At 35.6% G+C, this 61295-nt stretch overlaps 4 protein-coding genes across 6 annotated transcripts; 2 read left to right on the forward strand and 2 right to left on the reverse strand.

Annotated features, from left to right (window-relative positions):
• Positions 1 to 2278: 2278 nt before the first annotated feature.
• Positions 2279 to 3259, reverse strand: LOC116111333 (the record flags this gene model as incomplete). The annotated part of the gene is made up of 2 exons (XM_031397566.1): positions 2578 to 3259; positions 2279 to 2455 (listed from the first exon to the last, which is right to left on the reverse strand). Coding segments are annotated over exons 1-2 (804 nt in total), but the record flags the coding sequence as incomplete, so codon positions are not given.
• A 2343-nt stretch (positions 3260 to 5602) lies between these two features.
• Positions 5603 to 8769, forward strand: LOC116110635. 3 transcript variants are annotated; one of them, XM_031396946.1, is made up of 5 exons: positions 5603 to 6168; positions 6272 to 6293; positions 7156 to 7237; positions 7735 to 7859; positions 7952 to 8769. In XM_031396946.1, the coding sequence occupies exons 1-5, from the start codon at positions 6087 to 6089 to the stop codon at positions 7968 to 7970; spliced, it is 330 nt and encodes a 109-aa protein (XP_031252806.1). In that variant the 5' UTR covers positions 5603 to 6086; the 3' UTR covers positions 7971 to 8769. The 3 variants fall into 3 exon arrangements, 2 of the variants coding, with proteins under 2 accessions (XP_031252806.1, XP_031252745.1); XR_004124964.1 differs by having other exon boundaries at positions 6272 to 7237; positions 7607 to 7859; XM_031396885.1 differs by lacking the exons at positions 7735 to 7859; positions 7952 to 8769 and having other exon boundaries at positions 7156 to 7666.
• A 46800-nt stretch (positions 8770 to 55569) lies between these two features.
• On the forward strand, positions 55570 to 58068 carry LOC116110809. The gene is made up of 8 exons (XM_031397050.1): positions 55570 to 55684; positions 55779 to 55800; positions 56578 to 56634; positions 56722 to 56803; positions 57122 to 57217; positions 57302 to 57426; positions 57519 to 57537; positions 57623 to 58068. The coding sequence occupies exons 1-8, from the start codon at positions 55585 to 55587 to the stop codon at positions 57881 to 57883; spliced, it is 762 nt and encodes a 253-aa protein (XP_031252910.1). The 5' UTR covers positions 55570 to 55584; the 3' UTR covers positions 57884 to 58068.
• A 2031-nt stretch (positions 58069 to 60099) lies between these two features.
• LOC116111814 (E3 ubiquitin-protein ligase RHA1B-like) lies at positions 60100 to 60897 on the reverse strand. Its single transcript, XM_031397997.1, has one exon. The coding sequence runs from the start codon at positions 60810 to 60812 to the stop codon at positions 60300 to 60302; it is 513 nt and encodes a 170-aa protein (XP_031253857.1). The 5' UTR covers positions 60813 to 60897; the 3' UTR covers positions 60100 to 60299.
• Positions 60898 to 61295: the final 398 nt, after the last annotated feature.

Genomic DNA, 61295 nt, shown 5'->3' on the forward strand with positions numbered 1-61295 from the left:
CAAAAATGCTACATGCATGCATGAATTTAAACATGCTCTAATACCATTGTTGGGATTCATGCATTTTGGACATGGAAATTGAGAGAAAATGATGATCAAGATGATAGACATAAGGTAGAAAACAAACCATTATAACATTAACATATTAATGTAAGAAAAGAATAGAAAATCACATTAACATATTAATGTTAATGTGATTTAGGGTTTAGGGTTTAGGGTTTAGGGGTTTAGGGTTTAGGGTTTAGGGTTTTAGGGTTCAGGGTTTAGGGTTTTAGGGTTAGGGTTTTGGGTTTAGTGTTTAGGGGCTAGGGTTGAGGGTTTAGGGTTTCAGATTTACGGTTTGGGGTTTAGGGTTGAGGTTTAGGGTTGAGGGTTCGTGGTTTAGGGTTAAGGGTTCGGGGTTAGGCTTTAGGGTTTTAGGTTTTGAGTTTTGGGGTTAGGGTTTCAGGTTTTCGGGTTTCGGGTTTCGGGTTTCGGGTTTCGGGGGAAATTTTTCTAAGTTTTTGCTCTCAACTCATTCTGGCTGCCAGAAGTTCGTTGGATTGTTTCGGGTGCGTCTGATGTCGGAATCAGATGATCCACCCACCGTTGGAAAGAGTTTTGAATGAACTTTCTGGTTGTTTCATCACTGCTGGCGTTTGCTGTGTATTTTGGCGGGATTTGGCTTTGAAATTTCATAGAATCTATAGATCTGCTCGTTCTCACTGCTGGAACTTCGGCGGCTTGTTATAGGTGCGTCCGGTGTCAGAATCAGACGATCCACCCACCGTTTGAAAGGGTTTTGAATTAGGTTTCTAGTCATTTTATCACTGCCAGCTTTTTCAATGTATTTCACCAGGATTTGGCCATGAAATTTTACGGAATCTACAGATCTGCTTATTCTCACTGACAGAACTTTGGCGGCTTGTTCGGAGCGCGTCCGGTGTCGGAATTGAACGATCTACGAACTGTTGGAAAGATTATTGAATAGGCTATCTGATCATTTCATCACTGCCTCTGTTCATTGCTTCTATCCCTAGGAATTTTCCTTGAAAGTTCACGGAATCTGCAGATCTGGAATTTTTATGGACCTATTTTAGTGTGTTTTTGGATTGATTTTCTGCAATTTTTTTTTTTTGTGGTTTCTTGCTGTTTTTTTATTATTGCAGTGGAAAATGTGGTTGCATTTTGTGGGGTTTTAGATGCTTTTATGATGTACAAAAACTGTTCGATAAAAGTCCACTGCAGGCCTTGTGCGCCTAGCGCGCACGCGTGCCCAGCGCCCAGCCTTCCCCTCTTTGGCCCTCCCGACCACGTTGCCCTTTCCAACACCAAAACCTCTTCACCCCAACCATTTTTTCACAAATCCCTGCTGTTTCAAACTTTCAAACACACCAAAATCACACCTTTTTTTCCTGCCACCAAGTGTTCAACAAAATGTCCGAACCAAACCCCTCACTCCCAAATAACACCGTGTCACCCCCAACCCAAGCCAAAACATTAAACGTTGCCTCCACCAGCTCCCAGCAGCCACAAACTTTCGGGAATTTGGGGAAATCTTTATGGATTGGTGATTTGGAGCCATGGATGGATGACAAGTATTTGTTATCCGTTTTCTCAACGGTGGCTATTCAAGGAGTCAGGGTTTTTCATCACAAAAACTCTTTTTTTGGTTTTCTTGAGTTTGAATCTAATGATATTGCAGGTTCGACATTGCAATCTTTTCATGGCTTAAAAATGTCGAAGTCCACAAAGCTTTTCAAGCTTAATTGGGCGTCTAGTGATAAGACAACATCAGAGCGGACCCGTTTGGATTATGCTCGGGTATGTGTTGAGCTAGATGTAGCAAAGCCTCTGAGACGTCATTTTGAATTTCAGTGCAGGTTATCTACTGAGCCCATTCAGATTACAGTGGAATATGAGTAGACCCCTAAGAGGTGCCCTAAGTGCTGTGTTTTCGGTCATGTTTTTGGTCATGTTTGTCACCAGCTAGAGGTACCTATAGCGACTATAGCTCAGGGTAAGAATAAGATAGTTACTAGTGAAAGAACAGCATGCATGCATGAAGAGTGGTGGAAATGGAGAAGAAAGCATAAAAAATGGATTCAAGAGAACAGTTTTAAAAACAAAGCTTGGAAAAGAGATTATACCTACTCCTTTGCTTTGGATTGATGAAGATTAGCCTCAAAGTAATGAGACCTCCACACTTTAACACCACCTTGAGAGGTTTAGAGAGTGGTCNCTTTAATTATTGATTAGTAATATAAAAATTTGATTACACAAATAATAAATTAACTACCTTAATCGTCTTGTTGAAGTTCCTTTGATTTCGTTTAGCTCTGTACTTCAAAATCTTTTCTTTTCTTTCTTCAGCACTGTAACGCCCAACTTTGAAGTTTGCTTCCTCCGTGAATGGGCTCTCTGTTGCTACATGACTTGAAAAAGACCTCTGTGGTTTATGTGCTGTTCCTGTATTCTAAAATACCCACGAGAATACAAAAGAAACAAATGTTTAATTAGCATGAAAGTGACAAAAGAAAAAGTAATTTTTTTTCACTAAAAACAGAGACAAACAGGGGATTCAAGTAAACAAATTACTTGTAAATCTCCAGTACTGCAAACCCTCCTCATTTGCCCACTGAAAAAGTTACTTTCAGGTGAACTCAAGGCTTGGTTGTTAACATTTGGAGGCTCCATCAGAGTATCAAAGTGAGGTCGAAAGAGAAAACCAGATTTATTATCAAAAGAATTGCTACTATAACTCCTCTGCATATACTTTGCTACATTTTCAACACCACTATAACTGCGAGGGACAAAGGATTGTTGTTGTTGATTATAACAAGAATCAAAACCCACCAAAGACTCCTCACTTTTGACTTCCATGGCGTCTAAACTAGAGAAATCTTGGTACCCATTTGCAAGAGGCTGCAAATGAGTGGATTGGCAAAGGCTCAGATTTTCAAGAAGGTGACTTGGCGGTGAAGAAGAAAGAAGAGTATGTGTATATTGGTCAATTGAGGAAGACTCATGAACCGGGTGATTTGGGTTGATCATTGAGGTATTGTTTGAGTTTGAGATTGCTTGAAGGATATCAAGAGAAGAATCACAAAAAGGAGAGAAAGGTTCAGTGAAAAAGTTAAAGTCTCCAGCATCAGAAGAGGCCATTTCTGGGCTTGAATGTTGGCGGTAAAAGGAGCTATCAAAAACATAAAGATCAGAAGACATTTTTGAACTGAAATTCTTTGATTGGAATGATCTCTAAAAACCAAAAACACTGAAAAAAAAAAAAAAAACAATAAAGAAAAAGCTGTTGATGTTGTTTCTATAGAATTACTATTTTTTTCATGGCTATTTTGTCTGCGTACTTGGTTGTGAAACGGCTATGAAGCACAGCTGACACTTGGGCTCTGATTTATTTAACCAAGGTTTGGCATTACCACAGGCAAGAAGACAAAGAACCAGTTTCTCGTCTCTCTCTTTAGAAGAAAAACAAAAATTGATTTTCTATCCAACAAGAAGAATGGAGATTGCTCCACTTCGTAACTCACATAAATAGAGCACTAATTTCTATGTGCCACGAAACTTCTCTAAAATTCTAAATATTCCCCAAATACTTTTGGATTCTTTCGTTTTGCACCCTATGTAGTAAACCAATATCTCCCGTTAACTTTAGGAACCTCCTACTTGACTGACATGATATTGATAATCACCGTCCATTTTAATAAATATTAAATAAAAAAATTGATCTATATTTTATTAATTTTATTTATTTTTACTATAATGTGACCGATATATAAGTAAATAATTCTCATACTTGATTTAAATAGTCGTATATATGGTTTTTTTTTTTTTAATTGAGGTGTTCGAATTGACTTACATGCATCTTGACTAATCCTTAAGACAAATTATCTCATAATAACTCACTACGACACTCTAAATAAATAAGAGACAAAAGAATTATTTTTGTGCGTAACTAGTAATCAAATATAAAACTATAGGTTAAAGTCATGTACAACCTGATTGATCAGGACATGTTGTGGTCATTTAATCAATTTGGCTTAATTAAATCAATTTTTTTTTAAGAGAGAGACCATCAAACTTGGAACTTCAAACTTTATACCCAAAATAGATATAAGATTGGCTATATTACCTAATTCACAGTGGAATCTCTTATAACGTACCCCATTCAATTGATATTATCGACCTTTTGTTTTATTCTAACCCAAATATAATTATTTTTTTAAATGTCATTCTATAATATCAATTTAATACCATACATAAATAAATATTTAAAACTAGATTTAGTAGTTTTTTTAGTAAGTAATTTTATAATGAATAAAAAATAACAACTAAATGGGAAGACCTCTAAACAAATTGACCCTTAAAGAAAACAAGGGCTGCTTTTGTTTCACATTTGGGAATAGTACTTTTAGTATTCCCAAAAAAATTAAACAGTAAAATACACAAAAATTCAGGGCTTCGTTTGGTTGGATTTTGGGAATACTACTTTTAGTATTCCCAAAAAAGTTAAACAGTAAAATACCCAAAAACTCACAATATTATTCAACTTTATTCAACATTTTTTAAACCCCCTAAATTTGTTAATTCAATTAAATACCCCTAAATTTTTGTATGCTTAATTTGTTACGACGACTCCGGCCACCCCTCGGCGTGGTGGCCGCTGTCCGTATTGTGAGGGGATTGGGGGTATTTTTGTTAACTTTTAATGTTTTATTATAAGGGGTGTTTTGTAAAAAAACAAACATAGGGGGTATTTTACAATTTGTAAATCCTACATCGTAATACCCGCCCAATTCAACTTTTTTGTTAACTTTTTTCACAAAACTTTTCCCAAAAAACACAAAATTGTGAACCAAACGGAGCCCAGATTTTTGGAATACTACTCCCAAAATTATCAACTTTTTTAAAACCCCTAAATTTGATAATTTAATTAAATTACAAAAACACCCCAATAATCCACATTTACCAGATTCTGGCCACCACCACCGGAAAATGGCCGGAATCTGGTAGAATGGCGCACTACCGGCTGAATCTAGCCGGCACGGTGGATCTGGCCGGAAAAGGCCAGATCTAAGGCCAAAGATCTGGCCGTTGACGGCCAGCTTTGGCCGAACATTCGGTCACGACGGCCAACAAACGGTCGTCGTTGACCATCAACGACGACCGTTTTGTTGGCTGTCATTGAGAGTAAATACGCCGATCTGGCCCTTTTCCGGCCAGATCCACCGTGGATCTGGCCGGAAAAGGCCATAGCGACGCATGACCGGCAAGATCCAACCGGTCATGCGCCCATACGGCGACTCTGGCCACCTCCGGTGGTGGTCACCGGCTGGGGGTGTTTGAGGGTGGGTTAGGGGTATTTTTGTTAACTTTTAATGTTTTATTATAGGGGGTATTTTGTAAAAAAACAAACATAAAGGAGATTTTATTAATTTATAAATTTTACCTCGTAATACCCGCCCAATTCAATTTTTTTTTAACTTTTTTCAAAAAACTTTTCCCAAAACCCCCCAATTTTAAACCAAAGGCAGCCAAGGGGATCGGTAACAAAAAGAAAACAAAAACAACTAGGATAAACAATCCTTTACAGAGAACCCATTAACCAGATTTAGTATTAAATAGTAATAATCAAATACCTCTATAAAGGAATTTTGATGCTTTCATACGTAGTTTTTCATATGTTTTAGAAGAATATTTTTGAATTTATTTTTACAATTTAAATAATTTCCCAAAAAAAAAAAAAAAAAAAAGAGTTGCCACCAACAGGTGTGTTCTAGCCTATGAGTGAAACAACACTTGTAACACTATAGTGATCAAAGTCCGCCGATATATCTAATGGTGTTAGAGGTGGTCTAAATCACCTCATTTTACAGCAATTTTCAAAAAATCCAGAACCAACTGTTTTTAAATCAAGGGACTCACGTCTGGACAGACGAGGAGACCCACTTTCTGATTTTTTTTTTTTTAAATTTCAAAACTCAAATCGCACACCGGATCTTCAATCTAATCAAAATCAACCGAAGTGTTAGTGTGCCCGAGTTTGAAGCTCGCCAGATCAGACGGTGAAGAAGGCGTCCGACGCTGCTATGGAGAAGATGCAGCTCCGTCAAAGCTACCAGAACATGTGGCACAGTGACCTCTTGGGTTCCATTAAAAAAGACACTCCTTGTATGTTTTTTTATTTTTTTTAATGTCCGTGTTTCTGTTTTATAACGTTTAGGGTAATTTTTTTTCCCCTAATATATTATTTGGTGCTTGTGTTAACGTGCAGATTGCTGCTTTGCGGTTTTCTGGTGAGAATTTTAAATCTTCATTTTTTATTCTTATTAATTGCGGTTACGGATCTGTTAATTATCAGTCTAGGGTTTATTTTGTTTGATAAAATTTTAATTTGTGGTTATTAAATTCGCTAATTTAGGTTAAATTTCTTTAACCTATTCTTTACTTGAAACTTTATAGTTAATTATATATCATGTCCATTTTGTTTCTTATAAAAAATGTTGCAGTACTTGAAACAGGGTAATGCTTATAAAGTTAGGATCTCAATTTTTCTATCTCACTCGTGTGGCAGTTGATTTGACAAGTAATTCACTTTTCTCATCGCTCTAGAGATGTTGTGAAATCATTATTAGCATTTTTGTTTGAAATATTATACATTACTGTTAGGTTTAGCTAGATTGCTCTACTCTGTTTAGTACAACTTGTTAATATATTCCATACTGAACGTTGCAATTGTATTTGTCTTGACATACTGTTAAATTAACTGCTCTTAATTCTTTCTTGAGTTTCCGTTTTTCACTTTAATCTTTACCTCTCTTTCCTGGGGAATGAATTAGACCATTCTGCAATAATTTTTTATTTTCTGATTTTTGCTGATCTGGTTTTGATTACTTTTTTAATTTATGAGATATTTAATTATAAAATGTTTGCTCCTTTGCATCGCAATGCAATGCATCTGGTTCGCCTTTGTTTATTGTAGTCCCCCATGTGTATCTTACATACTTCGGAAACTCCCTAAACCCTAAACCCTAAACCCTAAACCCGAGCACTTTACAATGACATGTCCAGGTACTTCTGATTCTGTTTAACTCTGATCTGAGCTGTTTTAATATGTAATATTTTGGTGTAATTGTAGTTTCATCTTGTTTTTCATAGGTATGTCTGTTGTGCTGGTTATATGCCCTGCAGCGGCAAGTGTTATGAAAGTTCTTGTAGTGAACTTTGCCTTGGCACTGAGGTATGGGTTTTGTTTGTCAGTGCCGTTGCTTTGTTTTTCATGGTCTATGTTCTCAGCTTCTTGGTTAAAACACAACTATGGAATTTGTGGCTACAAGATATGCCTACATTTTTTTCTTATAGCTTCTATTTCAAAAAGGAGAACATGGGTTTTTTTTGTTCAGTATTCATAGAATGCCTTCTCCTAAGTCGTCACTATTCAATGAAATGATGAACTTAACATGCTTTGATGTGAAATTAATTCGTTATAAACTGACGTGGCAATTGTAAACGCTTTTATTTCAATCATTAATTACATTTAATTTCTGCTAATTTCCTGGGTTTCTGTTGCTTTGGAAATTCAGTGGCCGCTACTCGCTTTCTGTTGCAGGATGAATTCAACATCCAGACAACTCGCTGTGATAATTTTATTATTGTACTGCTGTAAATATCTCTCATCTGTAATTATGTATGCACTTATTTACCATTTGTTAATCATGTTTATTTGTTGATAAACAGGGGTTTATGTTATGCCTTCAACAAGTTGCATGCATATTTTCCATGGTTGCATGCATTGTTGGAAGTGATGAACTTCGGGAGGCTTCTCAGATTTTGAATTTGTTGGCTGATCTAGTTTATTGCACGTAAGGGTTGTTTTCCTCTCCCTCGTATAAGGCTTTAGTAAAAAAATGGCTACAGAATATCATACTGACTGACTGTATGTTTTCCTTTGCAGGGTTTGTGCATGCAGGTAGGTATGCAACTATGCAATTGACTCACTCTTATATATGAGTTTATGCCCAACGGATCTCTTGAGAAGCTCATTTTCTCAAAGATAAACAACTCAAATCATCGTCCATGGAGTTGGGAGAAGCTACTAAACATTGCAATTGGTGTTGCACGTGGAATAGAGTACTTGCATCAAGGATGTAACCAAAGGATCCTTCTTTTTGATATCAAGCCACACAATATATTACTAAAACATAATTTTCAACCAAAGATTTCAGATTTTAGGCTTGCCAAGCTATGCTCAAAAGAATAAAGCATCGTATCATTGACAGTTACTCGAGGAACTACTGGCTATATTGCTCTAGAGCTCTTCTCCAGATACTTTGGAGTGGTATCTTATAAGTCTGATGTGTATAGCTATGGAATGATGTTATTAGAGATGGTTGGATGCCAAGAGAATATGGATATTACAATTGAGAATGAAAGCCAAATTTACATTCCTGAGTGGATGTACAACAAAATGAGCCAAGGAAAGGAGCTTTATCTAGAAATTGAGGTAGATGGAGACGAGGAAATTGCCAAGAAGCTTGCAATTGTTGCACTTTGGTGCATTCAATGGAATCCAACAGAGAGGCCTTCAATGCCAGTGGTTATACAAATGCTTGAAGGTGACTCACAAAGGTTAGAGATGCCTCCGAAGCCTTTTGTTTCTTCAGATGTTGAAATGTGTTAAAAAATTATTTATTAATAATGCCATTTGAAACATAATGTATTAAATTTGAGATATTTGATTATGCTTACGAAGTACCAGTTCTCTTTCATTTACAAGTTTTACAGTGGCGGAGTCAGAAATTTGTTTAAGAAGGGGCAAATATTAAAAAAAATTAATTAATTTAAAATTTTCGCAAATGATCTTGACAGTATTTTATTTTATTTTATTTTATTTAAAGAAGAACTAAAACCCAATATTCTAAATATGGGTTTATAATTTTCTTAAATATAATGAAGAGTTGAGCTATCGACACCCGACTAATAGAGTAAAGAAGTCTCATTTCTTAGTACACCCTATTTCAAAGTTTTAAAATTAATTTTTTTTTCTTATTCACTTCATTTCATTTTTTGTACAGTTTAAAATAGTTAAAATTTCATTCCATTCATTTATGTTGTATCTTGCAAATAATCCCAATAATGTAATGTTAGTTAAACAACACAATATATATATATATATATATGAAGCAATTAAAAACTTATAACTTTTGTATTGTTTGTAACTTGATATATCTTGTTACAAATCTTCTTCCTACATTAAATTATCTTTTTATTTAAATAATGATTTGAATAGGATAAAAAAAAATTAGGGTTTATGAGATAATAATAGAGGGCCATTGATAGGAACCCATCCCAATAATTCAAATAATTGGGTTGGGCCATGGGTCTTTTATGGGTTTAGGTAGAACTCTCTAAGTAAATCGTGAACAAATGTCTTACTTTTGTACGCAACAGAAAATCAAACCTAAGACTATAGGTCAAAGCCATGTACAACGAGGCATTTTATTAAAAGGTCAAATCAAGTTCAAATTTAATTAAAAGGTCATGTAGTTTGAAAGTGTTAAGTAAATAGTCATGGCTATGTTTGACTTAGTATTTTTATCCATATTCTAGATTCTATTCTCCAAATAATGTATGGCACATTATTTCAGAAATATTACCTTATTTTTTTAATTACTTTTAGACCCCATAAGGTTATTAATTTTACTAAATACCCCCTGAAAAAATTTAAAAATTAACAAAAACACCCCCATCAACCCAACTTGTCAAATTCCGGCAACCACCATTGGTGATAGCCAGAATCTGTACAATGGCAACCACCGTCGGTGATAGCCGGAATCTGTACAACGGCCTAACTTCCGACCAGAAATGGCCGGAAATTCACCGATCTAGCCGTCAGCGATGGCCAAAGAAATGGCCGTCGTTGACGGTCAACGAAGGCCACATCTTTGGCCGTAGATGGCCATCGTTTGGCCTTTTTTTACCGTCGACGGCCATAACAGACCGTAGATCTGGTATTTTTCGGCTAGATCTGTGGTAGATCTGGCCGGAAAAGGCCATAACGACGTGTTACGGCATAGATCTGACCGATCTGTGCCGTAACGAAATTTTTCGGCTAGATTCCGGCTGTGGTTGCCGGAATCTGGCACGAAAAATTCCAAGGGTGTTTTTGTCATTTTACATATTAGGGTTTTTAATTAAATTAGTAAACCTAAGGGCTTTTTCATAAAGTCTTAAAATTTATCTCGTAATACTCCCTTATCCAACAACCCAATACTATCCCCAAAATCATATCCAAAATAATAAACCAAACGCACCCCTTATTATTGATTAAGGTTAATTAAACATGATTAGTGGTTAATTAATAATTAGGCTTAATGAAGTATTGTGTAATCTTTAAAAAATTATAATATGTCCCCAAAGAGCCGAAATTCTTGCAAACAAACCCAAACACCTTATTCTTCTTCCTCCCGCCATTAACGCATCTCTCCCCTGGTTGTTGTTTCTTCTAAGCTTCGTCTACATCTTCTTCTTCCTCAACCATTAACACTTTCTTTTTCCTCTGCCATTAACACATTCTTCTTCCTCTGCCATTAACATCTTCTCCACCAAAGATCCACCTCTTCCTCCTCCTAACATTTTGTCCAGGTATGTCCAGGTATGTGTATCTCCTCTTTGCATTTTGTATTTCTATTTACAAAGATTTAATGATGGATTGGGTTTAGGTTATGATTTTGATTTAGTGGTTTAGGTTCTTGGGTTGTGTTTGATGTAATGCAAGTTGAAAGAGTGAGACAGGTATGTGTATCTCCTCTTTGCATTTTATATTTCTATTTACAAAGCTTTAATGATGGATTGGGTTTAGGTTATGATTTGGATTTAGTGGTTTAGGTTCTTGGGTTGTGTTTGATGTAATGCAAGTTGAAAGAGTGAGATTTGTTGATGATTTTCTTGCATTGTGGGTAGCTGGGGGTGGTAACACCGATTATAGGTGAAGATGGCTGAAAATGTATTCTAGAGCTAATGGATCGCTTAAGCGATTTGGTATAAGTCTGGTATATAGCAGCAGATCGTTTAAGCGATCTGGTATAAGTCTGGTATATGGCAGTAGATCGCTTAAGCGATCAGGCTTATTTATACCAAATTGCTTAAGTGATATACTAGATCGCTTAAGCGATCCAATAAGCGATACACCAGATCGCTTAAATGACTTTGCAGATGTTTTTTAAAATTTGTCAACCCTTAATATATCGGTTAATAATTTTTTTTTCTTGCATTATAGGCACTTGACTATTATTAGACATGGGATAAGTTGTTTTGGGTGTTGAATATTTTTGTGAGTGGCTAGATGTTATTCCGTTTACTTGTTCACTAGTTTCTCTTGGTTGTATGTCAATCTTTTGTGGTGCATTAAACTGATTTTATATCCTTGTATTTCTAGCCATGTCATCAAGAAGAAGGATGAAATCGAGAGAATTGCCAAGGCCAATTGTTGAAGACTTATTAGTGAATCATAAAACAATTTTAATGGTTTTGATGAGTACTTTATGAGATTACCTTTTTCGTCTCATGGACTTGTTATGAATGCTTTGTTGTTTTCAATTTTTTTATGTTGACAATTGGATATCTTTTTGTTTGAAGTTTTGAATAGATGATAGTAAGGATGCTTCTAGTTACTTAATTGTTGCTCTTATTGTGCTACTAAATTCATTCAATATTGAGTTGTTATTATGCTACTAAATTAATTCAATATTGAGATGTTATTGTGCATATAAATTCATTCAACATTGAGATGTTATTGTGCATATAAATTCATTCAATATTGAGATGTTATCAATATAGGATTGCTTAAGCGAGGATGACATTGCTTAAGCTAATTTTCTTGAATTTGAGAAGGAAATGTCAAGTACAAATAAAATTAGCCTTAGTCGCTTAAGCGACGTTGGCTAATTTTATTGTGTAAATAAATTCATTCAATATTGAGATGTTATCAATATAGGATTGCTTAAGCGAGTGATGACATCGCTTAAGCTAATTTTCATGAATTTGAGAAAGAAATGTCAAGTAAAAATAAAATTAGCCTTGGTCGCTTAAGAGACGTTGGCTATCGCTTAAGCGATCACCACTTATCTATACAGGATTGCTTAAGCGAGAGCTGACATCGCTTAAGCGATCTTGAATTTGAGAAGGGATAGTCAAGTAAGAAGAAAATTGGCCTTGGTCGCTTAAGCGACGTCGGCTATCACTTAAACGATCACGACTTATCTGTACAGGATCGTTTAAGCGAGAACTGACATCGCTTAAGCGATCTTGAATTTGAGAAGGAATAGTCAAGTGTAAAGAAAATTGGCCTTGGTCGCTTAAGCGACGGAGGTGTTAGTGTATGTCCTAGGAACCAATCGTGTTGTCGGTTTCAGGACATTATATCTTGTAAATGTATTATGAATAAAAGAAAGTGTTCTTCTTTCACATGTTGATTTTCTGCTTCATTTATATCATATTATATTTAATATTGCATGTGAAACGTCCGGATGACACGGATCTTCAGAAAATCAAATCATCAAAGAATTCCCTATGCAAGTAATGTTAATTGGACAATAACATTGCATAGTAGGCATGCTGAATGTCTCCATTAAATATCATGTGATGATATTAGTGTGGGTGATTATAAAAGGTATGTCACTAAGGCATTAGCATGGATAAATGGTTAGTGAACTGTTTATCGAATACAACCGATTACGATGAATCACATGTATATGGTCAATGATGCATCGTAGGATCGTGCTAGTGTACAATTAATCCTTAGACCTGAGACATCACGGTTGGATTCAACATAAGCTGCATATGGTTCATATGGTGTATAAGCACCAGACTAGTCATGTCTTGTGTAATAAGCCAGTTTGGTCATATGTTATTCATGTGCGAGGACTTGTGATGGTCAAGATGAGATCCGTTAACTCAAAATAGTCTAATATAGAGTTCCTAGACGAATGTCAATAACCATTGGAAAAGGGAAATCTCTGGCCAGAGTATAATAAATGTCAGATGAAAAGTAGTTTCATGTTGACGAGTTCCATTGTATCGATTGACAATTCGATTAAAGATTAAGTTAAAGGTTTTGACATACCATGAACCATTCTTAATTGTGATTAGATAACGGAGGGATTTGACTACACGGTACGTACGATCAGAATAGGTTCATTAGAGTTTACACTTTATTGTGGTTTAGGGGTTATGAAACATTGCTAGACGTCTACCATAATCAGTGGGAGTTTCGATAATAAAGAATTATAATGAAACATATCAAAATCTGATATTGGGCCCATGGCTAGATCACAGTGAACCAAAATGGTCACACATAAAACCAAGCTCAATGAGAGAGAGAGTAATACATATCATTAATCAGATTAATGATGTTCGGAAGTAAACGGTTGCATTCGAATTAATGTATTGGTGAGAAATGATTATCCATGAATAGCTAGTACTAACCAAGAGTAATAAGAATTTATTAAATATTATTATTGAATTGGATTCAATGATGGGGGCAAAAGTGCATTGGTTTTATTCTAAAGGGTTATAATATTTAATGGAATTAAAATTTGGTCTATTTATGAATTAACCATAAAACCAAAGACTTGACATAAATGTTTATTCTCAAGTTAATTTTGAATTGTTTGAGGCCTTCCCAAAATAATTTAAAATTACACTTTGTGCCCATGGTATATAAATTAAGTTTTATGCCATTTAATTGAATTGAATCAATTAAAGCAAAATAACTCTCTCATTTTCTCTCTCACTCTCACGGCTCTCTCTTCCTTAACTTGTGTGGATCACATTTTGAGGTTCTTCAACTTCACTTGAAGAACTAAGATTCCAAGAAAGAAGATTCAAGTGTTGAATAACAAAGGAGTAGGTAATATTCCATCCTTACCTTGAAATTTTTTGGGCTTATGTGTTATGTTTGTGTTCTACTTTGCATCCATCATCTTGTTCATCCATGTTACACCATTTCTATGTCCAAAATTCATAAACCCCAACAGTAGGCTAACGCTGAAGCCATCATGACTTATTTATATAGGATCGCTTAAACGAGAGCTGACATCGCTTAAGCAATCAAGGGTAATTTGCTTTTGTACTTAGAATAATCCTTCTCAAATATAAAATCGCTTAAGCGATGTCAGCTCTCGCTTAAGTGATCTAGTATAGATAAGTCGTGATGGCTTAAGCGATCTGAACGTTTGAGTGAGAAATTATATCTTTCTCAAATACATATTTGTGAAATGAGATATGTTTCTACTAACGTGTCACACTAGTGTGCTATGACATTTCTCCATGTATCATAGGGCTGTTAGTCACATATCATAGCTGTTATATTTTGATGTTGTGAACGTCCCAAAAGATGGATGCATGGAGAATCATGCATATCATACTATAACAAGTATAGTCATAGTTTAAAAAAAAAAAAAAAAATTCAATTAAATTGAAATAAGTAAGGTAGAACATGTTACCTTAAGCCCTTAGCAACATTGGAGATTTTTAATTTCAAGAGAAATTAAGCAAAAGAGTATCCACACCAAGAGAAGAAGAAATTTGGCCAAGAGAAAGATTTAGGGTTCTTAGAGATTTTGATCTCTACACAAAAATTGATATATTATTTTCTTTATATAGGAATCCTTGTAAACAATTCAATAATTGTTTTGGACTTCCTTAAACAATTCCATAATTGTTATGAAGTTGTTAAACTTCTTTACATTATAACATTGGATTAACATTTAGAGGGTGTTTGTCTGATCTTATGAAAATTAACTTATAAGCAACAAGTGCTTATAAGCTAATTTTAGCTTATAAGTATTTGAAATTTTAAGCAATTATGTGTTTGGTTAAAGTACTTATAAGTGACTGATAAGTAGTTGACGTATTTGGTAAAATGTGGCTTATAAGTACATTTTATTATAAAATGACTAAAAAGGGTACTACATTAAACAAGGGTATACTATAGAATTTTAAAATTAAATAAGGATAATGTGGTAATATACTTGGTCAAACTAGCTTATAAGCAAAAAAAAAAAAAAAGTTATTTTTTTTTTTGCTTATAAGCTAAAAAAAGTTATAAACAAACAGACCAGCTTAATTTTAGAGCTTATAAGCTGGTTTGACCAACTTATAAGCTTAGACAAACACCCCCTTAATCACAATTAACAATTTAACTCTTAAATTATTTACATAACAATTTAACCCTTAATTGTTTACAATTACAACCCCTTATAAAATCCAATTTAACATAAAGAAAATGATTAATATAAATAACTTTATTACCCTTGGTAGGTGCTAGCCAACCTTGGATAATCAACTCTCTTTGGCTATTTCTCCATTCTCCTTAGTTTTTATGTGTGACCTCTTAGGTTCACTGTGACCTAGCTGTGGGCCCAATATCACAGTCTATTTCAATATGTTTTGTCATAACTCTTTATGAACAAAACTCCCACTGATTATGGTAGGCATCTAGCAATGCTCCATAACCCCTAAGTCACAATGAAGATATAATCCAACAAACCTTTTAAAATCATACACATTATATAATTAAATCCTTCTGTTGTCTAATCGCAATTAAGAATGGATTCATGGTATGTTAAAATCCTTATCTTAATTTTAATTCAATACATATGGAACGTGTCACCATGAAACAACTTTTCATGTAACATTTTATATACCCCGGCCGGAGATTTCCCTTTTCCAATGTATCTTGACATTTGTCTAGAAACTTGATATCAATCTATACCAAGTCAACATAACCCATCTTGACTATCACTTGTCCTCACACATAAACAACACATGGCCAAATCGGCTTATTAACACATGACATGATTAGCCTCATGTTTATACACCATATGAACCATATGCGTTTACGCAGAATTCAACCGTGATATCTCAGGTCTAAGGATTAATAATACACTAGTACGATCTTATGATAAACCATTGACTACATTTTAAATGTCCATGTGATTCATCATAAGTGGCCATATTCGATAAACAATTCACTAACCGCGTATCATGCTAATGCCCTAGTGATATAACTTTTATAATCACCCACACTAATACCATCACATGATATTCTACGGAGGCATTCAGCATGCCTACTATTTATTGCCCAATTAATATTACCTATGTAGGGAATACTTTGATGATTTTGATCTTCTAAAGATTTGTATCATCTGGACATTTCACATGTAATACATATATATAAATGAAGTAATAAACCACATGTGAAATAAGAACATTTTCTTCTATTGATAAGATAAAATGTATATACAAAATATATATACATTAACATATATATACAAAACATAATACCTTGGAACTGATGACACAATTGGTTCCTAGGGCATACACTAACACGTCCGATGTTTAAATTAACGGTAATAATCTTCTTAAATGGCCTTAATATGTGTTGATGAAATTAAGTTGTCAAATAATCCTCCATAAAAGGCCTTAATATGTGTTAATAACTGATGTTGCTTAAGTGATCAAGGCTAATTTGCTTCTTTTCTCCTGAATCTCATGATGTTGTGAACGTCCCAAGTTAATATTAACATTACTTAATATGGGGTTGTCAAATAATCCATATAAAAAACAAGATTGCTTAAGCGATGCATCTCTCATTTAAGCGATCTAGTATATATAAGCCTTGATCGCTTAAGCGATAGCTCATATCACTTAAGCGACCAAGGCTAATTTGTGTCTAAATAACCCTAAAGTATACAATCGCTTAAGCGATGCAGCTCTCACTTAAGCGATCCAGCATATATAAGCCTTGGTTGCTTAAGCGATAGCCCACATCGCTTAAGTGACCAAGGCTAATTTGTGTCTAAATAATCCTCAAGTACATGATCGTTTAAACGATGTCCGCTCTCGCTTAAACGATTCAACATAGATAAGCCTTGATCGCTTAAGCAATAGCTCACATCGCTTAAGTGACTAAGGCTAATTTGTGTCTAAATAATCCTTAAGTACACGATCGCTTAAGCGATCCAGCATATATAAGCCTTGATCGCTTAAGCGATAGCCCACATCGCTTAAGCGACCAAGGCTAATTTGTGTCTAAATAATCCTCAAGTACATGATCCCTTAAGCGATCCAACATAGATAAACCTTGATCACTTAAGCGATAGCCCACATCGCTTAAGCGACTAAGACTAATTTGTGTCAGTAATCCTCAAGTACACGATTACTTAAGCGATGCAGCTCTCGCTTAAGCGATCCAGTATATATAAGCCTTGATCGCTTAAGCAATAGCTCACATCACTTAAGCGACCAAGGCTAATTTGTGTCTAAATAATCCTTAAGTACACGATCGCTTAAGCGATGTCAACTCTCACTTGAGCGATCAAATATAAATAAACCTTGATCGCTTAAGCGATAGTCCACATCGCTTAAGTGACCAAGGCTAATTTGTGTCTAAATAATCCTCAAGTACACAATCGCTTAAGCGATGCAACTCTCGCTTAAGCGATCCAGTATATATAAGCCTTGATCGCTTAAGCGATAGCACACATCGCTTAAGTGACTAAGGCTAATTTGTGTCTATATAATCCTTAAGTACACGATCGCATAAGTGATGTCAGCTCTCGCTTAAGTGATCCAGTATAGATAAGCCTTGATCGGCGATAAAGGCTAATTTGATAATCTCATAAAGTACTCATCAAAACAATTAAAATTGTTTTTCGATTCACTAATAAAAAATGTTTGCTGATCACTAATAAAAATTATTTTATGATTCACTAATAAGTGTTCAACAAATTAAGAGAAAAACTGATAAAACAGCAGCCTAAAAGTTTGTCAACCAAGATCCTCACTCACCAATCAATTAAAAGAAAAACTGAAGAAATTATATTGATTAACAAGAAGCAAATACAATAAAGAAATCTGGAAAATGATAGTTCCAGCAGTTCTAGCAGTTCCCAAAATAACAAGCTACCAAAACATGCATTTTGTCTCAACTAAATACACTTTCAGTCCCTACTCTAAAGATTCAATGGATCCTACCAACCCTTTCTAACTAAATACACTTTCTGCTGCTCAAAAAACACAGCCAAATCTATTCCATGCTTTTGTATCTCCACCAGCTTCAGATGCCTTCCTTTCTTCCTCCTTTCGTTGCTTCAAAGTTTTTGAACCATTAATAGACAAATCACTAGACTTGCAGAAAAAGCAATGTCAAATTCCTCATCATAATAGACAAAAAAAGACATGAACCATGAGGCTTGGAAGGAGTATGCAACTAACTCTTATTTGCTTGATAGGTTCTTGTTTCTCGTTGGCATTACATGCAATAATCTACCTTGGAAAATTGAATTATGTACTTCTACAATGGCCCTGCACAATCAACCAAAAATGTTAACAAATGACTAAAATAGAGAGGAAGAAAATGTACTCTTGTTTGCTTGACAGATTCTTGTTTCTTGCTAGCATAATGTACAAGAGAGATAATGAAGGGCAAACCCTACAAGGCTGGCTGCACGTGGACAACCTTGTAATATGCAGGGCAAGCCCCGAGCCCCCTTATTCCACTCTCTTTGCCAACAAAAGTCATCCAACCTGCCATAAACAACCTTCCTAGGGTCTCCCTTTGCTTCCCCAGTCCTTTGGAAGCCCAAAACACCCACTCCTCCGATGCTCTCCAACTGCTCGACAAAATGCAACAATGACCTTAACAACAAACACCAACCAAATATCCCTAAATTGGCACCAATAACCAATAATTTCATAAAATATATAGATTATTACATGTTCTTTCTCTTCTTCCACCTCCTCGTTGGAATTTGTGCTGGCGTCCTCCTCTTCATTTTCAATTTTGAATCTTGTCGTCCCTTCTTCTGTCGACAGGATGTCTTCTGTCGACAGGATGTCTTCTGTCAGCGCCGTCTCCTCTACTGGCAGGGTATCCTTTGCCGGTGGAGTGACTTTAGTCATCGGAAGTTGCTCCACCGCAATCTCTTCTTCTCCATTTTTAGTAGACCTAGTGGTGCCTATAATTTGGGGAATAGATGGATTTTTTTCGGTTTTTTTGAGGATCTCAGCCATTGTAACTTAACCGAGAATGGCAAGGAATGGCAAAAATGCAAAAAGCAAAGAAATTGAGAAATGGCAGAAAATTGGAAGGAAAAATGAGAGAGAGGAAGGTGTTTGAATCGTGTTTTGAGAAAGAGAAATTGAGAGGAATGTGTTTTGGCTTTCAAATTTTAAACCAACTTCTTTTTATTATACTTTAACCCACAAACATTTAAATCTTTTCACCCTAATCCTTTTTGTTGCTTTAATTACATTTAAGTGTGCCAGGTCAGATTTTTAAACCAATAATAATAATAATTCAAAAACCTTTTCAAGGTTATATTCTCAATTCGAAACTTGGGAAGACATATCAGTTAAATTTGCTCCAACCTCTTTGCTTTGCTCTTACTTATGAGCTACCAATATATATATATATATATAACAATAATACTAACCTCACAAATATCTTTCATTAACCTTATATGGTAGTTTGTAATTGGCTTGATTAGGTGGAATTTATTGTTGGACAGACCCATAAGTTGACCAATTGTGAGCCCATAAATGATGTTTGTAAAAAAAGTTAGTAAGAAGTATTTGTAAGTGTATTACTCTAATGATAAATCAAATGATTGATTGTTGATTAGGACATGATGACATGATGTGGTCATTAATCAATTTGACTTAATCAAATCAATTTTAATAAGAGAGGTCCATCAAACTTGGAACTTCAAACTTTATACCCAAAATAGATATCAGATTGGCTACATTACCTAATTCACAGTAGAATCTCTTATAACCTACCCCACTCAATTTATATTATCGACCTTTTGTTTTATTCCAACCAAAATATAATTACTTTATTAAAAGTCATTCTATAATACCCATTTAGTACCACACATAAATAAATATCGTTAATTAAAACTAGATTTAGTATTTTTTTGGATAACTGTAATATTATAATGAACAGAAAATAACAACTAAATGGGAGAACCTTTAAACAAGTCAACCCTTGGAGAAAACAAGGGGGATCAGTAACAAAAAGAAAACGAAAGGAACGAGGATAAACAATCTTTTACAAGAGAACTCATTAACTAGATTTAGTATTAAATACCTTTATAAAGGAATTTTGATACTTTCATAGTAGTTTTTCATATGATTTAGAAGAATTTTTTTGAATTTAAATAATTTACCAAAAAAAAAGAAGTTGCCAGCAACAGATGTATTCTAGCCTATGAGTGAAACAACACTTGTAACACATATTATTATTCTTAATATAAAGTTTGATTGGATTAGCTCTACTGTAAAACATACTTTAGAGTTTAGAGATATATTAATCCATCTTCAATTGAAAAATGGTCTGCAACTGGATGATGGGTACGGTTAGCTGTTTAATAACTGTAGAACTTGGTTCTTCACAAAAGGAAGAAAAGAAAGAAAACCCTTGAAAAGTTTTTCTTTTCTTTTTCTTTCTTCTCCTCCTCTTTTTCTTTCCATTATGATCATTTGTTGCCTTAACAAAAGTTTCATCATCAGTACATAGGGATCTTTCTAAAGCCAGTCCACTTAACATTCATAAACAATTCGTGCGCATACTTGTGATAATATATTCTGTTAAATAATATGCAGAAACAATCACCAACGAACTTATAGAACTTGGAAAATTTTGATTTTATTCTCATTGGACTGGACAGAGGGACAACTTTTTTAACCTACATTCTCCTATACTCATCATGTTCTCAATCCCGAGACTTTTCTAATCAGCCTACTGGTTAATCATCTCATAATCTATGGCCGTACAATATTATTTCTTTTAATATTGATGTGGTCAGAATTGTGTTTTTGGAATCATTGTTTGTTGGGTGCGTCTATATACGAATATGATCAATTTTTATGATAAACATTCTTCTCTAATAAGCCTACCGGTTAATCATCTCATAATCTATAGCTGTACAATGATAGGATATTGAAGCTAATTCATTTAATATTGTTTCTTTTAATATTGATGTGGTCAAAAGTGTGTCTTTGGAATCATTGTTTGTTGGGTGCTTATATATACGAATATGATCAATTTTTATGATAAACATTCTTTTCTTTACTGCTCTCCCATTAACTGAGTTGATGTCTTCCATTTTATTCACATTAAATTTTTTTTTTTTCATAAAGGGGAAGATGTTTTTGTAGTCTTCAAGTGATCACTCTATCATAGATTTTGAGACCAAGAAAAAAATTGAATCAATTAGGGAGCCGTAGATTGAAAAGATTCGGTCTTTGTCTTGCCTTTTGTGACTTTAATTAGATGCTCATCAATATATCATTTTCTTTTTCAGTTTCCATTGTCAAATTTTCACTGGAGTAGCCTAATATAGGCATAGGGTTGTCAAGCTCAACAAGGAAACTAGGTTCTTTCACAGAAGATGTTCATATCTTTTTCTGTAAAGAAGGTGCCCAGATGATGGTCCATTATTGATAATGCTAGAATGGGGGAGATTCCAATCTTGATCAAACACAAAGACTTTTGTCCATTCATATTACTAACTTTACTGGTGAAAGCATCTCCTTGTATTTCCATATATTATTCATCGATGCCACGAGCCTTCCCACATGATGAACTGAGACAAAGAAAATGTTATAATACATAGAGACATGTACTCTCATCTTTGGCATATCAAATTTTCAATTTCAGGTGATCGAATCCAGTACATGATCTTGTACATTTTCACATACGTTGAGTACACTTGAATATAAGTATATTCCAGATTTCGAACAAGAATTGCCCTTTATGGCTGCCAATAGCATAGACTTACAGTATTCCCTTTGAAAGTGAGGCCAACTTGCAAGTTGCACTAGATTTGTAAATGGCATTGAAGTTAAAGATCAATTACAATTCTAACATCAATGGAAACTACACCTCAAATGTTGATGAGAATTCAATAGAGAAAGCTAAATTCCTGAATGGAGGTGGCATCTGTACACTTTAATATTACTTTAAAATAAGGTCAAATTTGATTCCCAGGCAAGACTAAGAGCCAATACAGTTACACAGAATGGTAGAGCAGATGGATCATTTTAAGATGATCTCATCTCATGCATGCATGCAAAGACCACCAAGGCCTTTTTTTTTTTTTTTTATTTGGCAGTCTTGAAACAGAGTGGTATGAGCTGGTCCCTTTCCCTTAACGAAATTCAATTAAAAAAAAGGTATATATTTTCTTAACATTTCAAACCATACGACTGTTTCAATTATGAGTTCGATAACATATTCTGGAAAGCCATTTGAAGATTTAAAGAGACAGAAACTTGTAGTCTCATAATTTACAGTTAAAATAAAAACTAAACAACGGCTGGTAGCAAAAGGTCAAAACACTTATTATGTAAATTAATTTAACCTTAGTTCTATTGACCTAAACATTCATTCATCCTAATTGGAAAAAGCTTCACCATCTATCTCCAGAGCAGCCATAATACCGGAACTGCTCACAAAAGCTGCTTCTCTCATTGTCAAATGATCTTCTTTTTCATGCAACGCACGAAGCTACAAAAAGTCAATCAACACATGAGACTTTATAATGTTATATATAACTATAAAAATAGTCAGGAAGGAAACTATATAATAAAAGATAATTAAACAAACATATTAATTACCCAGAGCTCGTCTTCGCCTTCATTTCTGGTCGAACTCGAACATGTAGCTTTGGAATCTCTCCAATTTCGTCGTTGCTTACGAATCTGCCACGTATACGTGGTCGGTTGTCTGCTAGCGTTTTGCGGCATGCATACTTGCATCAACAGAAAGAACCAGAAAAACCAACCGCATTTAATTCATATTAATTAATCAAACTACACATATAATAATATAATCATGATTTTACTTTCTTTAATTATTAGTAACATTAAAATTTGATTACACAAATAATAAATTAACTACCTTAATCGTCTTCTTGAAGTTCCTTTTATTTCGTTTAGCTCTGTACTTCAAAATCTTTTCTTATCTTTCTTCAGCACTGCAACGCCCAACTTTGAAGTTTGCTTCCTCGCTAAATGGGCTCTTTGTTGCTAAATGATTTGAAAAAGACCTCTGTGTTTTATGTGCTGTTCTTATACTCTGAAATACCCACGAGAATACAAAAGAAACAAATGTTTAATTAGCATGAAAGTGACAAAAGAAAAAGGAAAAAATTTACCAAAAACAGATAAAAATAGGGGATTCAAAGTAAATAAATTACTTGTAAATCTCCACTGAAAAAATTACTTCTAGGTGAACTCAGGGCTTGGTTGTGGAAATTTGGAGGCTCCATCAGAGTATCAAAGCGAGGTTGAAAGGGCAAACCAGACTTATTATCGAAAGAATTGATTCTATAACTCATCTGCGTATACTTTGCTACATTTTCAACACCACTATGACTGTGAGGAACAAAGGATCGTTGTTGTTGATTACAACAAGAATCAAAACCCACCAAAGACTCCTCTCTTTTGACTTCCATGGCGTCTAAACTAGAGAAATCTTGGTACCCTTTTGCAAAAGGCTGCAAATGAGTAGATTGGCAAAGGCTCAGATTTTCAAGAAGGTGACTTGGCGGTGAAGAAGAAAGAAGAGTATGTGCAACTTGGTCCATTGAAGAAGACCCATCAACCGGTTGATTTGGATTTATTATTGAGGTGATGTTTGAGTTTGAGATTGCTTGAAAGATATCAAGGGAAGAATCAAAGAAAGGAGTGAAAGGTTCAATGTAAAAATTAGGGTCTGCAGCACCAAAATAGGCCATTTCTGGGCTTGAATGTTGGCGGTAAAAGGAGTTATCAAAATCATAAAAATCAGAAGACATTTTTAACGGAAATTCTTTGATTGAAATGATCTCTAAAACCAAAACAGTAAATAAAAACAATAAGGAAAAAGCTGTTGATGTTGTTGTTGTTGTTTCTACAGAATTACTAATAATTTTTTCATGGCTATTTGGTCTGTGTATTTGGACGTGAAAGTGCCTGGAGTGGGCTACCGGCTTTATAGATAGCGGACGAATGTAAACTTTATTAAAATTTTAAACATTCCCCATATACTTTTGATTCTTCATCTTGACACCCTAGCTCAGTAGCTCGTAACCTCCTACTTTGACTGTCACTGTCATGACATTAACCACCATCCATTTTATAAATATTAAATAAAAAAGTTAATCTATATTTTAATTAGAAATTAAAAGAATCCATAAGGTTTACTTATTGTTGCTATAATGTTAACGAGATTGGAGTCTATAATTTCTTTTACAATCTTAAGAGATTCAATCATTTGAATTAGTTAATTAATACACAATCCAATATAATTTCTCAACATATTGAGTTTAATTAGATATACTATCTTCGTTAATTTATTGATATATGATAAATATAATTTAATAATTATCATACTTGATAAATTATCTTGATTCAAATAGTAGTGTGTGTGTATATATATATGATATTTTGGCTTATAGAAATGCAAACTTATATGATATATAGAGTGATATTATCGATCTATTGTTTTATTCTAAGAAAAGTGATAAATTGCATATAGAAAAACAAAAATATAATACGTTACGATTTTATTTATTTATTTTTTGTAAAAGTCATTATATGATATCAATTTAGTATCATACATAAATAGATATTATTAATTAAAAGTACATTTATGTAAAAATGATATGAAGGACTTTTGCTATATATATAATTAATGGGTAGTTTTCGAGAATACTAAAGAACAAAAGATTTAGCATTTTAATGTATTAAAAATTGTTTATTTTTTGTACATAATATGTATTAAAATAAGTAATTTTTTTGTTTTTTTTGTTTTTTAATGTTCTTATTGTGTGCCCTTTGGGTAAATAACAGATGTTAAAACAACCCATAAATAATTTAGGAGCTTCTTTCATTAAACATTATAAAAATTAAAAATCACTCATCGGCTAGAATATGACTGTTGCTAGCAACTTTTTAATTTTTTTTTTGTAAATTATTTAAATTGTAAAAATAAATTCAAAATAAAATAAAATAAATCTTCTAAAAATATGGAAAACTCCATATGAAAGTATGAAAATTGCTTTATAGAGGTATTTAATACATTTTATATTTAATGGTGCTCAAAGTCCGCCAACATACCTAATGGTGTTTGAGGTGTTCTAAATCACCCCATTTTACAGCAATTTTCAAAAAATCCAGAACCAACCAAATATTGTATAAATATTTATAAGGCATAAATAAAGCGCAAATGCACAGTGTCACTTTTTACATATATAAGAGGTTAGCACTTAAGCTTTCGAAAATATCTTCTCAAATTCTCAATTGCCAAAAGGTTTTATTAAAAAAAAGGATAAGATAACGTTAATAAATATCATCCTCTAGAAATTCAATCGTTACACACAGGCCAAGTGTGCTTCCACCGTTAGGAGTTTGGACAAATCAAAATCAAATTACCATGAAATTGCGGTTAAAAGAAATAGTAATAAAAGTCCACCAAAAAGTATATAAATAAATAATTTTTATTACTATTTTTCTTAAATAAAAGCATAAAAGCATATTTTAATAAAGAATGTTGTGTGTGGTTTTTCTGCCAAGCTCGGGCCAACGCGGGGATATAACTTGACCCAGAATGAGCTTAGTAACAATGATTGATCTACCCAACATAAGCTCGTCGAGCTGAAGCTCGACCCATAACAAGTTAGTCGAGTACAATTCAAGGAATCATTTAATCAACCTCTAGATTATTTAAGATCCTAGACATTACAGGAATGACTAGATCAACCGCGATCACTGTGCAATCACAGTGCCCAATCATGAGAATATTGGAATTGCAATTCAGATCAATTGTAATCCCCTGAATTTCGCTATTTTATTTGTACAAATCTTGTATATAAACCCCCTCAAATGATGAGGAAGGGTTACAAATTTTGCATATGAAATATATTGTAAGCTCTCATAGCAAATACAAAAACAGTGGACGTATGCTTCAAAGTTAACCTCGCCGAACCACTTTAAAACTCTCATTGTCTTTACTTTATTGCATTCTTTTACATACATTGCTGATTGTTCTTAGTCACACACACATCAGTTCCGATCCCGATAAGGTCCATCGGATCTCACTGGTTGGTGCAGATTTCTATATCAACATTTTGGCACTAGAAGGAGGGCCTTCGCCAATATTTTGAAGATTCTGACAAACATTCACCGCAATTTACTTGTCCTACGATCAAAATGGTGTTCACCAGCTCAAGAACTACTACCGAAAATCATGAGAACGTAGAAACCACCCATTAAGAGGTGCAACAGGAGAACACGCCGACCACCTATGCCGCTAGCTCAGCACGCCACAAACAACCAAGGGCAGGGACGTCAAACCCCAAGAATGGCCAGCTTATGGAGATGATTAGGACAATGGTTGCACAGGCGGTGCAACAAAAAGTGGCTGAACTGAGGAACCAACAACCAATTGCCCAAAACCTTGACCAGCCGTGTTTCGCCAATGCCACCCCAACAAGTATGAATTCTGCTGGTGGACAATCCACTTCATCGCCGTTAAGGGGCGATCAACACCTTCAACCTCGCAGGTAGCACTCCACGCACAAGCGTGAGTCCCACGGGCAAACAAACCTTGGGAGGCGACCAGGGAAGTAGTCACTGAGGGAAAGCGAAGGCGATGGACACAATCGAGAACCTTGACGATATCCGTAGCGTTAGCGTGCCGGTTTTAACCCATGCTCAACTCCAAATCGATCTTCACAAGCTTGCGAAGCAAGCCATGTGCGACAATCTGGCAATGACCGACATTCCGGTTATGACTGACATCGCGAGCAACGCACTGACGAGCATGATAGTACCTACCAACCCAACCATCGTGACTCGACCTCACGCATCAATGCACGCACCGGAGGAGCTTCACAAGCAACAGACTTGCGAACTCATTTGCTCGAGGTATAACTTAACAGAGCCAACTAGGGCAACCAAAGTGAAGACTTAGATCGCATGCAAAAGATGCTCGACGATCTAAAAGCTCGCCAAAACAATCTGGCGGAGGAAATAGTAAGTTCCTTCTTTACAGAGGAAGTTCGCCAAGTCCTGTTCCCACAAGGGTTCAGGGCACTAGAGAGCAAGTTTGACAGGAGAGGAGAACCCAGAAATCACCTCAATAACTTTAATGACCTAATGGAGCTACACCAGGTTAGTGATTTAGTGAAATGTCGGTGCTTCGCTGTCACATTGGTCGGGGATGGCAAGAGGTGGTCAAAGCAACTTAAAGCAAACTCCATCAACTCTTGGCAACAATTCTCCGCATTGTTCCTACAACAATTCCAGGCGAGGAGATAGTTCGTAATGCCGCTCAGCTACTTGAGCAACATTCGCTAAGAGCGGAACGAATCACTGACCTCGTATTTAAAGAGGTTCCAAAATGAGTAGGTAAAGGTCGTTGATGCCCCCGAAGAATCCATTCGGACTCTACTGATTGCATGGATCAGACCTAACACAGAGTTGTGGAAAGAGCTCCAGAGTGAAGATCATGTGAGCCTAGCCAAATTTTACCAGATGGCCACGAAGTACTAGCGAGTATAGAGCTCGTTAGCGGCACTAGCCAGAAGCTCGACGCGGAGGGAGGGCGAACATAAGACTGGGTCGCCCCTCGGATAAGCTGGGTGGTGGTTGATAGATTGACCAAGACAACTCATTTTCTACCTATAACGGATAAGATAGATGCATTTCGATTGGGGCAACTATATGTCAGGAGATTGTGAGATTACATGGAGTACCTAAGACGATAGTGTCAGACAAAGATAATAGGTTCATATCAACTTTTTGGGTTGGAATGCAGAGAGCATTGGGTACAAGGTTAGCCTTCAGTATGGCTTATGATCCTCAAATTGATTGCCAAACTGAAAGGACTATCCAGGTGATTGAAGACATGCTTAGAGCTTGTTGTGTGGATCACAAGGCAAAATGGAATGATACACTTCCACTAATAGAATTTGCCTATAACAACAGCTACCAATCCACTATCTAGATAGCCCCATATGAAGCATTATATGGAAGAAGGTGCAGATCCCCTTTGTACTGGGATGATATTGGAGAAAAAGACTTATTGATTCAAGCAGTTGGACCAGAGATGACCTAGAAAATGATTGAAGATGTTAAGCTTATTAGAGAAAGAATGAAGCAAGCCCAAGATCGACAGAAGAGTTATGCCGACCTAAAAAGAAAAGAAGTGGAATTCCAAGTGGGCGAAAAAGTTTTTGTAAAATTCGCGCCTTATAAGCATATTATGAGATTTGGAAAGAAGGGCAAGCTCGCTCCACATTACATTGGACTTTTTGAAGTATTGCAAAGGATAGGCAAAGTAACTTATAGACTTGCGCTATCAATGAGCATGGAAAGAGTCCATAATGTTTTCCATGTCTCTTTGTTACGTAAGTATGTTAGTGATCCTTCACATGTGCTTCAGATGGAGGAAGTGGAATTATAGGATAATTTGGCTTATCAGGAACGCCCAGTTCAAATCCTTGACAGAAAGATAAAAGAGCTTAGAAACAAGCAAATCCCACTAGTAAAGGTACTTTGGAGGAATCACAAGATAGAAGAAGCTCCTTGGGAAATGGAGCAAGATATGAGAAATCGATACTCGGAGCTATTTCTATAATTTCGAGGATGAAATTATTGTAAGAGGGGAGAAATGTAATACCTAAAATGTCAAAGGTATGTTCCTAACTCAAAATAGCCCTTTAGATGTTAATTTTATGTTAAAAAACATAAAATCTACTAAGGGCAAAATAGTCAATTCATTTGGAATGGTATGAAACAATTATCCATAGAAAGGTATTAGGGGAAAAATAGTCAGTTTGCCTATGGATAAGCATTGAAAAAGTCAAGGATGAGCAGGCTTCATTGCATTTAATGACATTAATTAAGTAATAATTATGTTTAGTGTGAAATGACCAAAATGCCCTTATATGAAGAATTAAAGATTTATGAGTTATACAATTAAAATAATTGGGCCAATAGTATAATTTTGGAAAATTAATGAAATATTTTCCTATAAATGAGAGGAAATTCATTCAAGCCAAGGGAGAGAGCATTTCTTCCATTTTCTCTCAAATCTTCCATGAAACAAACCTTCTCTCTCTAAGTTTTAAAGGGGTTTTGCATAATTTTTCAAGAAGAACAAGATGGGAGCCTTGGATCTTCAAGTTAAAGGGTTTAAGGTAAGGATTAAAAACCCTAGTTTTGATGTGATTTGAAGATTTGAAGTAGATGTTAAGGTATAATGTCATATATGTAGGATTAAGGTGTAAAAGAAGACAAAGGCAAAGGATTTATTGGAGGAATTCTTTAAAAAGGCAAGGAAGAACCTCCTATGACTTTAGGGATTATGCTAGAGTTTGTAGATTTTTATGAAACCTTAAATTAAGGCTTTAAGGCATAGAATTAGTTGATGGCAAGTGTAATTAAACTCATTTATTCTATTTATTGCCTTGAATTCATTATACATGAAGTTATTGCTATTTATGTTTTATGAGTTGCTATGTTTGATTGAAGAAAATGAAGTGTGGATGTTGATTGTGGCAAAAACTTGTAGTACTGGAGGCCACATGGTGTTGAATGGTTGCTATTAATTAGAAGTGTTGATGTGTTGTTTGCATTAGCTTACAATGTTATAACAATAATGGATGATTATGGGAATGAGATTTTACACTTCCTTTAAGATGTTAAAGACTATTAAGGGGAGGTTTATTTGATCCATAAGTTGACCAATTGGTTAATTGTCAATAGGAATTGATGTGGCATAGTTTAATATGAAAATTCGGATTTGGTAAGTTTAGGGGTTATGTTAAACATGCTTCAGTTTTTCGACCATAACTTGAGTTATAAAAATTGAAATGAAATGATTCTTGAAGCATTAGAAAGTTCAGACATAGCCCTATAACTTTTATGTTTATGCCAAGAGCCAGTTCGTTTTAAAAATGGATGGAAAATGGCCTTAAGAATAAACTTCTGGTTATTAAAGTTTAAGATTTAACATGATCAATTCTTATGATTATGAATTGATTATTAATGTATTGTTATAATTAAACCATGTACTAATGTTTGCCCATTAGTTAGATGATCTTTGAAAGATATACATGGTCATGGATGCAAATGCATGATTAATGTTATGAAATGGCATGAAGATACAATGTAATATATGTTTTAAGATGATAAATGTGAGCAAGAGGTAATGTAAATGGATTGATAATCCATAGATGAATTAAAAGTGTTAAGCTCACTAAAATATGTATTTACATGTCATAAGATGTTAGAGTTTCATATAGATATGATGGAAAATGCATAAGCATATCCTTGTATACCGGTTGAGGAAAGATGATTATATGCTTTAGATGCTAAATAACGCGTAAACATGCCTCCCGATGATATGAAGTGCTTAAGACACTAAGAAAAGTCTGATCGACTACACGTTAAATGCTTCATATCCATTTAGTTGCATTACATGAGTTATGATGTTATTTACATCATAATATGATTTATACTCATGTTAGATGATATTTAGAGGTTATATCATGACATGTAATGTGATTACTATGTTTACATACTTATTTGTATGTGTATGCATTAATGTTTATATAGCCATGAGATAAAATGATGAAAAACATATGAATTAGTAAAAAAAAAGGGGGAAGTATACCTAGATGTAAAAGATAAATGATGTGTTAACAAATATGTTTAAATGAAGGTCAAATAGCACATTTAGAATGAAATGGATCATTCCTTACTGAGAGATTAGTGCTCACCCTTTCATTGTTGATTGCTTTACAAATAGACCAGAAGCGAAGGATGCTAGAGACAGTGGGGCTACACGTGAGGGGAGATGATTTATTGTCATCTTGATGTTTTTATTTTGATGTAAATAATGTAAATGATAAATGTTTATGAAACACCTTTGGAAGCTTCCACCCTATAAATATGTTTTGATTGTGTAATTTCTGGATAAATTCTTAAAGTTTTTGAAATTATAAGTTTGGATCCTGCGTAACATCTTATTTGCATGTTTTGGATATTATTATTATTATCCTTACATAAGTTTTTTCTAAATACAACTCGTTCTCTAGACGTGTATCCCTGGGATTCTCATTAAGGGATATTCAGAGGATACCTGATTGGAGGGGGGTTTTACAGTCCATCAAGTTACCAAGGAATACCAGACAAAGGAAGATATGATGACATCCTACCTTCAGCAAGTAGAGATCGAGCTTGGGCAATTTAGATCTTTTTCTATTCACCAGATCCTAAGGAAGAAAAACTTGCAGGCAGATGCATTAGCTCGCTTGGCCTCAACAATGAACAATGAGAAGGCCGATTCGATCCAAGTAAAATTCCTCTCGAAACCAAGCAACCCCGCTCTATAAGGCCTAGTGTTGACCACAAGTCAAAGGTACAGTTGGATGAATGCAATCACTGCCTACTTGAAGAATGGCACACTATCAAAAGACAAAGCCGAAGCTAAAGCACTCCGTGTAAAGACAGCTTGGTAGACGCTCATCAACGATAGACTGTCTAAGTGAGGATTCAATGTACCGTTGCTACAATGTATTGACCATGAGGATGCAAATTATGTTCTAAGGGAAATACACGAGGGAATTTACAAAAACCACACAGGGGGCAGATCTCTAACTTACAAGGTGCTTCGCCAGGGATACTACTGGCCAATAGTTTATGATGATGTAGCGGACTATGACCACAGATGTGATAGATGCCAGAGATTTTCAGATATTCCATGAGCTTCACCACAAAAATTGACCACTCTGATAAGCCCGTGGCCATTCGCGATATGGGGCGTCGACCTTATCGGCCCATTGCCTCAGGGAAAAAGAGGCGTTAAGTTTGCGGTGGTTGTTGTGGATTATTTCACCAAGTGGGTGGAAGCCGAACCGCTGGCAACAATAACGTCGAGCAGGTTAAAGGATTTTGTCTATAAGAACATAATTTGTCGGTTTGGGATTCCCTACACAATAAAAATCGACAATGAGAAATAGTTCGACAACAAAGATTTCAGGATCTTCTGCGAGCAACTCGGCATCAAGTAGAGTTTCGCTGTCGTTTATCGACCTCAAGCCAATAGACAAGTAGAGGTTGTGAACAAAGTAATCAAGCACACCATAAAGAAAAAGCTCAATGACCTCAAAGGGAATTAGGCTAACGAGCTTCCAAAGACTTTATGGTCCTATAGGACGACCGCCAGAGGCTCAATAGGCGAAACTCCATTTTCTCTATCTTATGGATGTGAGGCGATGATCCCGGTTGAAGTAGGAATCAGTTCATTCTAAAGAGAAGTCTTTGACGAAGAAGCAAATGAAGACCTTCTCCACCTAAAGCTAGACCTAATCGAAGAACATCGAGTTAAATTCTGACTAAGGCTCACCTCATATCAGCAGCGAGCCAAGCGATACTTCAACATCAAGGTCAGAAACAGAGACTTTGAAGTGGGCAATCTAGTCCTCAGAAAGGTCATCCAGGGTACTAAAAACCCAAGCTTGGGGACACTTAGGCCCAAATGGGAGGGTCCCTTGAAGATATCCGAAAAGCTCGCACCAGGGTCCTGTCACCTGGAATGCCTTAACGGCGAAGCATTAATGTGAGCATAGAATACCAAGCACTTATGAAGGTATTACCAATAGGCAGCTCAGGTTTCACTCGTTCTTATATTCAGTATTCATCGTAAGGCCATACACGGCCAAAACACTTGATTAATAAACGAGGTACTATTCATTATTTTCTTCGATTCGTTGTTAACATTTTAAGACCGTTAGCGTTTTACTAAATCGCGACCTAAGCAATGATATTCTAAAAACTCAGAGTCAAGAGTCCAGGAAAGATAGCTTATCTCGAACAAGCGACGTAAAAATTCAACTCATTGATGGTGAAACATCCCTAAGTCGATGTAGTTAAACTTGAAATTAATTTCAAAGAAAAAACACGTCAAAGGAAATCAGCCGTAAGCCGACGACCAAAGAACTCGAAAGGGATAATAAGTCGAAGATCGAAGTTTATCGTTGCATTAGATTTCCTCACAAAAATTGAATTAAAAATCTCAAATCGACGAGGTTAAACTTGGAAAAATCCAAGAAAAAACACATCGGGGAAAATCGGCCTTAAGATAGCGACGAAAGCTCAAAAAGGACGGCAAATCTGAAATCGACACTAAACGTCTCACAAAGAAGCGAGTTATGCACAACTTGGAGCAAATTCGGATCCCAAAGTTCAACTAGGACGAATTAAATGACTCTGCAAACATATAAGATGTTAGTGTATATTAGTGTATGCCCTAGAAACCATTCGTGTTGTCAGTTTCAGAGCATTTTGTCTTGTATCTATATATAATAAATAATAGAAGAAAGAGTTCTTCAATTCATATATATAAATTGCTTCCTTTATTCAGTCATGCATTTAAAATAAAGTATGTATATGAATTGTCCAGATGATTCATTTAATCGATAAATGAATTATCAAAAAGGGTTCCCTACGAAAGCAATATAATTTGGGCAATTATACTGCATAGTAGGCATATTGGATGCTTCCGAAAGATATCATAAGTTGATATAAGTACGGATGACGATGATAGTCATGTCACTGGGGCATTGGTATGGATTAGCGGTTGGTGAACTGCTTTTCAAACGTGACCGAATAACGACAAATCACTTGGAAAAGCATGTAGTCAATGATTTATCGTTTGGTTATATCAGTGCACGATGTAGTTCTTTGACCTGAGACATTGTGGTCAGATCTGATACGGATGCGTATGGTTCATACGGTGTATAAGTACGAGACTAGTCATGTTTCGTATGATAAAGCCTATTTGGTCATGTGTTGTTCATATGCGGAAACGAACGATGGTCAAGAAGAGATCCATTGACTCGAAAATATAGGATTAAGAGTACCGCTGACTCAATCAGGATTCGAGTTCTTGGTTGAACGTCGATAAATGTCAAAAATCAGAATCTCTGGCCAGAGTCTATTATTAGTCATACAAAAGCAAGTTTGTGACGACGAGTTCTAGACATATTGATCGATGATTCGATAGAAGATTGAGTTTAGGATTTTGACATTCCATGAATCCGTGCTCGATCAGAATATATCAATGGAGGGAATTTACCTGCATGGTACATATGATCTGAAATGGGTTCGATGAAGTATTTCTTCATCATGGTTTAGGGACTATGGCACATTGCTAGATGTTTACCATAGTCGTTGGGCCTCCGGACAGGTTTTCGAATTCATCCAAAACCAACTCACGGCTAATCCACGGTGGACCTACATGGTCACACCAATAGCCTTGAGAAGTTAGAGAAGGATGAGAGAGATAAATGATTATCCGAAGAGGGCTAGCACCTTCCGAGGGTAATAACAAGATTTCTACGGTAATAGTTACATAGAAAATTGTTTGTGACATTTTAAGGATTAAAATGGTCAAGCAATAATTAATTATATTTAATTATTATATCTTAAAGCGTTAAGATTAATGAGATGAACGAAAATAACCTTTTAATAGTTAAAGGGTAAAAGGGTAAATTTATGGGTTGTTAATGTAAACCAGTTTAGTTTACATGGGCCCTTAAATAATATTGAATATTCAAAGGGTAAAATAATAAATTCGTGGGCTCCTTTTGAAATAAGATTTTATTGGGGCGTGGAAATGAAAAACAACTAATTGCAAAAATTGTTCAAGTATATATAAATGCAAATGGTTGCATTTTAGTTCATTATTCACTTTGTTCACTCAAAGCAAACTAAAAAATCTCTCTCTCTAAGCCACGACCATTCTCTAACTCACTCAAGGTTGTGCTAAAGTGTGGAGGTCTTAGCATTTTGAGTCTTGTCTTCATCAACCCAAAGCAAAGGAGTAGGTATAATGCTTTTTCCAAGCTTTGTTTGAAAACCTTTTTTTTTTTTAATCCAACCTTTCATGCTTTCAATCTTCATTTCCACCACTCTTCATGCATGTTGATCTTTCAAATGGTATCAGAGCTTAAAAGCTCCATGCATGTCGGTTTTAAGCAAAAATCATGTCATTGCATGTGTTCATATGTTCATCATACTTGGTTGAGTTTGCATGTTAGTGATATGGTTCAAAAATGATTTTTTTCATCCTAACTTTCTACATGCATGTCTCGGCCATACTGAGATCAGAGGTAGATGTTCATTTTTCTTGTCATTCTCATATGTTTTGAATGATGGTAATGTTGATAATGAGCATGCCTTTGTAATGAATGAGTTGTTTGATGGAATAAACATGTTTGATGCATGTATGTGTCTCGGCCATCTCCTTATTTTGGGAAAACATGTTTTTCTTCTTGCTCTAATATGTTTGGATGTGTTAGAATGTGATTTAAAGCATGCTTGGATGATGGTTATTGCATGAGATGTATTGAGAATTACATGAATGCATATATATTGTGATTTTCCTCTTTGTCATTCTCGGCCATGACTAGTTTTGCCATAAGGATATGTCATCTCATTCATGCATTGATGAATGATGTTTTAGGAAATGTTGCATGATGATTTATTTAGAAAAATGTTCATGCATGTTCATTCATTTCCATGACTTTGATTAAATGATTTATGCTTTGACATGCTAAATGTGTTGTCCTTTAATTTGATTAAAGTATATTTTTGCATCAAGTATATGCAAATGCTGCAAGTGTTTAGTGGTGGAAATTGATGTTAGCATAAAGTTATGGATTATTAATTCATATGATGAATTGTGATATTATGTATATATGATGGTGGTAATTTTAATGTATGATGTTTAATTTGATTAAATTATCTAATAATGCATCATTGCATGGCATAAATTATTATATTTTTGAAATGTAATAATTTGGTTTTGTGAATGGTTTCAAAAATTGATGATGCAAGATGATATGATTGTCTTTGAGAAGATAATGTGTCATAAAAAATATTACTTTAGTTAAAGTAACTTGTGTCATAGAATGATTACTCTTGGAGTAATAAAAACTCATTTATTTATGTCATGCATGACTTTTGTGAAAAGCATTGAAATGATGTTAATAATTAAATAATATATCTTGGGTGGATATGACAAAAGTGTTTGTGTAATGATTCTTTTAAAATGTGTAATTGTTCCATGCCCCAAAGTTAGATTAATTACCACAGAATATAATATATATATATTATATATATATTATATATATATATTATATATAATAATATATATATATATATATATATATAATTATATATATATATATATATATATATATATATATATTTTTTTTTTTAAATAATGTTTATATTCATGCCTTTAAATAATTTTTATTATACTTGGTATGAATGTTTAATATTTATTTATGTGATGGATGAATATAGATTAGAGGGTTGATCATGGGCGCCATTTAGTTTTCAAAAATATTCAAAAGTGTTTGTAATATTCTTTATCAATGGCTTGTAATAATTCAATTTTATTTATTTATTAATCGGGCCTGCGTGCCTAAGATCCAATTTGTAATTGAATCGGCTACACGAGAACCCGAAGAGCATCCAGATGACGATCCAATCGAAGATATAGTATTAGGGTAAATAGTTTTCCTTTAGGATGTATTTTCGAAAAGCCCCATGGTCAACCCACATGCTATTTATGCATATATGTGATATGTATGAATAGTTAATTAAACATGACATGTTAAAAAAATGAATTAAATCTCCCCAAATTAAAATTATTAAATCAAAGTCCCATTGTGGATAACTACATTCTTTGATATAAATTTTAATATCCAAGATTTCTATTATGGGAGGGATATGATCTTATATCATAGAATTAAGTTGATCTTGTTCTTGGATGGATATTTTACCTTGACCAAGATTTCTATTATGTGAGGACATAATGAAAATGTCATCCATAAGAAGCACAATGGTTCGGATTTAACTAGCCTAGGGTACCAAGAATTATATTATAGAGGTATCCGAAGCTAGGACAAGGAATATGAATCAAACCTTATATAGTGATATAAAAGAAAATAATTTCCTACTTATTAGACTTAATTAACCAAGAATTCTATTATGTGAGGTTAATTGAATTTGATAAGAAATTGATTCCCCATTAAGAAATTTAATCCAACGAAAATTTTCAGATCCTATTTAAGGGAGTGTAGGACTCGAATAAAATATTGGGAGCTAATTTGATTATACATTAAAAGGTTTAAAAGATTACAAGACACTAATAAAATTATTTTTCTTTACAGTTTCATCTTTGTGATATATAATCGAAAAATGGCCAACAATGTTCTCCTAAGGATAATGGATAATAACATGTTAACCGAATCCAACCTTAAGGATTGGCTAAGAAATCTTATAATTGTTCTAGATTTTGAAAGAATTGTTTATGTCCTGGAAGCACCTCTTCCACTTGATATTGAACCGAATGTTCCACAAGCTGTGCTTCATGCTTTTGAAAAGTGGAGAGAGGATAGTAGGAGGACAAGAAATTACATGCTAGCCTCAATGAAAAGAGAACTTCAAACTAAGCATGAAAAGGTTTCGAATGCTTATGATATCCTCACAGCTCTACAAGAGTTATAAAGCGAAAATCAAAGAGTGGTTGAGTATGAGTTATGTGCATCCCTCTTTAGCATGAAGTTGAGGGAAGGGGCACCTCCAGATGATCATACTCTTAAGATGATCAATGGATTAGGTCGATTGGATGGATATGGGGTGGTCATGCCAGACTGCCTCAAAGTGAATTTGATTCTACAATCCCTTCCTCTAAGTTATAAACCTTTTATAACTAATTACAATCTCAATAGCATTGAGCGAAACCTCTCTGAATTGCTAAATGAGCTTAAAGAATTTCACAGGCAAATTGTGAAAGTAAAAGGACATGAGGATGTCTTTGCCGCCTCCACCAACAGGGCCAATAAAAGACCCAAAAAGCAACCAAAGAGAGGTCCAAAAGTTGGACCTAAGAATAAGAGCTTCAAGAAGCTAGCGGTGAAGACAGAGAAGGCCAATGAAAAGGGAAAATGTTTCCACTGTAGAGAAGACGGACACTGGAAGAGGAACTGTCCTCAATACCTGAACAGTCTGAGGAAAGGCAAAGGAAAACTAGGTATGAACCAATGTCTTATGATTGAATATGAATTAAGTGTTAATTCAGATAGTCATTCCTGGATATTAGATTCAGCAGCAATATCTCATGTTTGTATGTCTTTGCAGGTACTTCAGAATAGTTTTGAGGTGACAAAGGGTGAGATCATTTTGAGAATGGCAAATGGGGCACGAGTTGCAGCCGAGGCCATGGGGACTTGCCCACTAAGACTACCTTCAAGGCATGTTTTGAATTTATTTAAAGTATTGTACTTTGAAAAGGCCACTAGAAACATCATTTCTATTTCTGCTTTGTGCAAAGCAGGTTATTATGTACTGTTTAATGGAAATGAATGTTCAATACATTTTGGAAATGTTTTAGTTGGTAAAGCTATGAATACAAATGGTTTGCATGTCTTAAAACTAAATGACTATGCTTCAATCAATACCATTTCTAATAACAGAACTCGATTTGAATCATATCCTAAAATTTTATGGCATCATAGATTGGGTCATATAGGAGAGAGAAGATTAGTACAGCTTGGAGAAAGTGGGATCCTAAACTCATTGGGTTCTGAACCCTATCCAACCTGTGAATCATGTCTCCAAGGAAAGATGACCAAGTCTCCATTTAAGAGTAAAGGAGAGCGACCTAAAGAACTATTAGAACTCATACATACAGATGTGTGTGGACCATTCAGTGCTTTAGCCAAGGGAGGATTTGAATACTTCATTACCTTTACAAATTATATGTCACAATATGGGTATTTGTATTTAATGAAATACAAATCTGAATCCTTTAAAAATTTAGAGAATTCAAGAATGAAGTAGAAAATCAAACTGGAAAGAGTATTAAAATACTACGATCAGATCGTGGGGGTGAATACTTGAGTACATAGTTTCAAGAGTTCTTAAAAGAAAATGGGATCATCTCACAATTGACTCATCCTTTTACATCCCAGCTTAATGGAGTGTCTGAAAGGAGAAATCAAACCTTATTGGATATGGTACGATCGATGGTGAGTTTTACAGACTTGCCAATGTCTCTGTGGGGGTACACTTTCCAGACCGCTGTGCACATCCTTAATAGGGTCTCATCTAATACTGTCCAGAAAACACCGTATGAGATATGGTATGGAAAACGTCCAAGTCTGAATTATATGAAGATTTGAGGCTGTCCAGCTTATGTTAAATTGGTTAAATCTGATAAGCTGGATGTTAAATCAGAGAAGGGTGGGTTCATTGGATATCCTAAAGATAGTTTAGGATATTACTTTTACTTCCCAAGTGATCAAAGAGTTTGGATCAGTAGAAATGCGCACTTCCTCGTGAACAAGTTCTTGGAGGAAAGTGGTGTTGGAAGAAATATTGAACTCAAGGAAGAGTTCGAAGAGCCAAGAATCGAGATTGCTGAAGATGGAATGTCTAATCAGCGAACCTCAGTATCAGATACTATGGTTTCAGTACGAAAGTCTTCTAGAATATCAAAACCTCCAGAGAGATATGGGTTCTTACATGAGCAAGATTTTGAATCTTACTTAATGGGAGTAGATCATCATGGTGATGATCCTAAAAGCTAGGAAGAAGCAATACTGGATAAAGATTCAGGAAAATGGCTCGAAGCGATGGATTCTGAGACAGAATCAATGCATGCCAATCAAGTATGGTCACTTGTGGATCCACCAGAGGGAATAGAACCTATAGGTTGCAAATGGGTATACAAGAGAAAAGTTGGTAAGGACGGGGAGGTAGAGACCTTCAAAGCTCTATTGGTGGCGAAAGGTTATACTCAGAAACAAGGATTGGATTATGAGGAAACCTTCTCGCCTGTAGCTATGATTAAATACATCCGTATAATGCTAGCCATCGCAGCATACCATGATTATGAAATTTGGCAGATGGATGTCAAAACAGCTTTCCTCAATGGGTTTATTGAGGAAAACATCTATATGGAACAACCGATAGGTTTTATATCCTCTGCTGAAAGACATAAGGTATGCAAATTGTATCGATCCATTTATGGATTGAAGCAAGCTTCAAGAAGCTGGAACATTCGATTTGACGACATAATCAAATCGTTTGGTTTTGTCAAGAATCCGGATGAGCCCTGTGTATACAAATGGGTTAAAGATCATGCCATCACGTTTCTCATATTATATGTAGATGACATAATTTTTATGGGAAATGATATAGGCATGATGACAGAGGTTAAGGTTTAGTTGTCCAAAACCTTCTCGATGAAAAACTTAGGAGAAGCGACCTATGTCCTTGGCATTCGTGTCTATAGAGATAGAATGAAAAAGGTAGTTAGATTATCCTAGAAATTGTATATAGAGAAAATGCTAAAAAGATTTAGCATGGAGAACTCTAAGAGATGTCTCTTGCCCTTCACTCACGGTCTTCATCTTTCCAAGGAGATGAGTCCAAAGACCGATGAAGAGCGGTAGCAGAGGCGTAATGTGCCTTATGCGTCTGCCGTAGGCAACTTAATATGTGCAATGCTATGTACAAGACCTAATATAGCTTATGCTGTAAGTAGACCTGGCAAAACGGGTCTAGACCCGCGGGTCAGCCCATACCCAGGTAGAAAATATAAGGCATGGGTTTAATATGTTGGACCCGTTTAGTTTCCACCCGTACCTGGCCCGACCCGTTTTTTGATGGGTTATATGGGTAAACCTGCGGGTACCCGTTTTTTTCAAAGCTGAACCCTAAGTCCCTAACCCACTAACACCACCCAACTCTAAAACAAACTTTCTCTTCTCTCTCGCCTTTAAATCTCTCATCACTATCACTAATTCATTCTCTCAATCTCTCATCTCATCACTCTATTCAGTGTTCACTTCAGTAGACTCTCATCACTGTCATCACTTCAATGTTCTCATCTGTGAACCGTGATCCCATTCCTAGACCCACCGTTGTCGATTGCCATCATTCATCCTCGTCGGCTTGTCATCTCCTCTCTTTGTCGTCATCGGGCGTTGGCTTGTCATCTCCTGTCTCTCTCCGTAGGAAAACTCGCAGCTCACCTCTACACCATTGCAGTTGCAGATATGTGAGTTGGGTTCCCCTGATTTGTTTTTCTTAATGTTAAATCTAATGTTTTGGCTGTTTAATGAATTGCTTTATACTCCATCATTTATATAAATCCTCTTTTTCAACAATTTTATTCCTTTTCTTTTTTGGATGTACTGGAGAATCTCTGGTTGTCTGATACAGAATCACGAGCAAAATGCAATATTTCCTAATAGTTTGGCCCTTGTTTTCTCTTCTAGACTTTAAGTCAGTGTTCAAAATTAGGACTTTGTTGTTCTGTGTTAATAATTTTGTTTTAAGTTACTCTCTCTCTCTCTCTCTCTCTCTCTCTTTCTCTCTCTCTCTCATACGAAGATACATGAATTGTTAAACGTGGGAATAGTTGGAGTAAGACCTCTAAGGTTGATTGGTACTAGATTGGACGATTTATTTATTCTGGTGGTGTGATTTCATGGATATTGTGATACAGGCTTCGGATACTAAGAGATTTTTCTCATATAGTTTGTAATTATCCAATGTGGGGGATTTGTTTGCCACATTACCTTAGAAAATTAATTTTATGATCTGAGTAGGGGATGTTGCTCCGGTTAGAGCTTCACCATTAATTTGGTGAAGCATTGGTTAAATTGTAGGGAGTTCAAAACCCTACTAATGGCCTTGCAAATGAGAGTGAAACTTATGTTATAGCTTCAGAATGGATAGCCACTACGATGGTCTATAAGCTAATGGCAACTAACTGAAGAGATTTCCTTGAATATAGGCTATGTATCTCTTGGAAGGAATCTAACTATCATTGGGGGTTTTCTGGTTCTTATACATAACTTGGCTATGAAGATGCATGTGATATGAGATTAGTGTACATTTGCTGACTATATTCTCCAGGCCATTTTGGACTGAAGTTTTTTATGGAGTTGAAGATGACAATCTATTATATCAGTGCAAGTGCTTCCTTATTCAAGTTGATGGTAGAAATGATTGTGTAATTACTAATTATTAACCATCTTCAAAAGGTGACCATGAAATATGAATCAACCTATTTTTATGTAGACCATATTGCTAAGAATAAACCCATTTCTAGAATAAATCTATATAGCAGATTTTGGATGACATTAAACGGTGGGAATTAGATTAATAACTCTGCATCTACATGATGATTCAACGATTTTCAATAAGCTCATTGTTAGGAGATAGTGTTAATGATGAAAATGAGTTTTTGTTTGGAGGGACCAACATTGACTTAATTGCATGCTTTGGAATATCAAGTTAGTTGGCTGTCATCTTTACAAACATTTTCCATCACAATTTTTTTTTTTTAAACATTCGTATGGCTATTTAATTACTATTGGTATTGGGTGTCGACCATTGGATTAAAACCAAATAAGAATATACAATAGTAATAAATTTTCTTCCAACAATCTATGGAATTAGTAACGAAACAATTTCCACATTGAAGTTTTGTTTTGGGACATAAAAAATTATACAAAACATGATGAGTACAACTTTCAATTATGTTCACATTTTTAGTGGGTAGAGACAAAGACTAGTCACAAGGTTGAATACAAATAATGGCATGAAATTATAGACAAGTAGAAGGAAACCATTTTCATCATGTTTAATGATAAATTGGATATTACATTCAGGTCCACATTGTTTTGTAGTTGATCATTGTTTCATATATTTTATTATTTACATAATATTTGTATTTGATCATTGTTAACATAATATTTCATATATTTTATTATTTACATTTATTAATATTTGTAGTTGATCATTGTTTTGTAGATGATGAGGTGAATGATGATTCGAATGATGATCTTGATGTGCCATTAACTAATCTCGAGACTCTTTCGCGCCCACTGTGGGATGAACATTTGTTGTCCTAAGAATGTTTTTTGTTGAATATTAGATTATGTATTTGTTTATTTTAGTTGGTATTTATAGTTTATTGACTTATTTTGTTTGTTTATGTGTAATTGTGTATTAGTGATTTTGTATTTGTTTATTTTGGTTGGTATTTGTAGTTTTGTATTATATGTTATTGTTTGTTTATGTGTTATTTGTTTATTTTGGTTCCTATTTGTTTATACTCTAAATTGAATTAAATTTAGAGTAGTTGATTTAGGGGGTGTAAATGTAAAAAATTAAAACTGTAGGAATTTTGGGGGTGTAACTCTCATAATTGAAAACTGTTAGGGGTGAAACTGTAAAAAATAAAATCTGGAGAGAGAAAAAATAGGTCCACCTGCGGGTCCACCCATACCCGTAGAGGGTAGGGCACGGATCCAATATTTTGGACCCGTATATGAACCCGTACCCATTTGACCCATACCCATTTAACCCAACCCGTACCCAGCCCACCCACCCGTTTTGCCAGATCTAGCTATAAGTGTTACGAGAAGATATCAGTCAAATCCAAGGGAGAAACATTGGTCAGTTGTAAAATCGATCCTTAAGTACTTAAGAAGAACTAAGGATCTAGTTCCGATTTATAGATGTTCAGAGTTAAACATTCAAGGATACTCATATTTTGATTTCCAATCAGATATTGATGATAGAAAGTCTACGTCAGGGTACATTTTTATATGTAATGGAGGTGTTGTTAGTTGGAAAAGTTTCAAACAGACAACCACAACAGACTCCACTACAGAAGCTGAATACATTACAGCTTCAGAAGCAGCGAAGGAGGCTGTTTGGATGCGAAAGTTCGTAATTGAACTTGGTGTGGTTCTGAACATGGCTTACCCAATAAGCATGTTCTGTGACAATACTGGAGCTATTGCACAGGCAAAGGAACCAAGGGCACACCAAAAATCCAAACACATTCAGCGTAAGTATCACATTTTGAGAGAATTCATTGGAGCTGGAGAGATTATAATTCTGAAGACACCTTCAACAGAAAATGTAGCTGATCCACTGACTAAGGCGATAAAAACATAAATTAAATTACATACCTTCGTGTGGGCGATACAGGCGATGACAATGAAGTAATTGGACCATCATCTTGAGAAGATGGGTATGAGATACAACATTGAATGGCTTTAGTGCAAGTAGAAGTTTGTTAGCGTATATTAGTGTATGCCCTAGAAACCATTCGTGTTGTCAGTTTCAGAGCATTTTGTCTTGTATCTATATATAATAAATAATAGAAGAAAGAGTTCTTCAATTCATATATATAAATTGCTTCCTTTATTCAGTCATGCATTTAAAATAAAGTATGTATATGAATTGTCCAGATGATTCATTTAATTGGTAAATTAATTATCAAAAAGGGTTCCCTACGGAAGCAATATAATTTGGGCAACTATATTGCATAGTAGGCATATTGGATGCTTCCGAAACATATCATGATTTGATATAAGTATGGATGACGATAATAGTCATGTCACTGGGGCATTGGTATGGATTAGCGGTTGGTGAACTGTTTCTTGAACGTGACCAAATAACGACAAATCACTTGAAAAAGCATGTAGTCAATGATTTATCGTTTGGTTATATTAGTGCACGATGTAGTTCTTTAACCTGAGACATTGTGGTCTGATCTGACACGAATGCGTATGGTTCATACGGTGTATAAGTACGAGACTAGTCATGTTTCATATGATAAAGCCTATTTGGTCATGCGTTGTTCATATGCGAAAACGAATGATGTGACAAGAAGGGATCCATTGACTCAGAAATATAGGATTAGGTGTACCGTTGACTCCATTCGGATTCGAGTTCCTGGTCGAACGTCGATAAATGTAGGAAATTAGAATATCTGGCCAGAGTCTATTATTAGTCATACAAAAGCAAGTTTGTGATGACAAGTTCTAGACATATTGATCGACGATTCAATAGAAGATCGAGTTTAAGATTTTGACATTCCATGAATCCTTGCTTAATCAGGATATATCAATGGAGGGACTTTACTTGCATGGTACATATGATCTGAAATAGGTTCAACGAAGTATTTCTTCATCGTGGTTTAGGGACTCTGGCACATTGCTAGATGTTTACCATAGTCGTTGGGCCTCTGGACAGGTTTCTGGATTCATCCAAAACCGGCTCACGTCTAATCCACGGTGGACCTACATGGTTACACCAATAGCGTTGAGAAGTTAAAAGAAGGATGAGAGAGAGAAATGATTATCCGAAGAGGGCTAGCACCTTCCGAGGGTAATGACGAGATTTCTATAGTAATAGTTACATAGAAAATTGTTTGTGACATTTTAAGGGTTAAAATAGTCAAGCAATAATTAATTATATTTAATTATTATATCTTAAAGCGTTAAGATTAATGAGATGAACGAAAATAACCTTTTAATTGTTAAAGGGTAAAAGGGTAAATTTATGGGTTGTTAATGTAAACTAGTTTAGTTTACATGTAAACTAGTTTAGTTTACTTGGGCCCTTGAATAATATTGATTATTCAAAGGGTAAAATAATAAATTCGTGGGCTTCTTTTGAAATAAGAGTTTATTGGGGTGTGGAAATGAAAAACAAATAATTGCAAAAATTGCCCAAGTATATATAAATGCAAATGGTTGCATTTTAGTTCATTATTCACTTTGTTCACTCAAAGCAAACTAAAAAATCTCTCTCTATAAGCCACGACCATTCTCTAACTCACTCAAGGTGGTGTTAAAGTGTGGAGGTCTCATCATTTTGAGTCTTGTCTTCATCAACCCAAAGCAAATGAGTAGGTATAATGCTTTTTCCAAGCTTTGTTTGAAAACTTTTTTTTAATCCAACCTTTCATGATTTCAATCTTCATTTCCGCCACTCTTCATGCTTGTTGATCTTTCAAAACAATCATTGCTCAAAAAAGAAATGGTGAAAAATTTACTTTTATTAATTTAAGCTCGATTACAAACGGGCAATTAAAGAAAAAGAAAAAAAACAAAGAGTTCTTCAAGCTAATTGGAGAGCTTGAGTTTCATCCTCAACCTGTCCAGGAAGGTCGACACCCTGAGGAAAAGATGGCTTGTCAGCAGGAGGAGCGATAACTTCCACTCTGAGATCAGGAACCGTAGTTGGTGGCATCGTGTTTAGGGGAGTTGGATCCTCGACCTGGTGCTAGGGCTTGACCTCTTCCTCACCTCCTTTGGCCTCTCCTTGGACCTCGCCTTCTCCCTCGGACTTGTCCGAGTAAACATAGACCTCCCCCCAGGCTTCGACCCTTATCCTTTCAACTTCATTCTAGTAAGCTCGGGGAAGGAAAGAGAAGTCAATTGAAGGATTGGCTTCCTACAATTTCTGAACAAGGAAGACGGATGTTTCTCAGGTCCGAGCAGTGATGACCTCATTCAGTTCATCAACCTGAAACCTAAGCTACCTAGCCTCAGCCTCGACCTCCTGGCAACCTTCCACTTCCTGGCCTAGGTCAAGTGAAGTCTTTTTGGATTTGGCTTTTCAACTTGCGGCAGCTTTCTGAGTCGAAGATAGCTCAGAGTTCAACTTGTTGTTAGCACCCCGTTGCTGCGCCAAAGTCTCCACGACCTCTGCTGTCTTAGCCTCTGCCTTGGGCGAGGCAACCTCACTCGCTTTGAGTTTGTCAAGGAATTCCCTTTCCTTGACTTGGAAGGTCGCGACTTTCCTCATGAGCCACTCGAGCTCAGCAAGCCTAACTTCTACCATAGCATCTTCCTTCACCATCTCCTCACCTTGCCATTTCTAATGGTTCGCCTTTAAGGTGTCATTGCATTCCTCGTATAGAAGTCTACTCGCCATGGCAACCTGAAAAGAGAAGACGAGGAATCAGCAAGAAAGAAGAATAACCTACAAAAAAAAAGGGTGCGCAAACTATCGGTACCTTCGCCGCATAGCTGTAGGTTAAAGCCAACATCTGGGAGGGAGATGAATCCCTAATGGCTGCGAATGTTTGCGGGGTGACACAATCCTTAGCCACCGCGGCCCTAATGTAAATATGGTCTGGAAGTTGGTCGATCAGCCCATCAACTGCGGCTTGAACTGCTTCATCTGTTTCCTTATTCTTTGGCTGGGACGAGCCAGGTTTGCTCACCCCAAGATCACCTACCTCGCCAGCAGGAGCAGTTTTCTTCTTGGCCAAGCCTTTGGCCGCTTCCTTTCGAAGGCCGCCTACGCCTGAGCCAATTTGCTGCTCAGGTGCTTTATTTTTTCCTAAACCTCCAGTTGGTTCGGATGTCTTCTTCGTTGGCTCTTTTCAGGGCTCTATAATGCTTTTCTTGCCAACTGCCTTAGTGGCAGTCATAGACTTCTTAGTGCTTGGGTCTCCCCCAAGCTCGCCATCAGCGCGCTTCGAGCCGACAGTTTTCATGGGCTGCTTCGTCAAGCAATCGGAGCCTTCATAGTGGCCGCGAGGGCAGCTGTTTTCTTCTTTTTTGGCTATTCGGCCCACATATCTGCAAGGAAAAAGGCAACATAATTAGCAATCTACTTTACACGGGAAAGCAAACGCAAGCAAGCAACAACTTACCTTTCTCCAAAAGCGCTAAAAAATTGGTCTCGTCCCGATAGAAACCATACGTTTTCAAGTGGAGAAGCGTAAAAAGCTCATTGACGTTGCGCTGATTGTCCGGAAGATCGCTAAAACGCTGCAGCCTCTATAAGCTTGCGAATGGAAGATAACTCTGCTTGATCTTAACTACAAAAAATAAAACAGGACGATCAGTTAGAATGTACAACTCAAGAATAATCCTCGCACGTAAACGCAAAGCTCGAGCCTTACTCGCTTCTGTAGCAAATACACCAGTCTCCTGGGCTTCATAGAAAATGAACTAGGAATCCTAGTGTGGAACTTTTTTCAGAACATCGATCAGTCCGTTAAAACGTACTCTCCTCACTTTGGAAAGGTAGTACGTCTGGTCTTGCTCTTTTTTGAGCCTGTACAAGTGGACAAGCTTTTCAACGAATGGCTCACCCAATTCAGCGATCATGTACGCAATGTACATTGCGATAATGACCACGTAAGAGTTGGTTGTCAATTGAAGAGGAACGATGTCAAATCGCCTCAGTACGTTGTCGATAAAGTAATGTGGGGGAATGGATACCCCACACCTAAGGAGAGTTTCGGAGGTAGCTACCCATCCAAGTGGGGGGTTCTTTCGAGAATATTCCCCTAGAACCATCAAAACGTATAGACTGCCCTTATGCATTCAAGGTCCCCAAGGGTAATCGAGGATTGTGGTTCTCTTCGTAGCCTATGGACTGGAGACGGCAGAGATTGGGCTAGTTGAATCAAAGCATGATCGAACAAGCCCGCAGCGTCAAGGTCCGAACATCGAGCAATGAATTCTTCAAAGACCTCGGGGGACACATCCCCAAGGGCTACCGAGCCTACCGGCGAATCGAACATTCGATCTATTATACGACTACTAGATGATGACATGGTTGAAGCTCAACTCTAGGTACTTGAAAAAAGAAGCAAACATGTGTTAGAGCTTGAAAAATCAACGACCATTCCACACTCGCTTCTATTTCAGGCACCTGAGATAGCTTGCACGATGCGGCAAAAATATACGACCAACTCGAGACCGCCAGAGATGCAACTAAAAAACCTTACTAAAACCTTAAAACATCCAATATGGCCACTATTGTAGCCACCATTGGATGCAAAAATCAGAAAAACAAAGGAGAATAAGAGAGAAAAGCCTTACCAGAATGGGGAAAGTGCCAAGAACTCGTGAGAAAACCACTGTGATGACACAAGAGCAACAACAGAGAGCAGCAAGAGAGACAGAATAACTTTTGGAATGACTATTCTGAGGTTTTTCGCCACCTTTTATAGTGGTTTGCATAGGAGACGAAAGGGCAGGGTTTAACTGCGGCCGTCAACTTAAAGTCGATCCTTACCCTTCATTTATCGAGCAATCTCGACCCTTGGACGTGGCCATATGTTGACCATCCACAGGGAGCGACGAACCGTCAAATTGCAGTAATGATAACCGTCGCCGCACGTCACCTCGACTTCACGCATGAATAGCTATCGTCACCCACGCGCGACGAAACATAACTAACAAAGGCTGCTGCATTTAATGCGACACAACCACACGGAAATTACCTTTATAACCTGACTTTTCATATTTTGTATTTTGAATTTTGACAGGTACCATGGGGAGTAAAGATCCAAGTGTGAGGTATGTCGGCCAAGCGTAAGGTCGACCAGAGGGGCCTGTTCAGACATGCACTCAGAGATATGTTGCTAAAGCCAAGCTTAGCGTCTAATCGAGCAATAGTCTTCGAAGCCTAAAGCGAGCATCGAACACTAGGGGGCAAATGTTGTGTATAGTTTTTCCGCCAAGCTTGGGCCAATGCGAGGATATAGCTCAACCCAGAATGAGCTCAGCAACAATGATTAATTGACCCAGCATAAGCTCGTCGAGTCGAAGCTCGACCAAGCACAAGCTAGTCGAGGATAGTTCAAGGAATCATTTAATCAACCTCCAGATTATTTCAGATCCCAGACATTACGGGAATGACTAGATCAACTGCAATCACTGCACAATCACAACACCCAATCGCGAGAATATTGGAATTGCGATTCATATCAATTGTAATCCCCTTAATTTCACTCTTTTCTTTGTACAAATCTTGTAAATAAACCCCCTCAAACGATGAGGAAGAGGTTACGAATTTCACATATGAACTATATTGTAAGCTCTCACAGCAAATACAAAAACAGTGGATGTAGGATTTAGAGTTAACCTTGCCGAACCACCTTAAAACTCTCACTGTCTTTACTTTATTGCATTTTTTTTTACATACATTGCTAATTGTTCTTAGTCACACACACATTAGTTCTAATCCTGGAAAGGTCGATCGGATCTCGCTGATTGGTGCAGATTTCTGTATCAACAAAGAATCAAGAAATAAATAAAGCAATATGTTATTTTATATATATAAAAGCTTCTTCTCAATTGCCAAAAGTTTTACAATCTTTACTAAAAAGCATGGTTTTAAAACCCGGCTTGGCCGGTTGAACCGAGAACCGGTGGCTAGGCCGGGTCTGCTTATATAAAAAATTGAAAATAACAATTGACCCGTTTTCACCCGCAGTTGAACCTATTTTTTGCAACGAACCGCAGGTCCAACTGGTATAAACCAGGTTAGCTACAATAAAATATAAAAAAACAATTAAAAATAATAAAATTAAAACAATAAAACTTAACCCTTTTCACTTCAGTTTTCACTTACGCCTTTTCTCTTCTCCCTTCCCCTTACCTAACAGTAGAGAGAAGAAAAATAAAAAATCAAAAACCCATTTTACCAAAATTCAAAAACGAAATCAGCTTCTACGATCTTGGGCTTCTTTGATTCCAATTTCAATTATCAAAATCTTCAACTAATCTTCAATCTTTAGGCCTTGGAAAACTTCTAAAACTCTAATTTTCCAGGTTCGGTTTTGATAATTTCTTCTTCTTTGATCTTCGATCTTCCACAGCTCCCATAAGGTATGTGTATTTCATTGTTGTTAACTTGTTATTGTTATTGTTCTTTGTAACTTTGATTTTTGTTTTGCTATGAGATTGTTTGAGATAGAGTCATAGAGATTGTTTGATATTAAAGAAGTGGGTTTGAAACTTGATATTGAAGAGTTGATTGTTTGGTGTAAGATTGGTTGTGTTTCAAAATTGAAGTGTGTAAAAATGGTTGGTTTGATTAGTTGTGTCATGTGTGCAATGTGCAAAAATGGACGGCAGTGTGCATTTTGACACTCTGTTTTTGCACACTGAGTTTGCAAATGCACACTGCAGTGTGCGATTTAGCGTGCATTTGCACTCTACAGTGTGCAAATTCACATACTGCAATTTTTCACATTGCAGTGTGCTATTTCTCATATATGCCATGTCCCAAATTTATTTGTAATTTTTTAATTCATTGCTTAAAGAGTATAAGATAAGTGCTAACATTTATCTTTGTTGTTATTGGTTGCCAGGGAATAGACGAAAATTGAGAATGTCATCATCTAGGTCTGGGCAACAATCTTCTTCTGTGGGTACTTCCTCACAATCTTATCGAGGAAGGAGTGATATAGCATGGGGACATGTTGTTGAGGGCATTGATGAAAATGGAAGGAAGACATTAAAATGTATATATTGTTCAAAGGTGATTAGAGGGGGAGGTATTTATCGTATGAAACTCCATCTAGCAGGAGTAAATGAGGAAGTTGGAATGTGTTCTAGGGTTCCTTTTGATGCTCAATTTTAGATGAAAGAGGCACTAAACGATGTTAGGTTAAAGAATACCCAAAAAACAGAGACTCGTAAGCATACACATCCTTATGGTGCCAGTGTTCATGGATTCGAGGGCGACATGTTGGGTGAAGATTGTCAAGAGTTGCATCCATCAGAAATGGTTGTGAATGAAGGTGGTTCTGTTAGAAAAAAACCACGTATAATCCCCAATGCTAATAGATATAAACCAGTTGTGTTTAGTAACTACTTTGCTCCAAGGACTACTCCTGGGTCTCAGCCCTCAATTAAGAGTGTTTTGGCTGGGAAAGATGCTATGTTGAGAGTTGATATGGCCTTTGCAAGGTTTTTTTTTTATGATGCTTGCTTCCTTATCAATGCAATAAATTCAATTTATCTTCAGCCATTGGTGGATGCTATAGCTGCAATAGGTCCTGGGTATAAACACCCAACTTATCATCTTATGCGAGTCAATTTATTAAGAGATGCTAAAAAGGAAGTGCAGCTACTTTTGGACAGTTATAGGAAAACATGGGAAGACATTGGATGTAAGTTAATGGCAGATGGTTGGACTAATACTTGCCAAAGGTCATTGATTAATTTTCTTGTGTACTGCCTTAAAGGAGTTTCCTTTGTGAAATCAGTGGATGCTTCAAATGTTGTGAAGGATGTCGAGACATTGTTCGCCTTACTTGAGGAAGTGGTTGTATGGGTTGGACCAAATAACATTGTCTATCTTGTCACTAACAATGAAGTAAATTATAAAGCTTTGGGAAGAATGTTGGCTAAGAAATATAAGAATATAACTTGGTCGCCTTGTGCAGCACATTGCACAAACTTGATGTTAAAGGATATGGCTGAGATGAATCACATAGCCACTCTTGCGAAACGTGCATCTGAGGTGACAAAGTTTGTGTATAATCATACATTGTTGATAGCATGGTTGAGGAAAAGACAGGTAGTGTATCTTCAGCTTATTTTATTATGAAGTTATAAGTCATAACATATTAATTATTATTTGGAAAACAATTGTACTAACATGTATATTTGTCTTCTATCACTTGAACAGGGTTGGACGGAAATTGTACGCCCAGGAGCAACTCGTTTTGCTACAACTTTCATTGCCTTGAGAAGTCTATAGGATCACAAACATGACTTGCAAGCCATGGTGATAGATAGATTCTTTGTGGATTCTAGGTATGCAAAAAGACATAAAGGCAAGGAAGTTATTTCCATAATTCTAGACAATGAATTCTAGGATGCAATGTGTACAGTTTCCAAAGTTGTGGATCCATTAATGTGTATGCTATGGATTGTAGACTCAGATGAGAGACCTTCCATTGGATATGTGTATGATGACATGTACAGAACGAGGTTGGGATCAAGAAGTTGTTTAAGAATAAGAAGAGATTGTACAAGCCTTATACAAACATTATTAAGCTGCGATGGGATAGGATGTTACGTCGTGATATTCATGCTGCAGCTTACTTTTTAAATCCAACTTTCCAGTATGATAGTGGATTTAGCTCCAAACCGGAGGTTCAATGTGGTTTTCTTGATGTTGTTGAGAGTAAGGCAAGTGCGTTTAAATTAAACAAGATTGCATTGGTGGAGGAGAGTAGAATATTTCGAGACCGCTAGGGGGAGCTTTTCTTGGGAACTTGCAATTCTAACATGCAAAACCACACGACCAGTATGTATTATGTAATAGTTATTTAATTTGTGAGTTTTAAGTTTGATTTCCACATTATGAATTAAAGTTTTTTCTTGTGTCTAATTTTTAATTAGATGAATGGTGGAGAACATATGGGTATAGTACTCCAAATTTACAAAAGTTTGTAATCAAAATTCTCAGCCAGACTTCAACCTCTTCCGGGTGTGAGCGAAATTGGAGTGTTTTTTAGTGCATACATTAAAAACGAGGAATAGATTGGAGCATCAACAATTAAATGATCTTGTATTTGTTCATTATAACTTGCGGTTGAAAAACAAGTATAAAACATTGTTGATTACGCTGTACTCATTTCCTCATTATTCTTATTTTCTTTGTCATGCTTTTAAATTTTAATAGTTAAAAATGGTATTCCAGGATGAGTTACAAGAAAACTAGTTTCGATACTATTGATTATGAGAGCATCAACAAGGTGGTTGATGATGAAGAGGAGGATGCTAACCTTAATTATGAGGAATTGGAACAAACACTTTACGGAGATGAATCTATTCCTATTGGTCCTAGTGATCACCCTACCTATTATGATTCTACAGAAGCTGCTGGAGGTTCTAACTTCTAACTAATAACTTTCATTTATGTTATTTAATTTAACTTACATTATTTAATTTAGTTTGTTAAATTTTATATTACATTAGTCCATTTAGTTTACAATCAAAACATTTAACTAATAAATTTATTTAACACAAAATGCCTGGCCGAATGACTGTTGAGTGAGTTGATTGACAGGCTTTATTTAACACAAAATGCCAATCCAAATGCCTTGTGCCTTAGCTTGTTCTTAAAATTTGGGTTGGGTCATAGTTTTTGGTGCAAATGGAGAACGAGAAGGCCAATTTATAGAAGTATTTAGTTTTACTTCAATGTATTGAAAATATAGAATGGACACAGGAAAAAATAAAATTGCTATATTCAATTCCTCTCTGATTACTGATCTGTTTAGCTGTTAGTCACATAGGTTTTCGTCATTTTACTGGAATACTGATTATAAAGGATAAATTGTTATTTTAGATACTATGTGTAAATTGTTCTTTAATGATACTTGAGGGGGACAATGTAACAAACTATATATATATCGTTTTTGCTTCCTTTTTCTTTTCTTATAATAGTCCAATCTTTCATCTAGGAATACTTTAACTAATAACTTTATTTTTGCTTGTAATTTTTTGTAGATGCTAGTTCTGCTGATGATGATAATGACGAGGACAACGACAAAGATGATCTTGATATAAGTAATTTTGATTCTGAATCTGGTGTCCGAAGTCAGTCTTGACTCGAATTAATTAGAAGTGTAATAAAAATGCAGGATGTCGGTTTCATTTTGATTATGTTATTTTAATTTAATTTTAAACTACTTGTTAGTTGTTACTTTATAGTTTATAGTTTATACTTTATAACTTGTATTTCAGATTTAAATATATTTGTTACAGGGAAACTTTGATTAATGATGTTAAAAATCAAAATCAAAATCTGTAATTTTATTTTTGTTTTTTTGTTTTTTTGCTAATGTTATGCTAATATCATCATGCTGACATCATGGCCTGACCCACCAATCAGACCGTTCGACCCGTTAAACCCATGACCAGGTGGCTTGGTTGGGTTGTCCTCGGGTCGGGTTTTAAAACCTTACCGAAAAGAAACGATGAAATAGCGTGAATAAAAATCATCCTATAGAAATTCAATCGTTACACGTCAGCCAAGCGTGTTTCCACGGTGGAGAAATCAAAATCAAGGCTTCGTTTGGTTGGATTTTGGGAATACTACTTTTAGTATTCCCAAAAAAGTTAAACAGTAAAATACCCAAAAACTCACAATATTATTCAACTTTATTCAATATTTTTTAAACCCCCTAAATTTGTTAATTCAATGAAATACCCCTAAATATTTTTAATGTTTTTGTTACGGCAACTCCGGCCACCCTCCGGCGGTGGTGGCCGGCTGTCCGTATTTGAGGGTGGATTGGGGGTGTTTTTGTTAACTTTTAATATTTTATTATAAGGGGTGTTTTGTAAAAAAACAAACATAGGGGGCATTTTACAATTTGTAAATCCTACATCCTAATACTCGCCCAATTCAACTTTTTTTTTAACTTTTTTTAAATTTTTTTTTCTAAAAACACAAAATTGTGAACCAAACGGAGCCCAAATTACCAGGGAAATTGCTATTTGTATTTCCTCCTTGGAAGTATAACCGTATTCTAAAATATTTTAAATCGTTGACCAGGTCAATGCCAGCCCAGCAACTAGAAACCCCAACAGAAACGCGACACGATGAAAACATTTTCCAAATTTGAAGCGGCCAGTGCTGTAAAATTAGCCTCGTAGTCTTCTTCAGACGACTTTCCATATGGACTGTTTTTAAATCGAGGGACTTACGTCTGCACAGACGACAGACCTACTTTCTGATTTTTTTTTTTTTTTTTTTTTATTTCAAACCTCAAATCGCACACCGGATCTTCAATCTAATCAAAATCAGCCGAAGTGTTAGTGTGCCGGAGTTTGAATCTCGCCAGATCAGACGGTGAAAATGGCGTCCGCTGCTGCTATGGAGAAGATGCAGCTCCGTCGAAGCTACCAAAACTTGTGGCACAGTGACCTCTTGGGTTCCATTAAAAAAGACACTCCTTGTATGTTTTCTATTTTTTTTTAATGTCCGTGTTTCTGTTTTAGGGTAATTTTTTTTCCCCTAATTTATTGTTTGGTGCTTGTGTTAATGTGCAGATTGCTGCTTTGCGGTTCTCTGGTGAGAATTTTAGATCTTCATTTTTTATTATTATTAATTGCGGTTATGGATCTGTTAATTATCAGCTGAATTTTGTTATATTCTAGGGTTTACTTTGTTTGATAAAATTATAATTTGTGGTTATTAAATTTGCTAATTTAGGTTAAATTTCTTTAACCTATTCTTAACTTGAAACGTAATAGTTAATTATATATCATGTCCATTTTGTTTCTTATAAAAAATGTTGCAGTATTTGAAACAGGGTAATGCTTATAAAGTTAGGATCTCAATTTTTCTATCTCACTCGTGTGGCAGTTGATTTGACAAGTTATTCACGTATCTCATCGTTCTAGAGATGTTGTGAAATCATCATTAACATTATTGTTTGAAATATTATACATTAGCAATTTAGCAGGCCTGAGGAAAAACAGTTGTTTTTTTTTAACCCTATAAACAGTTCCTGAATTATGCATGTACTGTTAGGTTTAGCTTGTTCTACTCTGTTTAGTATAACTTGTTATATATTCCATACTGAACCTTGCAATTGTATTAATGTATTTGTCTTGACATACTGTTAAATTAACTGCTCTTAATTCTTTCTTGAGTTTCCATTTTTCACTTTCATCTTTACCTCTCTTTCCTGGGGAATGAATTAGTTCATTCTGCAATAATTTTTTATTTTCTGATTTTTGCTGATCTGGTTTATTTACTTTTTGAATTTATGAGATATTTAATTATAAAATGTTTGCTTCTTTGCATCGCAATGCAATGCATCTGGTTCGCCTTTGTTTATTGTAGTCCCCCATGTGTATCTTACATACTTCGGAAACGAGCACTTTACAATGACATGTCCAGGTACTTCTGATTCTGTTTAACTCTGATCTGAGCTGTTTTAATATGTAATATTTTGGTGTAATTGTAGTTTCATCTTGTTTTTCATAGGTATGTCTGTTGTGCTGGTTATATGCCCTGCAGCGGCAGGTGTTATGAAAGTTCTTGTCCCGAAGTTTGCCTTGGCACTGAGGTATCGGTTTTGTTTGTCAATGCCGTTGCTTTGTTTTTCATGGTCTATGTTCTCGTCTTCTTGGTTAAAACACAACTATGGAATTTGTGGCCACAAGATATGCCTACATTTTTTTCTTATAGCTTCTATTTCAAAAAGGAGAACTTAGCTTTTGTTTGTTCAGTATTCATAGAATGCCTTCTCCTATGTCGTCACTATTCAATGAAATGATGAACTTAACATGCTTTGATGTGAAATTAATTCATTATAAACTGACATGGCAATTGTAAACGCTTTTCTTTCAATCATTAATTACTTTTAAATTCTGCTAATTTCCAGGTTTTCTGTTGCTTTGGAAATTCAGTGGCCTCTACTCGCTTTCTGTTGCAAGATGAATTCAACATCCAGACAACTCGCTGCGATAATTTTATTATTGTACTGTCGTAAATATCTCTCGATCTGTAATTATATATGCACTTATTTACCATTTGTTAATCATGTTTATTTGTTGATAAACAGGGGTTTATGATATGCCTTCAACAAGTTGCATGCATATTTTCCATAGTTGCATGCATTGTTGGAAGTGATGAACTTCGGGAAGCTTCTCAGATTTTGAATTTGTTGGCTGATCTAGTTTATTGCACGTAAGGGTTTTTGTCATCTCCCTGCTATAAGCTTTTAGTCAAAAAATGGCTACAAAATATCATACTGATTCACTGAATGTTTTCCTTTGCAGGGTTTGTGCATGCATGCAGGTATGCAACATGCAAGTGATTCACATACTTGTGAATGGAATGATTTCAATGTGATATTTCTTTCATTTTGTTTGATTATGTGCAGACACAACACAAGATTGAATTGGACAAAAGAGATGGTGTGTTTGGTCCACAACCTATGGCAGTACCCCCTGTTCAACAGATGTCTCGCCTTGATCAGCAATATCCTCCCACAGTTGGATATCCACCACCGCATGATGCATATGGACAGCCCTACGGTTACCCACCTCCTCAGGCACAAGGCTACCCCCCTCCGTCACAAGGCTACCCCCCTCCGTCACAAGGCTATCCTCCTGCTTATCCACCTCCTGGCTATTCTAGGTGATCACGTTTTCTGTGTTGCATCTGAGTTTTCTGTCCAAAATGACTATTCTGCTGTGTTGCATGTTACCAGTAAATTTCCAAGTCTTGTGATATATTTAACTGGGTTTCGAGTGGAGCTGCAACTTTTTATGAGTGTTTACTTGCCAATAGGCCATTGTTATAGTAGTATATTTGTGTGTTTTGTGATATTACCATTGTTTATTAAAAAAAAAACATAATCGGTGCAAGTACAATAATATTATTCTTCTAGTTTTGCCTCTTCTCTGCTATTTTATCTGCAATTTTATGTTTGCCAATAAATGAATAATATATATATATATATAGAAACAGAAAAATAATGTAATTTGTGGTGATGACCCAATTCCTATGATTTGATTCTGAATTTGATATAGGCGAAGTTTAGAATGAAAGTTCCACAAGGAAACACAAATGATTTGGAAGTTGCATGCACATGACATGAGGGCAGCTTTGCTTGTATATGTGATTTAAGTTGAAGTGTCCCTATTAATATTTACTAAAATAAATATTAATATAATTGGATCATGTTTCTTTATGATGCTTCAATCCAAAGCTTTTCTATGACAAAAGAAAAGCAAAAGTGAACATTCGTGGGGGTTTCTTGCAAGAGGATGTTTAATTAAGCAAGTTGTTTGTTAATTTAAGAAAAGATGAAAGAGTTTTGCCCTTCTGTTTCTCAGCTAAAAGTAAAAAGGACGTGGGGCCTCTCGCAATTTTGAAAAATTCTGGGACTTTTTGCATCAATAAGAAATTCTAAGTGGGCATTGTTAGTTTTATTTAGCAATAATAAAGCAATCTAAACCGTGTGGGCTCATTTCATTTTTTGCTTCCACACGCGGAGTCGCTAAGATCTTGCCATTTGGCAGCACCACTCGATGTCCCACCGCGTAATGTGCCTTTTTATCACGCGTCGCAGAAAACCCACGTACTTGTATAGTAAATCATTTAATATATGGTTGATTAAATTTTCAAATTCTTTTCCTTTTCTTTTTCTTTTCTTTTAAATATATCCATCCATTTTACATTAATAATTATGTATGAAACTAATGGTTAATTCAATTATATTAAAATTAGTTAGTAATTAACTTATTTAATTTTAAATATATTCCTCTCCTTTTTGAAGAAAAAGGTTAAGGTGAAAAATTGAAGTAAAAACATGTTTGATATTATAATAAATGGGTTTTAAATATTAATCTTATTTGCATTATGGTATGAAATGGTATTTAAATATAAAAATGACGAGAAAAAAAAAGGTGAAAATTTAGTTAAAGCGAAACATGCATTGCAATTATATTTGTGTAACTGAGTGGTTTAATAGTGATTATTGGACGTATTATTCAAGAAGTTTTGAGTTTGAGTCTCTCATCGGGTGCTAATAAGGATAATAACTAAAGTTCTTATTCGACAGATAGTTTTAATATCCCAAAAGACTAGTTGAGGTGTACGTAAATTAGTTCGGATATCCCAATTTAAAAAAAAAATAATAATAATAATAGAGAAACATGCATGGCATTGCATTTGCATATACATAAAAATCTAATCAATTAGAGTTTGATAATTGACATAACGATACTTGTTAATCTTAATCTATAAATATTCCAAAGCAAATTAAATAGAAAATTAATTAATTAAATTCATTTGGCGAAAGAAGAAGCCACGATAGAATGATTGAAAGGTTGATCGTTTTCGTTTGCACACGAGAAAAAAAAAGAATCCATTAGACCACATGTCTCCACCGCTCCACTCCACGTGCTTTTAACCTGGAGACTGATCTCATTATTCTTCTTCTTTTAAAAATAAATCCTGGCAACAAATCTGAAAAAGTGAACCCAGAAATTAAACCTCAATGAGATCACCGTCATCATCATCATCATATACTCATTAATGGTCAAGTGACGAGATTTAATTAATTAAAATTATTTCTATCTTTGCATATGTTAGTCTAGTACCGGGCATTAATTATAATGTCAACCTCAAATCAAAATCATATTATAATTTTGTGTTCGACAAACCTAACCATAACCAACATGTCAAAACCAAACTCAAAACTACTCTCCTTCAATTCAAAGTACCATGAACCTAACAGAAAAAGCCATCAACATTCAAACCAGAATTGAACTAAGATCCAAATCTTTTTATCTTCATTGATTCAAAAACTAATTAAGAAACAAGAAGGATAAGAGGAAGAAGATGAAGAAGCAGACTGTACAAACTACAAATTAATTAAGTTAAATATTATTATTATTATTATTATAAACATATAATTCTAATATGTAGCTCTCCATTTTCATTTCTCTTCTCGGATCATTCTCTCTTGTGTATATACAAACCAACCACCCCGGCTCCTTTATACGATCAAAAAAGAAAAAAAAATATATTTTCTTTTTCCTCCATTTTTTTTAACTTGAAGCCTGCAAATCAGTGACCTGAGAATATTCAGCATCATATAAGTCGGGGATCCCGGAAGCAGCCCATAGCCTCTCATGGAACGTCTCTTGCATATCATCTGGTATAAACGGCGTACGACATAAGGGGCACGTTTTCTGATCGTATCCCATCCAACGGTCGAGGCAGCTACGGTGGAAGATATGGCGGCAATTTGTGAGCCGTCTGATCTCGTCCTGGTCTTCAAACTCGTAGAGACAAACGGCACACGAGTCTGGCGGGTCAACAAGGTCTGAGAACTTAACGACCGGCAGGATTTCGCGGATGAGAAGAGCGGAGACGGAGAGAGGCGCGGGGACACGTATGGTCGGTGTGTCGGGCCAAGCAATGTCGGGTTCGAGAAATTCTTGGAGACCCAGATAGCTAAAGAGAATGGAGATTAGTTTTCTGATGAAACCCAGAAAGGAAAGTGTGTGAAGAAGGAGCTTCGGGAGGAAAAGCTCTGTGTAAGCTACTGGAAAACCCATTAGTGTTTTGATTTTTATAAGTGTTTGTGTTTTTGTTTGAGAGAGAGAGAGAGAGAGAGAGAGAGAGAGAAGGATGAAGAGCAAAGGCGAAAGATGAATTATATAGAGAGAGCTTCAGCTTGAAATTTTATATATACGAAGTAATTACCGAGTTTGGGTTTTTATGCCAAATGACAGCAACATTGCCACATAAGAGTGAGAATACTTTCCTATTATTTTTTAAATATTCACATAAATTTTGTCGATAAATTAGAAAAGACCCAAGAGAGCAACAATAAAAGTGGGGGAACCTTATTAGGTTTATCTAAAATTTCCAACTTCATTCAACTTATTGATATCATATATGGTAAATTTGCAATAAATTTTCATTTTATTTATTATGTTTTTGCATATTTAGCTTAAGTTATTCATGTATCTACAATACTTTAGATTCAGAATTAGATTTTCTTTTTATTTTTTTTTAGCTGAGGTATCCAATCCAAT

This window comes from Pistacia vera, unplaced genomic scaffold (assembly GCF_008641045.1).
Source record: "Pistacia vera cultivar Batoury unplaced genomic scaffold, PisVer_v2 Contig101, whole genome shotgun sequence".
NCBI lineage: Eukaryota > Viridiplantae > Streptophyta > Magnoliopsida > Sapindales > Anacardiaceae > Pistacia > Pistacia vera.

Bases quoted from the DNA above. Each gene is read 5' to 3' on its own strand.
- LOC116110635 (XM_031396885.1), top strand. From the start codon at position 6,087: ATGGAGAAGATGCAGCTCCGTCAAAGCTACCAGAACATGTGGCACAGT. The intron at 6,169-6,271 runs GTATGTTTTTTT...GTTAACGTGCAG, and splicing joins CATTAAAAAAGACACTCCTT to ATTGCTGCTTTGCGGTTTTC. The intron at 6,294-7,155 runs GTGAGAATTTTA...TGTTTTTCATAG, and splicing joins TGCTGCTTTGCGGTTTTCTG to GTATGTCTGTTGTGCTGGTT.
- LOC116110809 (XM_031397050.1), top strand. From the start codon at position 55,585: ATGGCGTCCGCTGCTGCTATGGAGAAGATGCAGCTCCGTCGAAGCTAC. The intron at 55,685-55,778 runs GTATGTTTTCTA...GTTAATGTGCAG, and splicing joins CATTAAAAAAGACACTCCTT to ATTGCTGCTTTGCGGTTCTC. The intron at 56,804-57,121 runs GTATCGGTTTTG...GCTAATTTCCAG, and splicing joins AAGTTTGCCTTGGCACTGAG to GTTTTCTGTTGCTTTGGAAA.
- LOC116111814 (XM_031397997.1), bottom strand. From the start codon at position 60,812: ATGGGTTTTCCAGTAGCTTACACAGAGCTTTTCCTCCCGAAGCTCCTT.